The following is a 72089-nucleotide window of genomic DNA, read 5'->3' on the forward strand; positions in this document are numbered from 1 at the left end:
CATTAGTACTAGCAGTTGGGATTGTCAACTTTTTTCCTAGAAGGGCACCTGTACTGTTAGCTTAATGGCCACAAAGCAGCAGGAAATTCAGCACAGGAGTTTTCTTCACCACTGTACAGTGGTACCTCGGGTTAAGTACTTAATTCATTCCGGAGGTCCGTACTTAAGCTGAAACTGTTCTTAACCTGAAGACCACTTTAGCTAATGGGGACTCCTGCTGCTGCCGCGCCACCGGAGCAAGATTTCTGTTCTTATCCTGAAGCAAAGTTCTTAACCTGAAGCATTATTTCTGGGTTAGCGGAGTCTGTAACCTGAATCGTATGTAACCTGAAGCATATGTAACCCGAGGTACCACTGTATCTGCATACCACAAAATGCTTCACCTACTGAATTTATGCATGTCATACAATAATAAAAAAGCAGAGAAGTCCTAACAGCATTATTATTTTTTGCACCACACTGTAGCTTGTGTAAAACCTTGGCTATCCACAGAACCTTTCCTTTGTTCTATTTCCCTTGTATCAGCCAAGAGATAAAGCTCACAGCCTGACAGATCCATTAATCTTATTCTTTCCTTTGATCACATTACGATTTTGCCTATTTCTTTGACTAGTAAGTCTAATTTAAGACCCATGCCACTATTTAAGCTTAAACAGCAGCTTCACGTTCCAGATAGCTAAAAACGATAAATGCAATGGCCACAATCAAACACAGAGTTGAGTGTGATGAAACCCCTGAATGAATATATAAATTATAACTAAAATGGAATCAAATTTTAAAAACTTCACAAAGTTCCACCATTCAGTTCACCCAGAAATTATAGAAACTACTTTCAGGTGAGAAAAACAAAGAGACTACTACGTATCAGCTCCAGAAAAGTCACAGGTGCCACACACCATTTTCTCCCATTTTCCTCTTCTCTTTCCTTAGAAGGCCTGTGTTTTTATAAATACAAATGGTTAAGGTTAAGGACTGGTGAACTGGTAAACTACAATAACATATTTTTTTTTGTAATGCAAATTTTTTTTGCTGTTCTGTTTTGTTTTCTACATGGGTACCATTTCTTTTCTTTTCTTTTTTGTGTCTTACCTTACTCCGTTCACTTGTAATTTTGTACTTTTTATGTTTCCATAAAGAATATAAAAAAAGGAGGAATCCTGCCTTTTGATATGAAAGGCTATACATTTTGCCTCAAAGCATATCAATTTAAATTTGATTTGATTTAAGTTTTATATTAATTATGTTAGGTTGTAGGTCACTGGGGAGGGGACTTGAGACCTCATTCAGATCACAGGCAATGAGATGGACATACAACACGATACCCTAACACACACACACACACACACACACACACACACACATCATAGGATCATAGAATTGGAAAGGACCCTGAGGGTCATCTAGTCCAGCCCCCTGCAATGCAGGAATCTCAGCTAAAGCATCCATGACAGATGGCCACCCAACCTCTGCCACCTCCCAAGGGAGTCCGTTGCACTGTCAAACAGCTCTTAACTGTGTCTTCAGCTCTGCTGTTTGCTTGTTGTTGCTGGTGCAACTTTTTAATGCTGCAGAGCTGGCTGAGACTGGCATTAGTGCTCAACATTTAAGAGTACATGCAACCGAGGAAAAAAGTTAGGCCAAGGGAACAGGAAGCTTCCTCTGCAGCAAATAAAAACTTCCATTCTTTCCTGTGAAATCAGGACCGTTATTTATGATGCATAAAGATCATGGCAGACAGAATCAAAACAACTGAAGGGCAGGAGGGTGGAATTCACTTCTGTCTAGGCAGAGGTCAATTAAAGGTCCACACATACAACATATATCTGACTTAAGCCTCCGAAAAGCTTAAAGGAGATCTGAAAAGTGGTGTGTGAGCCTTGCATTGATTCTCTGCCCTGGCATACATTTCACCCAATTACCCACTGAACAATATTTCTTTTTGACAGCCTGTTCCTGTATCTCCCCCTGCCATACACGCCCTGCACGCAAACTTGCAGTCTTCAGGCAGTTCTCTGATTCCAACAGGATTGCTAGTGTAAGATTTATAGCACTGCAACCCCGAAACCTCAATACGACAACAAAATTCTGTGTTGCTGAGAAGTTACTTGTGGATAAATTCATACAGGATTGATCTCTTACAGTGCAATCTCTACACCAGGAGCCTTCAACATATTCAGAACCAGGATCTACCTTTAACCCAAACATGCGCTGAGGGACTCCTTCTTTTCTCTTTTTCTAACCATGTATTTGTATGGTGAGTGAAAGAAATCTAAGGCACTACCTGCCAGTGGGTCTGGACTCACCAACTGGAGACCAAAGTTCTATGTATCCGCTCAAAAGCAAGCCCCATTCAGGTCAGTGGAAATTATTCCTGACTAAGTGGGTGCAGGATTTCAGCCTGGCAAAGCAATGCAAAGAGGGCCCAGGGAGGCATGGGAGGCCGGCACAGCAGAGGAGCCCAGGTTTCACCCCTTACCAGGAAAAGGATCAACTCAGGATCTAGTGGAAAGTCTTATTATGGTTTAATATGGAGGAATGGTTGCTGAAGAAACTGGAGACGAAGCTGATATGTTCGATGAGAGGATAACTATTGCTGACATTTGATAATAATAATAATAATAATAATAATAATAATAATAATAATAATAATAATAATAATAATGAGAAAACTCCCTTTGGACTTTTTCCGTAAAAAGAAAACTGAATTAATCCATTTCAGTTGGAAGACTGGGGAAATATTGCCTAATGGAAAGTAAATGAGTTGAGAGTCATTTTAGAGTGAATAGTTTCTTTTCTGTCACTGTTTCTCTTTATCCCTTTGCTTTTATTTTTATTTAGATGAGTTTCTTTTATTTCATTCAAGTCTGAGAAAGCTTTAATATAATTTTATTTTTTAAAAAGAGGATCCAGGGCATTCATGGTCAGCCTTGTTCCTCCTCCTCAGAGCCAGCCTGAGATGCTTTGCCACTGCAGGCAAAACACTCTGATACCACCCCTGTCCTCACAATGTGTCCCCCTTCCTGCCCCTGCTGTCACACCTCTGCTGCCACCAGCTCTGCCACCACAACTGCACGCTTACCTGCAGCTGTGGCTACACTTCCACCACAAGGGCGCAGCTGGCGCAGTGGTGAGTGTTAAGTTGTGGGTGAACATATCAGATGACACAGCGATTCTTCAAACAGCTCTTGTTTATTCACAGGCCAGAACAGAACTGGGCTGAAGGGTTCAGCCAACCTGCTTATATAGAGCTCAACTACAAAGCAACAGTAACAACTTTCTGTAACTATCCAATCACTGAACGTCACTTTCAATTCCTTATTTGCATATGCGGACCTGAGTGAAAACTATCTACAGTATCCCCCTGCTGGCCCAGGGTTAGAACTTCAGTACATAACAGTGAGGGCATTGGTGCTGTGGCAGTAGTGGCAGCACCAAGGTGGGGAGGGGGTAAAACCTGCCGCCCAAGACAAATGGCTTCCCCTTGCCTCATTTTGGGTTCATACGCTGGCCACTACTGGCAGAAGCACCCCACCAACAGAGCCAGATGAAGAGACACTTCTGCCTCATCCTAATTCCCTCCAGCAATGTGGATTTTAGGGGCTTAAGGTTGCACTGTTAGCCACCTCCAGTTTTCCAGCACTCGTTCCTCTTTATTTATTGACTTCCATTGACGAATGGCTTCTGATAAAACGCCTCTGAACAGTTATGCCAAATATTTTTGCTTCTACACTTTTAGGAATTTGCATGCAATCAGCTGGGTCCCTTTAGGCAGTTACAATGGAAAAATCAATAAAATAATCATCCATAAGCATTGAAAGCAATCGATATACGAAAGCAGCACCGTGCAAGTTTAGTGGGAAAACTATGCGAGTACTATAGACGTACCCAAGCGTTTGCCCTCACAGTGCAACGTAAACACACCCTGGAGTGGTGGTTTTCATTAGCATTCCTTTTTCTGGCATCTGCTTTGCTGCCGTTTGATCTGATTCACTCTTATAGTTTCATGTGAAAATATGTCCTGGGAAAACATCAGCAGACGCTGTCAACTGGCATCTCTCCTTTTAATGCGCAGAGCAAATTCCTTTCCAAAAAAAGGTTCAAAGAGCTGGAAATGCATTCCTGCTTAGAAAGGCGTAGTGATGCAATTAAATATTAAAAACTTCAAATACCATTAAAAAACACCCACTAAAAGCAGGAGGCGATTCCGCCCCGCCCCCCCAACACAAAAATCTGACTTGAATTCAAGTGAACTCCACATTTTAGCCAGTTAATTGAACAGGAATTTCTGAGGAAATCTGTGTTCTGGTCAGGGACGGTCATTTTGCTTCTTCTCTGTCCCTTGCTCTCCAGCGAGGATACTGGAGCGCAGAATTTTCTGCTCCGCAATCAAGTCCGTATGTTGCCAGATTCATTCCCACAATAAACAGAGATGTTTGGGCAGCAAGCCTTTGTGTATTTTGCAGTGTGCCAGGTGGGGAAAGTAAAAAAAAAGTGTGTGGTGTGTGTGGGGACACAGAAATTCAAAGGAAGACATGTTTGATTAGCCACATCTGGCTGCTCATGAGACTTGGGAGATTAAGAACTCCATATACCCAATGGTCTGCTGGTTTGGCACTATTTCCTCCTGTATTTCCTTACAACTCAAAGCTTGTTGCCTTTGCTGTAATCTAGGCTCCCTTGAGAACCAAGGGGGAGAAAAACAAAATGGAAAGATTGCATAAAAATGTGCTTTGCTCTCATAGCTGCGTCTTCATAGTGGATGATTAACCGCCGCAGCCACAAACCATAGCTGTCAACTTACAGATTTGAAAATAAGGGACCAGCAGCCTCGAAAATAAGGGATCAGCAGCCAAAATAAGGGATTTTCCAAGGGGCGCAGGTACGTTCAACTTCTAAGCCCCTCCGAGCCAAAGGCAGAAAGCCCGGCCAGCAGCCAAATGAAGCCTCAAGCGGTGGTTCCCACAGCGCAGCAACCCGGCAAAGGGGATGCAGCAAGGAAATAATAATAATAATAATAATAATAATAATAAATTTTATTCATATCCCGCCCTCCCCAGCCGAAGCCGGGCTCAAGGCGACTAACAACAATAAAACAGTACAACAGTACAAACCACCGTCACCTCTCCGCTGGGAAACGCTGAGCAAAGGCGAGTCCCCAGGCAACACGGCTGATTTGATCGGCACAAGGCATGCGAGCTCCACCTCCCAGTTGTTCTTAGACTCCTTATTGGGTGAGCAACGCAGCCAAGCAACACAGTTGGAGTCTCCCTCCTCCCTGGCTGGCAAGGAGGGAGGGAGAGGAGCTGCTTCCTTTGAAACCCAGGAAATTTAAGGGACATCATCAATAAGGGACAGCAGCGGGACACAGCGCTGGGATAAGGGACTTTCCCGCCATATAAGGGACGGTTGACAGCTATGCCACAAACCAGTTGGCGTTTGGATTTAATCCTAATTCTGACAGGGCACAGGCAGAGTGACATGAGCTGTCAGGGATACGCTAGCATCCTATTCAATGTAAACACAGCAGTTTTGTCCCTTTGGGGGTGAAGTCAAACTTTTGGAAGTTGCAGCGCCTGCTGTGGCTGTGGAGACCGATGCGGGAGAGACATGTTTTGTTGCAGCTGGGGCTGGTGAAAGCGTCTGGTTGTGCTGCTGTAGATGCACCATGGCTTTTCTTCTCTCTACGCTCCTCTCAGTGGTCATTCCTCCTCTGGTCAATGCTATGGAAGCACAACCTGACTGCCTGCAGTCTCTGGGCACTGCGGTCATCTGCAAGGGATTCCCACATGGCGGGGTTGATAATGTTGCCTGCCTCCATCTCATGTTTGCAGACATCTTTGGAACACAGAGTTGGTCTACCAATGGGCCTGGTGACTGAGGCCAGCTCCACCCTACAGAATAACTGTGTCAATCCTATTCTTCAAACCAGGGAGTGGAGAGGGAACAAATAATGAGCGCTCTTGCTCTGGGAATCTGATGCATGGGAGTGAATTTGCTGCTTGGCAGGACTGTCTGCTGTCACTTGCGCTCACAAGCAGGAAAACATTATTATGCTCATATTGATTATACTAGTAGTGTGGAATCTCAGAAATATCTGGGGTTTGGAAATTTAACCCCCAGGCCCTTTCCCGCCGCCCCCTTCTGGATTTCCAGTCTCTTCTTCCTCCCTCTATTAGTGTGCACTGGGAGAGAGGAAACTATCAAGATGCATAGAAGGAAGGAGAAAGAAGAGGCTGTCTCCCCAGAAACAGGTGGCCGGACAATGTCACACACCTTGGCCAGAATCTTTAGGAATACAGGGTACCTGCTGGGGGTGGACTTCTCTCCCCTTTAAATCGTCCCATTATAAAGAAGAGGGATACAAAAAGTGCTAGATGCCTCAGAAATAAAAGAGGTTTCATTGTAAGTACCATTCTGATGTATATGACTGGATCATGAACAGAAAGGTTGAGTACAACCAGCTAGTTAGACTAAACTAGCCCTGCTGGTTTGGACCCATAATAAAGAGTTGGGGATAGGGTTAAATCTGTAATTAGAACCTCTGCGCCCCCCAGTATGGTGGACCCATGAAGAGTGCCGTAGCTATGGGGGAGCTAGCCAGGGGTTTTTTGCCCCTGGTGAAGCCTCCATGCAGGCGCCATTGAGGCTCTCAGACTGTGTGTGTGTGAATGCAAATGTGTGTGGGAGGGTGTGGGGGTGTCAAACTTGGCCTTGGACCTGGTGAAATAAAGCCTAGTTTCGCTCCTGCTCCCAAGATCAATCAAGAATGTTGTCTCATCATGTCTGCCATCTGTGCTCTGAGCCAAGACCACAAGGGAAAATATATTACAGTCATACCTCGGGTTGAAGTAGCTTCGGGATAAGTATTTTCGGATTGCGCACTGCAGTGAGCCGGAAGTAACAGAACGCGTTACTTCTGGGTTCTGCTGCTCGCGCATGCGCAGACGGCCAAAATGACGTCATGCGCATGCACAGAAGCGGTGAATCGTGACCCGCGGTTGCGTTCACTTCTGGATGCGAACGGGGCTCTGGAACGGATCTCATTCACAACCAGAGGTACCACTGTATTGTTATGTACTGAGCTGAATCCTAGAACAATAGGATCCAGAATGCAGCAGTCTGATCGGTCCACAGTAGCCACCCAATCCAGCTCCAGGTGGAAGTGAATCAGCAACCTGATTGGCCTGCATGAGCAGCCAATCAGCTCCTGGATGAAGTGAATCAGCAACCTGATTGGCTTGCAGGAGCAGCCCCGAATTAGCCAATCATGTGGGGCCCATTGTGTAAATAATGTATATATAGCTAGACGTTTGGGGGAAAGTTTTATTCATTGCTACTATGAGCTGAATAAAGAGAATGAAATTCACACTTGACTCCGAGTATATTTCAATTATCTCAGCTTCACAATTCTGCTCCTCTGATTCATCAAAAGCAGAATGTGGCCATCTGTACTAAAAGTGTACTGTACTAAAAGTGGTGTAGGTCACCTTTGTTCAGATTGGGTTTGGGTGGCTGGAGATTAGGAAGGAACAGGCCTGGGGATTGGGAAGATTCAGTGGATGGGTGGGGGAACAGCTCCACCCACATCTTTTCAGAAATAAATAGGGGGAGAAGAAACATGGGGGAGGCAGTGGTTTCCTCACCTATTTTTCAATTTTTTTCCAGGCCTTTACATCTGTTGAAGAATAAAGCAACAAGTAGGATTAATATTTTGTAATTGGACTTTTAAACATTAATATTGTTATCCACCCTGGGCCATTGAGATGGTGCTTAATATTTTGTAACTGGAGTTTTTAAAATTAATATTGTTATCCACCCTAGGCCCTTGAGACAATGTTTAATATTTTGTAATTGGACTTAAAAAAATTAATATTGCTATCCACCCTGGGCCCTTGACATGATGCAGGTTATACAATAAATAATAAGTGATTATCTAACTTATAAAATATACATTATCAATTGGGGCAGGTGTGAGGAGAATGAAGAAGGATTTTCAAATGTTTTTGTGTTGTTGTTGTTTTGCTCTTATGTGTGCAGATCACTGGGATTGCCAGCTCCTGAACACTGGTCACTTCAGCAGCTCCAGCGCAGGAAAATATTATGCATTAAAAGAAGTCGTTTGGAGGGAAGAGCAGGAGACTCTTCTCCCATAGGGCAAGCACAGAGACATCTTTAAAGTAACTAGTGATGTATCTGCATTCAGATTGAGTAAACACAAACCACAGATTGTAAATAAGACTAACTTTTGGGCATCAATATCACAGCAAGAGTTTTTATTATGCAGAAATCAAGATGTCCAGAAATGCCATTCTTAAAAAATGCCAGTTATTTTTATGATTCAGAAATCCATCTTCTTGGAATAAAATATTATTGGCTTACAGTGCAATCAGTAAACCCACACTGAATTCAATGGGAGTTATCCGCAGGTCAGCTGAGGCTGCAATCATGTACCCCACTTAATGGTAAACACCATTGAACTCAATGAGATGTACTTTTGAGTAGAAATGCATACAACTGCACAAAGAATGTGTCCTTAATGAAGGCCTGGCATTACATGCTCACTTTGGGGGTGTATTTTGTCTCGTTATGGCATTCCCACTACACAAATGTACAAAGCATCGTATTATGCATTTATTCACAACACACATCAGTTTATAGAAGCAGCCAAAGAACAGTCCTGTGGCATTTTAATAAGGCAGGAAGCAAAAACAAAATTCAAAAAAACCTGGAGTTTTCCAGCAACAAAATAAACGGTTGTAAATTTTAATACTGGTTTTCACTATACTGTTCCTATCTTCTGACAGCTTTTCAACAGCTTCCAGATAAATGTACCCTGGGGAAAATACAAAGCAATGAAAGTTTGCCTGATTGAGTACTGATGGATTAATAATGAGAAAATAAATTTCCATGTACATATGGCTGTCATTACAATTTAAAAAATTCTTTAGTAATGATTTATTACTCTCTTTTGACAAATTTTTGATAACGCCCACAGAGTTATGCTTGTCTATTTCTGCTCTCTCCGTGTTCCATCTTTCCCATCAAAAAGGGCTGGTCTTTTTGCGTCTAATCCTCAGGAGGCTGAAATTAGTTTTCTGGAGTAGTCATAAGAACCCAGATGTGTCCTACAGGATGAGACCTGAGGCCTATCCAGTCCAGCCTCCTGCTTCTTCTCGTGGACAATTAGATGCCTCTGGGAAGCGCACAAAGCAGGACATGGGGCAACTGCCCTCTCCCGCCATTGTTCCCCAATGTCTTTTATTCAGAGGCACTAGAATAAAATGTTTGTTGGCATTTGAGAGACAGCGCCTGCTGTAGCTGCAGAGATCTAGGGCGCAAGCCTGGCAGGCCCGAGTTGCCCTGCCCTCACATGAAGTCTTGGGTTTGCAATTTTGGGAGAGGGGAGACTGCCCACTGGGGAGCGGGCTGGCTGGTGAGGCCCCCTAGATTTAGAGGCCCTAGGCTTCAACCTACTTAGCCTATACATAAATCCACCACTGAAGCCTGGGCAGAGTGTATGGAGGTCCCTCACCATAATGACTAGTAGCCAATCTTAAAGCCATTGAAGATTGCTGCCATCACAGTATATAGATTTGTTGCCCTAGAAATACATATATAGATTTGACTGCTCTGCTTAACTGAGCTCCATTTTTAATCAAGCTAAATGCTTAAAGATCAGAAAAGTTAATATGACACAGAAACGTTTGAACAATATTTACCTGAAGAAGTGTGCATGCACACGAAATATTTACCTGAAGAAGTGTGCATGCACACGAAAGCTCATACCAAGAACTAACTTAGTTGGTCTTTAAGGTGCTACTGGAAGGAATTTTTTTTTTGTTTTGAATATTTACCTGTGTGACCCACACAGCACCCACAGTTCTATATAACAAATTTTAGAGAGTGTTATGGACAAACAGGTTGTGATTTTTCAGTTTCAGTGCCTTTTCTCTCTTCTGTTTGGTGCGGTTACTAAACTGCCTTCTCATAAATTGCCTTATTAGATGTACCAGGTTTCCCTGCTGCTGCTGTGTGTGTGTATAAGAATATCAGTTTGCTATATAGTACCTGGCCAAAACTTTAGTCAAATGATTTCACTTGATCCTATATGTTTATTTGCAGATAGGTCACACTGACTTCAGTGAGCATGACTCCCAGCTTAGGGAAATTTAGAACTGCAGTCCTAAAAACATTCAAGCCCTCTCAATATCTTCATATTGTATTTCTAATCAAAAAGATGGCACAGTTAAGATTGCTGAAAAGTGCAACTGTGTTCTATTGGTCTTACTCCTGTGTAAATGTGCATAGGATGACAGTCAAAGTGGCTATTTTTTGTGACAAGGCTTTAGTGTGTCAAACAGCTCTATGGAGAAGTATATATTAGGCAGATGAGCCTTTTCTGATTGCAATACCTCCTAAACCAGATACACCTCACAACTGTATTTGGGGGTCTCCAAAGGTGCACTGGGTCAAGGAAATCTGTGGTACAGTGCAGCACACTCTCGGTTAAAATATGTTTTCTGTACTGCCCTTCAGCAAAAAAAACACCCCAAAACATTGCATAACAAATTGCATTAAGCATGCAATAATAAAATGACGAAGATCGGTGAGGTAATATCCAAAGGCAATCCCAATGGAATCCTTGTAGAAGCTAAAATTCCATCAGATGGTAAGTGGTGATAAAATCTGGCGAAATGAAAAAGTTATTCGCCCAGCCCCTAAAAGACATCAGATGGGTGGCCAAACTGGCCTCAAGGGAGCACTGCACAAACAAGAACCTAGAAGACTAACTTGTCTCATTTCAGATGCCAAAGGGACTAGAAGGGTCTCTGGATGATAGCAGTGCATGGCTGCGCACAGGCTTATGTGTATATAAGCAGTCCCTCAGGTCCCAAGCCCTTTAGGGGCTTTAAAAACTAGGGTTGGCACTGTGAATTGCACTCAGAAAAGAGAATGAGAACCAGTATGTGGGTATTGGCTACACTTATAACCTGCCTTCTAAGGAGTCCAAGGCAGTGTAGCTGGCTCTCCCTTTTATCCTCACATCCTGGGAGATAGCTTAGGTCTGGGGGCCCTCCAGATGTTTTGGATAACTCCCACCCACCCCCAATCACTGGCAATGCTGGCTGGGACGGATGGGAACTACAGTTCACAACATCTGGCGGGCACCGGGCAACACGGTGCCATTCATTGATCCCTGGCAAGCTGTGCTCCTGAAGCGAGGTCCCAGGCAGTACTAGTCGAGCTGAAGGCAGCCCCGTATAGCTTTTCAATGTGTGATGTTTTATTATGATTTTATACAGTACTGTATAAGCCGCCCAGAGTGGCTGGAGCAACCCAGTCAAGTAGACGAGGAATACATCGTTAAAAATGATAATGATTATAGCTAGCAGCGGCACGGCAGCTACTTCGTGGCGCTGGTTGGAGGAAGAACATTCTGCACATGCTCCGGGGCGCCCTCTCTTCATTGTTTCCCACAACCTATTTCAGTCAAGAGAGCTGAACGTGAGCGAACAGGACTTCTGTCTCCGGAGGTCAGTCCCGGCTATGAAGCAAAGCGGGGGCTGTTGGCTGAACAAGCGCCTGAACAACAACGCGATGCTAAGCAGCCATTCGCCTCTGACGAGGAGCCGCGGCCGAGGCGGGCCCAGGAGAAGGAGGCGGAGGAAAAGGCGGGCCCCGCGCTGCCGTTGGGCCGGAGTAGGAGCGAAGGAGGCGGAGCGGGAAGTTTGAACTGCGGCGGCTCTGAGGAGGCGGCGGCGGCGGCCATAGCCGAGGCGGGAAAGGCGATGAGGCGGTGCCGAGCAGGCCGCGCTGCCGACGAGCAGCAGGTGAAGGAGGGGCAGGTGAGCAGCGGAGGCCCTTCGCCTCCCCGCCTTTTTTGGGGGGCGGAGAGCAAGCGCGCGTTGCTGTTGTTTTGGAGGTCTTTCTCTCTTTCTCTCTCCTTCTTCTCGTCCTCCTTGCATGCTGTATCAAGTAAATGGTAAGCAGGGGAGGAGAGAAGAAGGCGACATGGATTCCCGCCCCCTCCTCTCTTTCGTCTCCTCAAGCGCCAGGAGAGGCAGGGACCGGGCGCCTATCGCCTTTTTAGCCCCAGGAGCTAAACATTTGGAAACGGACTAGGGGCGAGGTATTAAAGTTCAACTCTTTCCGCTTTAGAGACTCTCTCGGATTTTGGCTTTGGGCGGGTTTTCTCCAAAAGACACCCCCCACTCACACTTTTTGCCCCCTTTCAGTGGTGTAGCGGAGCAGGGACGGGGAAGGGATGAAGGGTCCCCTCCTGTGACCCTCTTTTTTTTTGCCGGCCCAGTGACCGCCAAATAAAGGAAAACCCCTCCGTTTAGAGTTTAGATCAACCAGAATGCCACCCAATAGCGAGCAGTCCCATCGTTTTACTCTTCGGCAGGCTGCAGCTTAAGCAAAGCTGCCTTACTTAGTGCTGAAGCTCTCATGGATGAAAAGAAGGCCACCTTTGTTTGCAGGGTACAGTCTTAAAAGGGTTGTCAGGAAGGGCACTTGCCCCATAGAATTTACTGCACCCAAGTAGTCCTCAAAGGATCCCTTGAGCCATGGCATAGCCTCCCTGTGTGATGCTGGCTCTCTGGTTTTAGGACTCTGGTCACCCCTTGCACTCTAGCCAGGCCTTTTGGGCTGAGAGTCTTAACGCAGCCAACGGGCAGTGGGCAAATTGCCTTTTAGAGAAGTATGTCCCTTCATGGTCCTTCTTCTCCAGGATCCTTGGAATGTAGACTGAAAACGTCTTTCTCTAACCCCATCGCAGAACTGAATATGAAGTAAACATCTACACTTCCTAGTGTAAAGATAAGTTAACTTGATGTTGATGAACTACACTAGTTCCTGCCATACTTTACTGTTGGCTAAGGAGGCTGGGGGCTGATGAGGCTTGTAGTTACTGGCATCTGTTGGTCCTGGTTTAGCCAACTTTATTCTCCTCCAATAAATCATAAATCTGTCATTTGAGATTTATCTGACAACTCGATTGTGTTTTGGTGTTTAGGGTGGCAGCATTCAAGAGAAAATTGACTTTGAAACGAGAATGCGAGAAGGAATTTGTAAGCTGCTTGCTGTGAGCACACAAAAGGACCAAATATTGCATGCAGTTAAGAATCTGATGGTTTGCAATGCTCGCATCCTTGCCTACAGGACAGAATTACAGAAACAGACAGGAGAATCAACCTTGAAGAGAACCGCAGTGCGGTCAGTAGTAATCTCAAGAGTTTTCTTGCAAGCATTCCCCATTAATCACTCATTATTACAATAATGGCCTGTAATTCAGCATGGGGTAACTACTCACCAACCAATGTTCTTCAAAAACTGGGTTTTTAATGAAAATATTACTGACTTAATTGCTGTGATGCAACAGAAGCTCACAAATGTGTCTGCTGCTGAAGTTGAAAGACAGGTGCAACTTCTGCAAGCAGCAGATGATCAGTGTGGCCTTAGTCTCATTCAGGGTCTAAGAACAGTTTCAGTTGCTGCTCTTGGTGGGAAGAAAAGTAGAGGGTTGAAAGAGCAGAGAGTTCTTATGAAGGAGATCCAGGAGTCATGGAGATCTTGAGATTGGTCTAGTGACAAGAAACACCATCCTGTGTGGGAACCACTTTGGGTTTGGAGGAGTGACTCCCACATGGCTAGGATAACCTGGTCTCCTACATCAGCTTCTAATGAAGAAACACAGGAAGGAGCAGGTGATAATGTGTAAATTTTCTGTAAACAATGGGAACCAGCTCTGCGACCCTCAGACGCAAAGTATTCTCAGGGCAGGTGTGACCTTTAAAGTGTTTTGAGCCTTTCAGTTACATTTCTTATCTAAAGATGCCATATCAAATGTTAGATGACACAGAAAAGCTTGAGCATATATTTACAATATCTTCCCTGTACACCCCCCCATAAAATAAAATAAAATGATTAATTGGTGCCATCTGCTGGTCAATGTTGATAACTACATCAACCAAGAAAGGAAATAAAATACCTGTCCTCAGGCCAACTAGAAAAAGATGGCTTAGGATTTTAAAATACTGATTTTAATGATTATTATGCTTCATTGTAGCTTTGGCCACTTGCTTATTTTTTATTACATTTTTGATGTATTCATTCATTCATTGCTTTTTACACAAAATTGCCAACTTAGAAAACTTAGAAAAACAAGAAATATGAAAACCAAATATATGAACAGAATCTAAAATGGCAATCCACAAATATATATATAAAGGACAGATTCATTCCATTAAAAGGATGAGCACAAAAGAGGAAGTTGTCTGCCAAAAGGAGGACAGGGCACCACTGAATTTCTATGCTGGGTGTAGAAAAGGGTGTTTCGCAGCTGGGGCAGGGACAGCCTAGGTTTCTGTGCTAGGCAGCATGTATATACTACCTCCTCTCTGCCTAGCACAGAAACCAAAAGAGGTTGCCACTGATGGCTCAGAGCACTTCATCTCTCCTCCAGCAGCCTATTACATTTTCTTACTGGACATCCAGGAGGTGAAGCTTCCTATTTAACGTCCCACATAGAAACGAAGGGGTTGGCAGCAGCTGCTCCTTCCTTCTACCACCAGCCTGTTGTGTTTTTGTGCTAGACATGCAGCAGACCAAGCACCTGCTTGTCTAGCATACAAACACAGCAGGCTGATGGCAGAGGAATTGCGCAATCTGTAACTCCAGCACTATTCTACTTTGTTTTTATGCTGGACAGGGCATTGTCTCTTGCACGTCTAGTGAAGAGACATAGTGGGTTCATGGCAAAAGGACCGAGTGATCATGCCTCTGCAAGGACTTTTCCTGTGTGTCCAGTACAGAAGCAAAGGAGGAAGTAAATTGTTTTACTTTGTTGCTCAGTCCATCTTGCACCAGTTCCTGTTATGAGAAAAAAGGATACCTAGAGAAATTTGCCCAAGACACAAGGTACTAGTTATGTTCAAATGTCATTGAAAGATGGGAAGTTGCAGAAGAGCACAAATGTGGTTTGCCAAATTTGTTTGGTTTCAACCAAACTTAGAAGTTCCAGTAGATTTTATATGATAGAGCTATTTTGGAGGGGGGAAGGGTGTGAATGTGCACAGTTATGAATGTGCTACAGTGTCCTAGAAAATGCAAAAAATGTGTCATTTTTGAACCCTAAGTGGCTTAATTTTAATGGGTTGGTTAGAGTTACAATACTTTGATGTGTGGATCCCTCTTGAGCATAACTGAATACACAATAATCTGACCTCATGACCTCAGACAAATTTTTTTTGAAAGAAAAGTGGATAGAAATTCATTTCTTTATCTAATTATAATCTTTATTTTGTTTTGTCAGATGTTCAGATTTTGCAGCTAAAGACCGTGAAGCTTGTGGAGGGAGACTTGCTATATCAGGTATTATTATGTTCTGAAAGCCTTCAGTTGGTGTGCTTGAAAATTTGCTGATGCAATATAAATTGCAATGCAGTGTCTTTTCACTGAAATGCACGCTCTCTGTCTGAAATGGCTAGCCTTGGGTAACTCTGTAACTAAATCCATTTGGAAAGTAAATGCATTCATTGCATTTAAGATAATATTCAAGGCCTTATCACCCTCACTGTGTAACTGTCTTGTACAAAGGATACATTTCCAGCTTCATCACTGGAGGATATAACTGCTTAAGAACCAAGCAGGAATAGTTTTGAAAATTACTCCTGATGTGGCATAAGCAGTGAAATTACAAATATTGCATTCTAAATTATACTTCTATGTCTTGGTCCTAAACTGGCATATTCCAAAAATAAGGCTCATTAATTTAAACAGAATGCAAGGTGCATTTAACTGGCGAGTAGGATCACAGTCTTAGTTTTTCAAAAAGGTGAGTGGGGAGAGGGGGTCTGTGACGTTCTCTCTTTTAAACTGATCATCCTCACCTGTCTGAAGGACTCCTGTTTTAATGACTTGCCCCTCACTACTGCTTATGCCTTGAATTTGCTCCCCAAACAGCTTTAGTAATTGAAGCCCTTCTCAAGGCCCACTTCATCCATGACACCTTTGGCTTACCTCCTTAGTTCCAAATTCAAAGCCTAAATATATGTATTTATACCTTCAAAAATTGTTCCAATTACGTTTGCCTCGTCTTTGTTGTAGACACCTGTCCTAGTGTCTAAATCTAGATTGTTAACTCAGTTGGACAGGGACCTTTTTGTTATTTACATAACACCACCATTGTGCATGGCATTTTACCAATTACAGAAGGATAGGTCCTTGCCTCAAGATTAGGAGGAACTATGAGACTGTGCCAAGGCCATGTACCTGTTCAGCATGGTGGATGGTAGCATTATCAGTGGATTCAGGATAGCACATAAGGAGTTCAGACCTTGGGGAGAAAGATGAGCAGTTCCATCTTGGACATACTGAGGTTGAAACAAGAGTTTGAAAAAACAACTTGCAAGTACAAATATCAGGTGGCTGGAGATGTAGGATTGCAGGGAGAACAGCTCAGGAGGAGAGAAAGAAAGAGCTGGGTGTTATCTCCCTGCAGGGAGTACAGAAAGCCATAGTATTACAGATTTGATGAGGTCTCCCAGGAATAATGTGCAGTGGCAGAAAAGCAGGGATCCTAGAACAGATCCCTGAGGAACCCAAGATCCCCAACAGAGGAAAAGCAAAAGAAGAGCTTCCACCTATGGAAATATTGAAAGAACTATTAGACAGATCAGAAGAGAATCAGTGAAAGGCAAGATTACGGAGACCCAGAACATAAAAGTGAATTGTGTAGGGGGGAAATAGCAGCAGCAGCAGCACTAATTTTCCAACTTGCCAGGCTAAACTACAAAACCTTTGCCTGTGTGCCAGAATATAATTATATAAAGTGATTAGTTGCTCTGACCAGTAATTTTTTTCTGGTGAAGCTCTGAAGAAAATAACCTTCTGCCTTTATTGAAAATAAATCTATTATTGCCAGCTTTTTATCTGTTTAGTTTAAGTTCTATTTTATTCTTGCCTCAGTGTTGGATTTTGTTACATTAATGTGACTCCAAGAAACGGATAGCCAATTAAACGCTATGAAAGCTTTGAAGCAGAGTCTCATGAGAATACATTGCCAGTGGGATTTATTGCTGAAATAGCAGGCTTCGATAATGTGCACCATAGGCCAAAGAATGTCTGCTTATGAAATTGATTGAGATGTAATCTTCTTTGACATGAAGCTGTTCACTTCTGCCATTCCACGTTTCCCTGCATGTTGCAAACTCTTTATGAAGCATCATTTGAAAGCCAAGTTACTTTGATTTTTACTCATAACGGGAAATGAGTGATTCTAATAAATTGCCATTCCAGTTTCAGTAAACAGTGTAAAACATTACATCTCAACTCTTTTTCTGTGATTATTGGGTGCTTCTCTTCCTTTTAAAGCCAAATGTATCCTATTTTTTCCCAAAAGTGTTGGAAAAACATGCAGCTTGTCAGTGTCTTCTAATATCTACCTCTTGTGGTGTTCAAATCATTTTGCTTATTAGTTGGCAATACAAAGGTAAAATATTCCACACAAAATTATCCTGTGATCTCAAAATATAGTGTGGTGCATCTTCCTCGAAGATAGCAGGAGCTGTCATATTCAAGGGTCCACATAATTTGGCCTTGGTAGCCAGTCAAAAATTGTGGCTGCCACTAACCATGTGATGATGCCTTGTTAGATTTCAGCTCCATTCCTGTGCCTCTGAAGCGCACCACAACTGTGGCAGCAAACCTCTGACCAAATCCCCTACCTCTAAGCTGTAAGTGCTGAGCTGTGGAGATATTTGCAAAGTGGCTAGGCTCTTGTGGCTTTGCAAGCTTCTCTGGAAGAAGAAGAAGGAGAGTTTGGATTTGATATCCCGCTTTATCACTACCCTAAGGAGTCTCAAACTGGCTAGCAATCTCCTTTCCCTTCCTCCCCCACAACAAACACACTGTGAGGTGAGTGAGGCTGAGAGACTTCAGAGAAGTGTGACTAGCCCAAAGTCACCCAGCAGCTGCATTTGGAGGAGCGGGGAATCAAACCCGGTTCACCAGATTACGAGTCCATCACTCTTAACCGCTACACCACACTGGCTAAAGGAATCCCCCCTTTTTTTTGAGACTTGGGAGAAGAATGGAGGAATCTTCTTGAGCTCTATCCAAACCGAGCCAAATCTAGCCGAATGAATGATTTCACTGTTTTGCAAGCATCCTTGAGATGTGGTGGAAGGAGTGGGAGATTCTGAATAAAAGTGCTTTCTTATGTTGAGCTAGCCAAGTGCCTTTATGGACTTGTTCTTACAGAATCAGACTGCTGGTTCTTCCAGCCTAGGGCTGTTTACTCTCTGTGGCAGTAGCTCACCAAGCTTTTGGGCAAAATTCTTCTGCGTCACTGATGCCCCTGGTCCTTTAGAAGAACCTGGCACACTGTGAAATAACAATCTGTCACTGAGATATTCCCAAGCTAAATCAGCACTATTGACTGAATAATGGACTAACTTAAATAAATAAAAGCTCCCAATTTCCAAGTACTGTAAAGTGGTACCTTCCGAACAAATCGGCTCCCGAAAGCTGCAAACCCGGAAGTGAGTGTTCCAGTTTGCGAATGTTTTTCGGAAGTTGAGTGTCTGATGTGGCTACCATGGCTTCCAACTGAGTGCTGGAAGCCAATCGGAAGTCACGCCTTGGTTTTCGAATGGTTTCGGGAGTCGAACAGACTCCCGGAACAGATAAAGTTCAAGAACCAAGGTACCACTGTATTTTTAGGTACATTTGTGTAAGATTCTAAACTTTTCTTAACTGAAAATGCCCTTTCAGTTGATGTTCTTCTGATATTCTGCCAAAGGGAAGTCTATGATAATTGAACAGTATCATTGATGATTGATTAGGCAGGCTGCTGGATACAGTGTGCTTGACCTTTGCCGCAGATAAGGATTAAAAGAAACAATTCTGAATTTTTGGATTGTATTGGGATAGCATCAAGATGTCACCGTGTTTAATTTTTCCTGCTTGCTTTTAGATCTCCGAATTCCATTAATGTGGAAAGGCTCTGACCACTTCAGCAGCAGAGACAGTAAGTATGTTTGTTTTGTGAAATGGTTTTGTACAACTAAACAGGAGGGCTAAATCTCTTATTGAGCAAGAGGGCATTGTGCAGCATTTACTTCTTACTTGGCATGTAATGTGACCTCGCAATAGACCTAACATAGTTATTTGAAATAGGCTGACTTGAAATCTATAGTTCTTAAAATATGCAATGCTTGGAAGAGTGTAGAGTGACAGAAGTGTATGATGCTATCACATATTCAGTAGTAGGAGAGCTGAAATATCTGATAAAGATACAGAAAGTAATCCTGCTAGTTGAAACATTGAAATGTATCTAAATGAAACTTTGTCTCCTGTTGGATGGATTATTGACTTGGCTTCGTGCAGGCATGCAGTTTGCCGTGTCATGGAGATTAACTCCCGAGTCTTTTCAAACTGTCTCTTCCCCCACCATCCCCAAAGATTTCACTTTGAATTTCCGTAAGGTCAGAGAGGCTCAGTATGGCAAAATACTCTTATCCTTCATTGTGCATTATTTAATGCAAGTTCTTCAATGCCAGTTTGTAAAAAAAGAAGAAAAGAAGAAGAAGTAGGTTTATCAGAAAAAAATAACTTCCATGAGTTTTAAAGAAACAAAGATAATGTGTTGGTCCAGGTATAAATATTTTTGTTATAGAAACTGCTATATTGTGTAAATTCTTAAAGGTTTAGCCTGCAAAGGTTCTGCTGAATATATAGATATGGACACTAAAGACAAGATCCAGTGACCTGCTGAATCTTCCCCTCCTTTGCATCTTTCTGCTGCATGCAAAAAAATAAACAAATCCCCCCTCATAAAATTTTCATCTTGTACTGGTCTATCTTTTTTTAATAGAAATAATTTGATACTGTGCAATATGCCTGCCAGGCATATGCAGACAACTAAGGAAAAACATTTTCTGTAATATTTAGCTGCTGAAGTGTTTCAGTTTTTGTGTGACTTTTATTGTATTATAGTTGTTGTAAACACCTTCAATTCTTTATTTAATTGCAATAAACAATTTTTAAAAATATATAAATATAGCAAGACTTTTAAAAGTATTTTTGGATTTTCTTTTTTCAGGAACCCAACGTTACTCAGTATTTTGCTTACTCAAAGCAGGAACTCAGGTTTTTGATACAGACTTGCTTATTGTGGATAAAGCAATCACAGATATATGTTTTGAAGGTGCTACCATATTGTAAGTATCTCTGGATCAATGTAGAGTTGCAGGGCCTCACCAAGTCGCAAGTTTAAAAAGAAGGAAAGACTCTTCTGAAGACAAAAATCCAAAAACAATCACACAACCCTTCTATTACACCGAAGGCAAAATGGGAAAAGTAGAACATTCAACTTGTCAAATCAAAGGCTTAAAGAAATTGCATTATAAATACTGCTTGGAATATTTGAAAATAATACATTCTGTGCATTGCTGAAAGACTTGAGGAAATAGAAGGATGGAAGATTGGCCAAAACCAGAACAGGGTCCTGGATGCTATGCCTTCAGGTGATCAAATGTGGGTAACTGACCTGATCTGAACTTGCCATTTGGTGAGGAGCTGCTGGTGCTCTCCCCTCTCCCCCACTGTGCTGTTTAGTTAGAGCTTGTTGCCTGTGTATATACACGCTTATATACATGTGTTTACATGAATATGCAAAGGTGTTCAGATGCATCTGTTCAGGGAGGCAAAAAGCATTGCAGATACCTACTGAAACTGTCACTCTAGCTGTTAATGACAGAGGTACCTCTAGATGTGAATGGGATCCATTCCGGAGCCCCGTTCGCATCTAGAAGCAAACATAACCCATGTCCGTGCATGTGCGGGTCATGTTTTGGCGCTTCTGCGCATGTGCGTGAGGTCATTTTGAGTGTCTGCACATGCACAAGTGGCAAAACCCGGAAGTAACATGCTCCGTTACTTCCGGGTTGCCGCGGAGCGCAACTCGAACACGCTCATCCCGAAGCACATTCAGCCCGAGGTATGACTGTACAGTGGTACATCGGGTTAAGTACTTAAGGTCCGTTCTTAACCTGAAACTGTTCTTAACCTGAAGCACCACTTTAGCTAATGGGGCCTCCTGCTGCTCCCGCGTCAGCGGAGCATGATTTCTGTTCTCATCCTGAAGCAAAGTTCTTAACCTGAAGCACTATTTCTGGGTTAGCGGAGTCTGTAACCTGAAGCGTATGTAACCCAAGGTACCACTGTAATTCCATTGGTTTAAAAATCCTGATTCAGTGTCCATTGTCTCAGCAAATGACCTTGTATTGAAGCCTGAAAACACAATGGGTTTAATTTTTAGACATCTATTCTTGTCCTCTTTAGCTGTACAAAGTATTTTTTTTCCATTGGAGAGCATCAGATTGCTGAATGTGTTCAAAACCACTTGATTTTGTTATTAGCTGATGCTGGTTGAAGGGTTGTCTTTTTCCCCACAAGCCTTCACGAACCCTTTCCCCATTATGAAAAAGCCATCTGAGGTTAGACGCAGGGTCACTAAAGACGGTTTCTTTTTCTTGTTGTGATTTCTTCCCCAGAGACATTTGCTTGCCCCCAGTGCTTATGTCTTTTTGGTGCTAGGCAATTAATTTTTTTATATACCCGGGCATTTTTAACATGTTTTATAACAGTTTTTAGAATCTGGTTTTGTGGCTGTGCTTTGATTTATTGTTTTGTTTTAAATTTCACTCTGGCATGGGAGGCATGCACTGGAGAGTAGCTGAGTCATAAAATAAATAAATAGCCATAATTTTATTTTACAGTATTCTAAATTTTTGTTTGACCATTGTACTTCTCCTAAAAGCTGTGAAACAATTGTTTCTAGTGAGGAAGCTGGCCCAGCCTTCCAGCTGAAGATTGAAGTCTACAGTTGCTGCTGTACTGAAGAATCTTCAACTATAACAAACACTCCTAAGAAGCTAGTAAAGAAGTTGAAAACCTCAATTGGGAAAGCTGCTGGGAAAAAAGTCAGTCCTGTGTTGGATGACAACAACCCTGAATCCTTGTTGCTTACTGACGCAGCCGTAGTGTGAGTGAATTGTTCTTTATTTTAAACCTAGGATTTGGGGGGTTGGGGGTTGGATGCAGTTGGTCTTTATTTAAAAGTGTATGGGAATAGATTCCATGCTTATGTACCAAGCACTAAGAGACTGACATCTTAACAGCTCCTAAAAATCTGAATTTCCTGAGAGTTTCCTTTCCTGCTCCTGCCTGTCCCCTGAACCACGGGATAAGGCAATTTGGCTACTCTAGTGTAGTGCAGCACATAATGCATCTGGACTGCCTATCTCTCAGCAGCAGAAGATACATCTTGGCACTTGTTCAATCAGATATTTGCAATTGTTTGGTCTGACTTTTCTTCTAGCCTGGGAGGAGTGGTATGTGCAGCTCTGTAGCTGCAGACCACCTTCCTGAATTAGAAAAGAGGAAAGTGCCAGGGGCTGCTAGTATGTCCACAGGATGCCTGTTTCCAATAGCCAAGACACATTTTCCCTATATTTGTCTGGGATGTGAGTAAGGGATTGATTTCTGCCAGTTTATCAGAGCTTCTTTCTCACCTCAATCAGAATGTTGGGCTGAGAGGGGTGAATGAATAGGGACACATACAAATACCTTATGCTAGGTCAAATTATCTGACCATCTAGTCCAATCTTGTCTCTTCTTGGCTGGCAGCAGCTCTCTTGGACCTCTGGAAAGAAAGTGTTTCACATTACCTACTACAGTACCTGACCCTTTAAGTGGGAATACCAGGGACTGAACCTAGGAGCTTCTGCATTCAAAATCTGTGCTTTGCCACTAAGCTATGGTTCCCTCCTCCAAAGAATGGAAGAGGAGGGACTAATGAGGCCAAAAATATTGTCATGAAATAATTTTGATTATTTATACACTGCTTTTCCGTCATAAGCTGTGCCCAAATCAGTTTACAATTACATGTAACATTGGGGGGGGGGGATAGTTTGTTACCAAGCACATCATGAAGTTCAAATAAGACAAACGTCAACAAGCACAGTTACAAAGTTACAAAGACTATGATTTTGTTCTTTATGTATATTAAGGGGCAAAAAGAACAGCTAATCTACACTTTAAGTGCTGGTACTGCAGCACTTCAAGGTCCACAGTAGCCTGGCTTAAATATAAATCAGAGAACATGGGGTCTCTTCACCAGGCTAGATAGTTCACAGCTGGTTCCCCTGTGTCTCCACCAGAGGAGGCTAAGTGCAGCAAAAGGGATGTGCAGGGGAGTCTCAGACATTCCAGATACTCATGCTAATATTACTACATCAGGGGTGGAGTGATAGTGTCTCCTTTGCATGCAGAAGGTCCCAGGTTCAATCTCTGACAGCTCCAGCTAGGGCAGGTAGCTATGAAACCCTGGAGAGCTACTGCCACTCAGTGTAGACAACACTGAATTGGAGGGACCTACTTTCTGACTTGGTATAAGAAAGCTTCCTGTGTTTCTTGCACCAGGATAAACTAAAGTCATGCCTTTTAGTAGACATCTATTATCCTGATGCGGGTGGCGCTGTGGGTTAAACCACAGAGCCTAGGACTTGCCGATCAGAAGGTCGGCGGTTCGAATCCCTGTGACAGGGTGAGCTCCTGTTGTTCGGTCCCTGCTCCTGCCAACCTAGCAGTTTGAAAGCACGTCAAGTGCAAGTAGATAAATAAGTACTGCTTCAGCGGGAAGGTAAACGGCGTTTCCATGCGCTGCTCTGGTTCACCAGAAGCGGCTTAGTCATGCCGGCCACATGACCTGGAAGCTGTACGCTGGCTCCCTCGGCCAATAAAGCGAGATGAGCGCCACAACCCCAGTCTGGACCTAATGGTCAGGGGTCCCTTTACCTTTATTATCCTGATATGTTCATTGTATCATTGTGTGGTGTTTCTGTGGTACATCCTGTCACTCTATTATACACCTTTATATGTCTGGTATAGTTGTATAATATAGTGAGTTCTCAAACCTTCACTGAGTTAAGGACTACCTCTGCGTGTAAAGACAGGCTTTAGCAGATTGAGTGGATGAGACCAATTGGGGGGGGGGGGAGTCCAACAGTCAAGAAGGTGGTTTCTGCAAATGCTGTAGAGGGAAGTGAGGGGCAGATGGGGCTCAGCAACCTGGGAAGGTAGTCCATCTAGGAGAAGGAAAACTCTGATCCTAAACCTCCACTGCTTTGAGGGATACTTTTAGAAGAAAAGACTAAGGACTAAACCTTACACAAATCCAGAATGGAGTCTCTAAGACAGTTGGATAGCACCTTATACGCCTCCTTCCAGCAACTCCTGCAGCCAAGCTGGTGCCAAATGTATTGCTCTGCTTTCCTTTGGACTACATCAGCAAGACCAAGAGTAGGGTCTTCTGGGCAGCCCAGGACCCCCATATACACTGTCCAGACATGTACTGTGGAATCTCGCTTTGCTGCTGCTACCGCAGTTATTTGACTTCACCCCCAGAGGCGCACGCCATTGTCTCTCAAGACAGAGGGATGTCAATTACAATAAATAGTTGCAATCGCAGCATCAGATCATGATATATGATTTTTTTTATGACCTAATGAATGAAAGCATTTGTATGCTGAATGAGTAGCATTAATGATATGCAAAATGCTTTCAAATTTAGGAAAAGTGGGTCAAATGAATCAGCTGATAAGACAGATGTATTACATTAAAGGAATATTCTGGAACACACTTTTTTGTAGCAGGAATAACTGAGCAACTTACATATATGTTGCAGATGGTATTGTTAGTAAGTATGGTTGAGGTTTTGTATCAAATGGGCTGATAAGAACAGGCTGCCATTCTACTGAAGACAGAGCCAGGAAAAAAATCATAAGTTTTAATGTATAGATAGCGAAACACTTTGAAAACATCTTGTAGAAAGAGCTTTGGAAGTACAAAATATTCTAATGCAAGCAAGTGTGGTTGGCTAGTTTCTGCAAAGATACTTCCATTTAAGGCAATAATCTAATTCAAACATTTAGGCAAAACATTGCTAGCAGTGTTAATTAGCCTGTTAAATTTGAAAACTGATAAAAATTTGAAAGATGAAGAAATTGGCAACTGATAACAATTTTGGAAATGAGACAATGAAGTTAGCCAAAAAAAAGAGAATCTCACGTTTTAGATGGAAAATGTTACTATGAAACATATTTCAATAGTGAAGTAGTCTGTTTTCTTTGGCAAACCTTGTACTATAAATAGTAAGGATCTCTAACTTGAACATTCAGCACAAAAAGATTTTCATCTGTAATAAGAAACTCAGCTATTTAAAATGGAACAAAAATGTTCAATTACAGATGGCTTTTATGTGTTTGCCTAGTGATTGAGAATCTTTTGGTTGGAATCCATTTATAACCAGCACCTTGTTTTCAGCTGTTCAAAGATTTTTCCCCTTGATGTGCTAATGGAAATTGTACTGCAATGGTATTTATCCTGTGTAATGAGTGAAACAAATGTAATCATTATCCTATGACAACAACTCTTGGGGTGGGAGGGGGAGACCTTAGAGGTGCAAAAACAGATTACTGAGCTGTTCAGAGGAAGTGGAGCTTTTTCAGCTGTTTCCCAAATTATACTGTTGCTAAGACAAACCACAAAGCACTTTAAAACTTAAAGCAGCCTCTTTGTATGGATATCATATGAAAGGAGGCAATGATATTTTAATGTTCATTGGGTTAGCAAATACAATTACCTAAAATTAGACAATGATAGAAAGGTGATTGCCACCCTGGGCTCCTTTGGGACGAAGGGTGGGGTACACTTCAATTAACTAACTATTATTATTTTAAAATAATATTGTTATCTGCAGCTACCTCCAAAAGCTGTACATTAGCTATGGCTGCCACCTGATATTTGTCGAGTATGTATAGGTGCCAAGGGCCAAACTATTTTATTAAATAGGTTTGTGTTGTGTAGTTATTTTTTGTTTGACAAATAGTGTGTGAGTGTGTGACTGTCTCATGGGGTGAGGGCTTTAACACTTGCCCTGCTGCAGTCCTGGTCAGAATTTTTTCCATTCCCAGTATTTACAATGGAAGGAAAATTCCCATACCCTCCAACATTTCTCCAATGAAAACAGGGACGTCCCATTCCATCATGATAATTTTACTGTTTACACCCCACACATCTTACTGGGTTGCTTACTGGGTTGCCCCAGCCGCTCTGGGCAGCTTCCAACATAGATTAAGCCATAATTAAACATAAAAACTTCCCTATACAGGATTGCCTTCAGACGGCTTGGGGGTTGGATAACTCCATATCCTCCAACAGTGAAAACAGGGACATCCTAATGAAAAGTTGGACATTCCAGGATTAAATCAGAAACCTGGACGGCGTCTCTAAATCAGGGATTTCTCTGAAAAACAGATACTTGGAGGGTCTGAACTCCTTTGGGTGTAACCAGGAGCTTGATTCCCACCCTACACCACAGTTCCAGCCTTGATTGCCCCCCATCTCTGCCCCCCATCCCCGGACAAGCCAGCTATTTATTAATCAAAAAACAGATATGCCACACAAATATATGTGCTGAAAGCCATGTCTAGTGTGTTCCTAAAAGGGGAATCCCCTTCAGAGCAAAGTAGGATGAAACCTATAACCTTGCAGCAGCATATAGGGAGAACTGGAGTGTATAATGGGCTCAAACAGCAGCCAAAGTGAAAGGAAAAAACAGGTTTCTTGTGAGGCAATCAGTGTTTATAGCTGTAAGAAATACATTTCCAATTGAAATAGTGGTGGACCCAGGGGCCTTCAGAAGTTAAAGAAATCAAACTCCATTCCAGAAAGGGGGCTCCCAGTTCACACAATGGAGCAATGTTACTACATGTATGCGCCCAAGTCTAGTGAGCACAGTTTCCAAAATGTATTTTAAATATTATAAGGAGCAAAGATAAAAAATATAGCTGCTTTTGAATTAACTGAACTTCGATGTTTTGTGCACAATACTGAAATAAACCTATCTTTACCAGGGGTGCAAAATACAATTTGCTGGCACATACATCTTTGGGATTGGAGAGTGTCAACAACAATTTCAGGACCCACAACCTTACTGCCGTGGGAGATGGTAAGTTCAGAGTCAATAGGATAAATGATGTATGAGTAGAATATTCCAACTTGATTTCAAAGTACTCAGATGTAGCGATTGTTTTCCTTGCCTCATGTTTTGCCAAACCTTATGAAGGTAGCTTTTCTCCCTGCTATCTAAACCAGCATTTGGAAGGAAAGAATTCTTACTTTGATGGATAGTCCCCCCTCCCTCCCGAACTAACTCTCGTAATTCCCCCAAATCTCTGTCCAATGCACATTCATTCAAAGCTAAGTCCCACTTTGCTAAGTAGACAGTGCTGCAGTTGGAGGCCAGTGAGTATGAGGTTCAGAACCTGGAACGAATTGTAAAAGCAGCATTTGTATGGGGCAGGCAGATGCTACTAGAAAAGGTGAGATAAATGCCCATGCCACCCCCCCCCCCGTGTTTTTATGTATATAATTCTCCTGCAGTAGATGAAACCTGTTTACATGGTGTGTGGTTTTTAAAAAATATATTGGCATTTCTAGTCATGTATACTGGATGAAAGCACCACTGAAAATATAACAAACCCATGTGAGTTTTGGTTCACAGTCTTAGAACAATTGTGGACATGCATAACAAATTACTCCAGATTCCTGTACAGCAGAACAGTGCCATTCAAATCTAACACACTTATTAAGCCGCAAAATTCTTCCTTTTTTTCCTTCTGTTTTTTATTTTGGATGCCTAAGTCAGCTTCTGCATTCAACAGCTTCTACATTCAGCAGCTGACCAGCAACTCTTTCGAGCTGACTTTTGTATGAGGAGGTGGAAGGAATGAGAATTTGTTTGGTAAATGAAATGTATGATGAGGTGATGATCGCTTAAGATCATGTTGAAGAAACAAGAGGGTAAACTGAGGGTGGATTCAGCTGTGCCGTTTTTGTCATGTTGTTGGATGCACTAGGCAACTGACCTTCTCTTTGCTGTTTTTGGCAAAGAAATCTTTGTTGTCCAAAGCGGTTTACTGTTCTTTGGTTCTCTCTAGTCCTGTGCGATGGAGATCTCATCCTGTAGTGTAATAAATTCAAATGCTGGCTCCAGTCTTTGTTCCATGTCTTGTAATCAACTATTGGTAAAAAAATAATTCCTATTGAGTAATGACTAATCTCACAATATGCAATGGTCATGGCTTTCTTTTTAGAGGAATCTTCTTTTTGGCTTCCATTGTATGGCAGCCTGTGTTGTCGTCTAATTGCCCAACCATACTGCATGACCAAGGATATGATGACTGGATTTCTTAGTCAACAGGTAAATTGTATTGTAATATATATGTATATATATGGTTGATGTAAACATACACAAGGTTAAAAATTGAAATGTAAGGTTCAGTTTTAGCTAGGCAAACTTGTAATGCATTGTACCAGCCTTTTAAGTTGAAGCTGCATTCCCCGCCCCCCATAAAATATTGGTTAGAACATGCACAGATCCAAAAATTCACCTCAAGAGCTAAAGGTCTCTAGCATCGCCCTAGGGAAGAGTACAACCCTGTAAAATGTTGAAGGCAGCCTTGAACACAAAATGTAAATGAATTTTAGCATGATTTAAAATAAACACCACAAACATGGGCAGTAATATCCCTATAGGAAAATGATTATGCTGAAATAAAGTGCAGAAGCAAAAACGGCCCCTGACTTACTGGTGTCAGGTGGCAATTGTGTCATTGTTGAGGTTGAGACTGGAAGATTGAAAGGAAAATTTGTTAGCCAGGTGATGCAGTATTATATTCATTAATGTGAAATCCTCTTTTTTAAAAAAAAACACTTTTGTGACATGATAACTACAATGATAAACACTGGGTTGAAAAGAAACAAATCATTAGGGTGTTGCCATAGCTAAGTGTACATTACCTTGAATAATACATCTTCCCACGTGGACTTGATGCTGACCAGTATCGCATGCACAGGATGTTACTTTGGAGGAATTTATGTTTGTGTGTATATCAATGAATTGTTACATGCTACCTGTGCCACGTTATTTTGGACACAGGTCATTTCCCTTTTCTTCACAGTTTCCAATAAACATCACCATAAGTTTGACACTTGCACATAAAATGTTAGCTCTTTATGTGTATCGCTGTAGATGGAAAAATGTTTTGATACATACTTTTAAAGAAAACATTTACCCGAGTTACAGATAAATTCTTGAGGTTGCAAAACTGTTACATGTTTTGAAATGCAATAACAAAAAAGCATTTAAACATGCACCTTGATTACAGTACTTTTGTAGGGAAGATCAAGGCAGTTAACTAACAAGTAGTTTAATGTTAACAAGAGTTAAAAAATATTGACTAAAACGCAAAATACTATGTAAAGAAGCTTACAATTGTTACAGTGGTCACTATGGAATTACCCTTCCCATAGGTAATGCATAAAAATATAGTTAGCCCCAGAAGCAGCTGTACTCACCCCCTGCACAGTGGAGTGTATCATCATCATCATCATCATCATCATTATTATTGTTATTATTATTTTGCAAAGAATCTTGGGAGCCCATGGAGACTGGGGAAGATAGATTATTCTCTGATCTTAATAATCAGAGCTCTAGTGAATAGAGCAGAAATGTGACTGGCAAATTGAGGAAGGAATATCTGTGAATATAAAAACAGCGGCCTATTCTACCCAGAATCAATTTGCTGCCCACCATTATTGGGTAGGCAAGGGCATTTAATCATTTGGGAATCTTAAATATGTCCAATTAATGGATGTTTCATGGGCTTATTTACAGAAGTGTCTGTTCCTTTTACGACTTCTTGTTGCCACAAGTAACATTTGTGTTTACTTCCCTCTCTCATGTTTTTATACTAACTTTGTTTAGAGGGGATATTACTGCTTCTCAGTTCTGAAGATCTCTTAATGGAATAAAAGATGTTGCATCTTTATTGCCATTCAGTATTGTCTGTGGAAATTCCTAGTTGCCTAATTTTTTTAAACAAGCTATTTTACCTAAATTATTAAGACATAAGCTAATGAGTAATCTCCAGCTGTTAAAATGCCTTGTGAATGGATGTTGGAACTTAGATACACAATGCAGAAGAGCAGACTGGATTGATAAATAACATAAAATGGAAATGCGTATATGTAATTTATTTATAGAAAGAGGCTGCATCTAGACACATCAAAGAAGTGTTTCAGTTTAAAGTGTTGTAAATTTAAACAGGGAAAACAGGTAGAGAAAAACAGGACTCCACATTGCCATCTGGTGGCACAATGTTATATTGCATATACAACGCATATACCATATTTTTCGCCCTATAAGATGCACCAGACCACAAGATGCACCTAGTTTTTGGAGGGGGAAAACCAGGAAAAAAAATATTCTGAATCTCAGAAGCCAGAACAGCAAGAGGGATTGCTGTGCAGTGAAAGCAGCAATCCCTCTTGCTGTTCTGGCTTCTGTGATAGCTGCGCAGCCTGCATTCGCTCCATAAGACGCACACACATTTCCCCTTACTTTTTAGGAGGAAAAAGTGAGTCTTATAGAGCAAAAAATACAGCAAATCACTTTTTCGTAACCACTCTAGCTGAGTCCAGAGAAAGCTAAATCATGTCATTAACAATGGTAGATTTGTATCATAATACTGTTAAGCACATTACGAAATATCACGAGATGACCAGGTAAGTCTTTAGTGATCTTTGTTTTAGCTCTTGTGTGAAATTTTCTTCTCAAATTATTATATGGACAATTCCGCAATCAGAGCAGCTGAGTGGTCTCTTCTTAATGCATATTGTGTACCATTCATTATTTCCCCAAGAAAATTTAGTTCATTGAGAAGTAAAACTTATGCTAAATGTGTTTGCTTTCTTGCAGCAAAAGATAGGGAATGTGACTGGATGGAGGAAACTATACTGTGTACTGAGAGGTGGCAAACTCCTTTGTTATTGTACACCAGAAGAAATAGAAGCTAAAGTGGAGCCGACTTTGACAGTTTCTGTCAACAAGGTAAAATATAACATCTGCTACTCAAGCTAAGTTACAGTGCTCCTTTTGTATGTTGTTAAGCTAAACTGGAAATGCTATTTGTGTCTCAGGTGATGGAGTTCCTTCCATGCCAGGTGTGGGAGCTAAGGGTAGCATTGCATGAAAGCTTCAGGGGCACAGTTTATGAGTCTCTAATTGGAACCTTGGTTACCAATAACTGCAGCTCTTTTTGACAGTTCGTTTTGTGTTTTTTCTGCTACTAATGCAAAGATGCTTTTTAGGTCGTTGATACTACAGCCATATACAAGTTTTGCTTTTTTGATCCATGGGGAGAGTGCCCCCTACCATAAAGGCTTCATATATTTTATATAAATCCGTGGTTTCCAATGTAGGGCACACGCCCCACGGGGGGGGGGCAATTTGATTTTAAGGGCGGCAATTCGAGAATGAGTTATTAACAGTAAATGGCCTTTTAGGCTTCCTCCACATGAACAGGAGTTCACATTTGGAATAATAAGAATTATATATCACCGGAGGGGTGGGATAAGGATTTTAGAGGTGCTTAGGTGGGGCATGGCCAAAAAAAGGTTGGGAACCACTGATAAAAGTATATGCAAAAGACATATGAGGAAGATTCTCTACTGTCTCCATGTCACATATGCTTAAGTACAGAATTTAAAACCTAGTTTTTGGCTCAGTTCTTCCTTCCTTCCTTCCTTCCTTCCTTCCTTCCTTCCTTCCTTCCTTCCTTCCTTCCTTTCTTTTTCTCACACACCAGTAACCAACAGGATACTGGAAGGCATCATACATATCTATTCATGTGTATCTAGGAGAGATGATTTAGATAGGAATTACATGAATGGGGCAAACTCATGCTTCCTTCCTTCATTAATTGTGGGGAAGAACTGTGCAGTTGGTTCACTCATGTGGTTTCTATATTCAACCTGTCCTAAAGTGCTATAGGAAGAGGTTTCAGGGAAGCAGCACCCATCCCCTTGCCAGGTAAGTGTGAATGGTAGGACCTGAACACAGCAACTTTCCAGTACTGAGGTGCTATAATTGGAAGCCTCTGTGCTAGAACATCCTGCCTGAGTGAACCATGTGAGGGCAGATAACTAAACCATAGATTGAGCAACATCTTTCAAGATGTTTAATCCAAGGGGCTAATACGTTATTAAATTCCATAAATTTTGCAGAATACTGGTTGATCAAATCTATTCACATTTCTTCAGAAGCGAGTCCACTTTGCTCAATGGGGCTTACTCCCCAGTCAGTGAGTTTAGGATTGCAACCTCAGTCTCCACTTAATTGAAAGACCTAGCATACACTGCCACACCTTAAGTTGTTTGTTTAGTCTCTGAGAGACAAGTGTATTCATTATTTCTTAGTCAAAAGTGGGGACAGTACTGTGTCAAAGGACTGACAGTACATTTAGACTTGCGTGTTATGCTGGAGAGAGCTTGTGGGCACTTTAAATAGCATGCTTAATATGCAGTTCCTTGGATACATCCCATCTGTTGCATAATGTATTACCGCTTCAGAAACATACCGACCTATTACTGCTGAAGTTAGCATCTTCCATCACTTAAATAATCAAATGAAGTATAAAATGTCTCTTACTTGAGAATCACTTTTGTTTTATAAATGCATTTGCGGCATAAGATACATAGCAAACACTAAATGAACTTATGTCACTGGGTTGCTTCAAGTTCTAACCTGTCAAATGTAAATCTATTTGACTTAATTTTATACTGGTATCTATGGTTACCTGCATTAATAGGACACAGCATTTATGGATGAATTACTTAATCTCCTATTTTTAGAATGAAAAATTTAAATGAGCAAATTCATCAGATATGCTACAAACAGCTGTGTTTGTATTTCAAACAGCTCCTCCGGTATTTTTTAAAATGTATCCCATCAATAATATTTTGCAGATTTTTCAAAGACTTGTCAGCCCTGGAATTCCGCACCCCTACTCCCATGACAATATATGTGACTTACTTTTCCTAGTTACATATTTAATCTTTACTGGTGTGAACTGACAGACATTCCACAGAAAAGGGGATGTGTGGATGTGTGTTTGAAGTGAAATGGGATTAAATAAGAACAGAGAAGTCCTCCTGTCTATATAACTACAGTAGCAGGTTCCTTGGCTTTATAAAGAGATGGGTTTAATGTCTGTCTTCTTGTGAAGAAGGTTTATTTTTGTTTTTGCAGTGGTGAGATAGTTGGATGACATGACTTATAAAAAAAAAATGTATGTGGCTGAGATAATTAGGTTGCAGTCTTGTTCAATTCAATGTGGTAAATTCGATTGCGATCAATGGGGTATTGGGCATATGAAACCATTTGTGGAATTGCAACCTAATTTTAAATAGGTCTCACAGCATGCATCGCTTAATCAGAATAACTGTTGGCACTCGTGCGTTTCAAGAGACAATGGAGTGTGCCCCTGGGGATGAAGTCCAACCATGCATTAGCAGCACTGAAGTGAACTTCCTGGGGTGTAAGCCTGAGCAGTGTGCTTGGAGGACCTGGCCTGCCCAGATGACAAGACCCACCTCTCAGCCTTACTGATGTGGTCCAAAGGAAAACAGAGCAATATATTTGGCTGCAGGAGTTGTCTTTTAAAGGTGTGTTCTTAACTGAATGTGAAGGTCACACTGGCTGCATAAGAGCACTGCCTTTCTGTGAGAATCTAAATAATGTTTAAATGGTCCAGCTGCGTGGGCAAGGTCTGATCATGTTGGCTCAATCCACAAAATCAATGCAGACTCCAGGGTTGGGGTCCATATTATCAGCTCTCACCTGCATGATTAGGGTGGTGGGTTGTTTTTTTAATTCAGGTAATTCTATTTTAGTCTTCATCTGTGCCACCACACAGCTATTCCCAGAGCAGCTCACAGATCAAAGATTAAAAATATTGTAACCAGAAATACACTAACTAATTGTAAAATAGCAAAACCAGAGCCAAGTAAAAGTAAAAGCTGCTAGTTCAAACAACATCTAAAAAGCCTGCATACATAAAAAAGATATTTTACCTGGCACTGAAAGAGCAATAGTAACTGCCAGGCAATATGCCAAGAGAGGCACTCTGAAGATGGAGGCGATGGAGGCCTCATCACTGAAAGGCCCCACCTGCCTTGCCTCCGACAGTAGGGGAACTCACAGTGGAACCCTTGGAGAACACCTGGGCAGGTCCAAGTGGGAGCAAACAGTTCTTGTAGTACATTGTAAAGAGCATTATCACAGATGGTGTTCCAGTTGTAAAGGAGCTGGTAATGGAAAATGTGTCCAGGCAAGCTGGGTAACTTCTGTGGGAAAATGTTTTATAGCTTTAAACAATCTGTGACCCTCCAAGTGTTGTCGGACTCCAGTATGGGCAATGGTTGGGGATGATAGGAGTTGTAGTTCAGCATCATCTGGAGGGCCACAGGTTAGCCACGCCTGGTCTAAACAGTGACTGAATTCCAGAGTGCAAACGGAGCTGCCCCGCTCCACTCACATTCTCAAGAGTGGCTTTTCAGGTGATAGAATGAGCTGCAGAAGAAATGGATTAAGCAATAAACTTAACTGTGCAAATAGACTCCCCCCCTCCCAATGCTTCTCTGGATACTACTCAGTTTATGTACCTCTTTGGATTTAGTCAGTTTCTCTTGAATAAATCTGTCATTGCAAAATGTAACTGATTGCAAAGAAAGGGGAGGGGGAGAGGAGCTCTAATTGACATCTCAAAATCTCTTGGTTGACAGACCTACTTTTGGAAATCACAGAAAATTAGGTGGCAACAATGCAGTTAGACTTGTAGGTGTACTGGACAGTTTAAAGAGCTCCAGTTTCTCCATTGTTGCTGCAATGTATGTTTAAAATAGCACTGAAGCCAGTTCAGGAAGTGAAACTGGTCTTGGTGTTCTTAACAAGTACAAGACATGAAGACAGAGTAGTTCAAGGATACGCCAGTGAGTAGATGGGAACAACGTACAGGTTACTTGGGGAAAGTTTGTCAGTATGATAATTCAATCAGTTCAGCAAGAGATATCACTTTAATTGATACCGAATGATTTCTCTTACTCTTAATTTAACTGATATGAAATATGCCTCAATTTTCTGAATCTGAGCAATCTAAAAAGCAATCCTGTTTAGAACCATCCAAATGATGTCTCCTCCTGCCCATTATGAAATATGTTCTAAATATGCTCACTTTAATGCATACCTTTTTAATTTGAGTTCTTCTTTAAGCAGAATTAATGTCCATATAGCATCACCTTGAAAATTGCAGTCATGGAACTAAATAGTGCCTAGCTGACAACTGTCAAGTAACCTATTATTTTTCTATTTGATTAAAGTTGTAGTGTGTGTGTGTGTGTGTGTGTGTGTGAGAGAGAGAGAGAGAGAGAGAGAGAGAGAGAGAGAGAGAGAGAACATTATAGTTTCACTTTGTATTTATATAACATTTAGGAAACCAGAATTCGTGCTGTGGATAAAGATACCCCGATGAACTCCAATAACTTTTCTGTTATCAACCCTGAGGCTGGTGAAACTGTGACTCAGATTTTTGCAGTTGAAAGCCGGGAAGACCTTTATAACTGGATGGAAGCTTTCTGGCAGCACTTCTATGACTTCAGTAAGTAGCGCCGTCTCCTTTTGTACAGGAGTGCCTATGTATGTTCAAAGAATGCACTGAACATTTTGAACTCACATTGCATAACAATCCTGTCATTTGCAAGTAGAATAAAATAAAAAAAGCTCTCTGTTCTCCAGCACATTAGGTAGTATGTTCTTCAGAGGAAGAGTAGGAAATCTTTTAACTTTGATAATCTGATCCTTCATTGCTTTATTCCCTTGATATTCTGGAGGCTCGGAAAGAAGACGATTGGGAAACCATCTATTGGGGAAATGTTTCAGTGGGGTGGTATAAAAGTTTCCTGTGTGTTCCTCCCTCCCCCAAATACATCTCATAACTGTTTATACTGCTGAGCAGAGCCTTCTACTGAGGTTTCAGTGAGCCTCTTCTTCCCCTTTCATCACAGTGATTTGCAATAAAATAAATGAATATTTATGTCAAGCTGAAATATCTGACAGTAACACTATTAAGGTATAAATTGTAAAGATTGGGACTTGGTCATGCTGTGAGAATTGATTGTCTTGTTCCCATGTTGGAAGCCTGAGGAATCCTAGCTTACTTTGCCACTGAAAAGGGATAGTACTTGCTTGAGAGATTATGGCATTACTGGAAGCATCCAGATCTTCGTCAGCTAGCAATCTGGAGGAATTGTGAAAGAGTTAATGCAGCATTTATGAAACAGTTCCCGATTTGGGGCATTATTAACCAGATAAAATTACAAAAAGTCGAGTATTTTGACTTCCTCTCATTGCTTTCTGATTTCCTTTTAGGCCAGTGGAAACACTGTTGTGAAGAATTCATGAAAATTGAGATTATGTCACCACGGAAACCACCATTGTTCTTGACGAAAGAGGCTACTTCAGTTTACCAAGATATGAGTAAGTGGAAGATAGCAGTGTATTTGAAGCAACACTGGACACAACCTATTGTGCCTCTGTTTTATAATCTGTGTGGAGGTTGAATCAATTTCTGTTCTTGCATAACTCTCATTCCCCGCCCCCCAGTGAAGGGGGAATCCAACCTTATTCCCCCACCCGAGCCCTCTACATGTTTCCAAAATCTGTTCTCATGGGGTTCTCCAAACCTCGGGAGCAGATTTTGTGGCTGCACACAGGGCTGCCCCATTCAGTTCAACCCTGTGCACAATTAGCTGGATAACTGTTTGGCAGTAACTGATAATTTTGCATGTCATCTGCAGTTGGTAAATTTCTTGTTCTCTAGTTTACTATGTATAATGTTGCAACTGGTTAGATCCATCTTGATCAAGCGCAGACCTGAGAAGCAGAGTGGCTAAGATGCCGTGCAATAAATTGGGGGTTCCTGGTTTGAATTCCATGTCTGCCTTCACTCATACAATCATAGAGTTGTAGAGTTGGAAGGGATCCCAAGGGCCGTCTGGTCCAAACTCCTGCAATGCAGAAATCACAGGTAAAGAATCCCAGACAGATGGCCATCCAATCTCTGTTTAAAATCTTCTAAGGTAAACTGTTCCACTGGTGAACAGCTCTTAATGCTAGAAAGTTCTTCCTAATGTTTAGTTGGAATCTCCTTATCATTTGAATCCATTGCCTTGGTTTTGGCAACTCACTGGGGTGTTGTAGGCAAGGCATTCTCTCCCATTCTCTGATCCCTCATTTGGGTTGTTATATACATGTGAAGTATTATTATTGTTTCTGGATGCTTCTATCCAGCTATATTATAAGAACACCCCATTTGCCTCTGCTGGGAAGGGGATTGGAACCATCTTTCTGATCAGTCTAAAATTACCTTACTCTTCTAGGACATGTTATGAATAAAATTGACTTTGCAGCTGACTAGCAGTAGAAAATAATGGTTTGCTCCCAAGCCCAGCAACAGTTTGTTGACCCCCTGCCCTTGAGGCTGTAAAAATTGTTATATTGATTACTGTGCTGTGCATTGAAACAGTCTCGAAGCAGAGTAATATTTGAACAGTGTTTTAAGTGGCCACAAGTAAATCAAGAGTCAAATATGGAGGTACAGCATGAAAGTTGCATTGTAGTTTTTAAAGAAAACGAGTAATAAACCACACTTATACTCTTCAAAATGAAAGGAGGTTCATGGTAGGCATTGGCATTCAATATAATCTCCCTGCTCCCTGGACAGTGCTAAGAATTCAGTAAAAATTAATGAAGATCCACAATAGTTTAACCTCCTGCTGCTGATTTTACAAGGTAAAGTATTCCACCTAATGAAGCCTGCTGTACAGTGGACAGTAAAGCCATAATTGGCTGCGTTCATAATATTATGGTGTGTGTTTTGTTGATATGTAAAAGTACAGGAATTTCTGCTCCCCAGGACAATTTTAGGGTCTTGTTTTCCATAAAGGTGTGCATGTTTTTATATCGTCGTGGTAAGGTTTAAACACTGGGCTCAACAATGCAGCTAAGTATCAATGTAATAAGAATTTTATGTTGTCTTTTAAAATGTGATAGGCATTGATTCCCCAGTAAAACATGAAGCGTTCCCTGATACAGTGCAACGAAAAGTTGAGGAAGTCAATGGGGAGCTGCCGATTGGCCAACAAGAAGGTTTGCCACCTTCATGGGCAGCCATGTTTGACGGTTCTCACCACATGCTTGTGCAGAAAAGCCTGCTTCCAGGAGCAAAAGAAGAGGCCATAAGCCCTAGTGAAGGGAAGGGCAAGAAGAGAAGAGCACCCCTTCCACCATCTGATAAGCCGCCATACACCACAGGAGCACAGACAATGTCAGATCAATTGGGCAAGGAAAACATCTGGAATAATTCTCCTCATAAGAACAGTTCTTCTGATTCCAGCTCAGCTTCTGTTCCTCACTTCAAACAACCTATTGCAGCTCCCCGCAGACCAACTCCTTGGCAGAAAGGTAACTTCGCTGACAATGAAAATCCTGCCGATTCAGGTACAAAGGTTGATAATAGCGACAAACCCATTCCTGCTCCTAGGCAGAAGTTGGTCAAAGAGATGCTTGAGCCTAGAATCTGTTTTCATTCGCAGGTGTAGGACTGGTGCTTGGTTTGCTCAGAATTACGGGGGCAAAGGGAGTGTTGGCCATGTTCACTATCTGTCTTTCGCCAGAGTTCCTGAAGTGTTAACATATTTATTTTCAACACACAACCAGGTGAACTTGAGATTATAGCAAAGGAAACACCTCTCCTTCCATCCTGTCCCCAAATTGTTGCTTGACATCGCCAGTGTGTAAAGAGATTCCTCAACAACGATACAAATCGGCAGCGTGTTTTTTTTAACGATGGAGAACCTTCTGATAGACTTAAACTGTTCTTTCCCCCCTCCAAAACATCTGTATGATCTTTAATAACTCAACCCATACATTTTCCCCAGATTGCATTTCAAATATCCTATCTCAGATTTACGACAGGTTTTTGAGTAGGCACTTAACTTGAGGAGAATAAAATTATTCCTTGTGTTGTCAGGATTAACCACAGATGCTGTTGGCCTCTGCCCATAGAAGGACCAGTCTCTAGACCCTCACAGCAATAGGAATGTCTTATTTATTTATTTTTTACTCTGGCTCTTCATGAATGGTCTTAGAGTTTGAAGAAAATAAAGTACCTGTAGGCCTGCTTGTTTACCACCCCATCCTCCTGTGAAGCTCTTTTGTTCTTTCCCCCTTCCTCTCTCTTTAATCCCACCCCTGCCCAAGTGACACACAGCTAGAGTTTGTAAGGCGTTTCCCATAGTGCTTCCAAAGTCAGGTGAATTGTGCAGTGTCAGATACGATTTGAAATCCCTGTAGGAGCGACCTGTAATAAAACTCATTCCCTTGCCCATTCCCCCAGGGCTTTGTACTACATTTCTAGTCCGTCAGGATTTCCCAGGTTCTGTAGCTGGGCTTACCTGGTAATTTAAGCATATGCAGAGTCTTCTAGTCTTTCATTTTAAAAACAACAACAACCTTTTATTACTTTATTAGCACAGTGAATAAATATCTCTTAGACTTGCATTTCTTAGATATATTCTCTTTATTTTCCTGGCTTTGTTTGTGCAATAATAATCCTGAATATGAGGTAGCTGTGTATGCGTAAGTGCTGGGCTGAGACAGTAGTCAAGTCCACTGTTCTTAAGACATTTGAAGACCCCCAATGCCAGTTTGGGCTGTTAATATTTTCTGTTGTATTCTAAAATGACAGCATCAGAATTCACTCCTCATTGACGGGTGGGAGAGAAACTTCTTTCTTTAGTATTTTAGATAATAACATTTAGATAACAACCCTACAATTCTGTGATCTATGTCTGAATTGTAGAAAGCAACACACATTCATATCTGTAGGAAAAGAGATTCTGCATTGCAAGCAGAAACTAGGTAGAGGAAATGAACACACATTTTCAAATAAAATTGATTTCCGCTCCCTAGAACAATAAGCTTAAACTGAAACTGAGGATGTGTATAAATTTGAAAGGTGTTTTAAAATTTCTATATATATCTCGGCCTGTTTAAAATCCTAATGTTTTCCTCTTCAAGTGTTTGAATTTGAATGCAAAAATGGCAGCTTCTTTTTAGTTAGACTGGATTGTATGAATTGTGTTAGATTACAAGATTTTACTGTGTGTTAACGTCTTAATGAAATCTGATCAGGTACGGTTTTAACCTATGTATTAGTTCATTTCATTGTGAAGTTGTGTAACATAGAAAGTACATTATGTAGTTTGGAGGAGCTATAATTTCAGGATCACCTGTTTTATTTTTTAGCTACTCTTAGAGGAACAGAATAAAGATAATGTAGCAGAGGGTTAGTATGACATTAATGCTCTCTAATCCCTTAATGAGTATAGCAGAATCCTTTTAATTGGCATATTTCTGTTAGCAGTAGGGGAGTGCCAATTAAGCAATCTTCTCAATTTTAAGACTCTCAGGAATATGCTGAGCTTATTGATATTTGCTTTTTATTCCATGCCTTGAACTACAGATTAGTAATGTGCAAAGCATTCCAAATTCCTACATCTTTATTTGATTAGCAAGCCAAACTAGCACAGTGAAGCTCCATGAAATATGTCCATAGAGGATGCCTTGATTTAGCAAATGCAGTTCTAAAGCATTTGTGACTGTGACTGAACTTGCAAGACAGCTCTTAGCCACAGAGTTTATCCTCTGAAGTTAATTAAATTGAATTTTTATCCACATTGTCAAACCATTGTATCTTCCTATCAGGGGAGGGGCAGCTCCTCATGCAGAAACTGTACAAAATTCGTAGGGAGGAAATCACCTTTTCCTTCTTGATGTATTTTCAGAATCTCAAAACATGGCTGAATGGGAGCAAAATAATGGGCTCCCATTCTTCTTCTTTGGCCATTTGACATGTACACCATCTTGAAAAAAGCAATAGCTTCCCTAAGATTTATAAACATTTAGATCTTTGGAAGTAGCTAGTCCCATTATATAATTAAGGAACAATCTGGGGTGGTGTTACAGTCTAAGCAAAGGGGAGGCGCTGGTGCTCTCATTGCAATCCCTGAAGCTCTACGGACTTCTGGGGCACAGACGATGGGGCAGACTTGCATTTAAAGGCACAGATCTGTCTTTGTAGCTTGGTCCTCAGACGTTACTGTGGGGAGAGCTTAAGTGGTAAGGAGTATCAAGCTTGAATCTGCCACCTCGAACCCTTTCGTAACAGGGAGAGTAGCATCTGATCTAGACTGTAACATCTTTATTTAACCATTGGGATCTCTGTGACCCCTCAGATCGATTCTTGGGGGGAAATGTGGGATTTGGATGCAGCATTTGGGGTGCAGGGAGAGAAAAGAGAAACCCTTGCAACACGGTTTGAGTCAGATGTGACTCCTTCCCTGTGGTGAGGCACTAGGTATGGGGTGCATATGTGCTTGAGATCTCATGCTGGGATTTCTGCCTGATAAACAGCAGTCTCCACAGGCTTACAGAGAGCTTCATGCAAGTGGCATCTTGCTCATGGACCTCAATAGCAAGGAGAGAATAGAGTCCCCAGAATGGCTGGGATCGGAGCTATTCTTCCTCAATTAGAGATGCAATAAACACCCTTAGGTTTTGCACTTCTCACCCAGCTGCCTCCTTGAGGCAGAAAGAATGCCCGGTACCCTGGGAAAGATTGATGTAGCTCCACATCACACAGGCACCATTAAGGCAGTGGCAGAGGCAGTGGCAACCTTCACTTCTCAGGACAAAGGGTGTGTGGATGCAGTTGCAGTTGCGACTGTTGGTCCTTAAAGTGCTAGGTGAGATCGCAGCAAAAAAATCCTTTCCTGGTACTTTGCACGTCCCAGGAACTGAGTGGTGCATCACTGTCATTTCTCCAGAATCAAGAGTGGGAGAAATTCAAGCATGGTTGTAGTAGAGGGAGGGTTTCAGATGTGATTTGCAGGGCTGGTATGAGTCATGTGTGCTTTGGGGCATAGTCTAGTTCATAGCATAAGAGATCAAATTCAATAAATTTCCCTGTAGTGGAATTCTAGTAATTCTTATTCACCATGAGACATGTTCAGATGGAAAACTGACGGTGCATTTTTGCCTGGAAGAGGGATACCCTGGATTTATTTTCATGCCTTTATATGTCTACCAGCCAATGTCCAGCATGAAGTGCCAGAGAAGCAAAGTAGTGCTGCCAACTTCTTCACGCTTTATTATTTTCCCAAACAGCTAATGCCTACAGGTATGATATTGGCTCCAGGGTAGCCTCATTTTGCCCATGTGCAGTTGAGCCAGGGTGTGGGGTGTGTGTGTGTGTGTGTGTGTGTGTGTGTGTGAGAGAGAGAGAGAGAGAGAGAGAGAGAGAGAGAGAGAGAGAGAGAGAGAGAGAGACTTGGATTGCAGGGAACCTGACTTCAAATCTGTGCTCACCCATGAAGCTCAATGGGTGACGTGAGCCCAGTCTCTCTCTCCAAACTTATCTTCACAGGGCAGTTGTGAGAATAAAGTGGGATAATCCTCAAGCACACAACTGCAAGATCATTGGAAAGAGAATGGAATAATAAAAAAAGATAGATAACAATGCTGTCTAATAATCTCTCATACCGTATTGAAAGTTCCTCGATTTGTCTCCCTGCCCCCTTTGATCAAGCTCTTAAGGAATGATTTTACATATGCATGTCCATCACTCACAGTCTTACCCCGCAGTGGCTTACTGCTTGATGACAGCTGAACATGTGAACTGCCCCCATTTCAAAAAGAGACACTCCTCCGTTGTCTCTCGAGACAGGTGGATACCAACCACAACAATATTTGAGATGATTTTATATGAAGGCTTACTCTGCGGGGTTTGACCTGTGTCTTGTTGCTTGATGTTGCACTTGAGCTGAATGTGCATCTCTTAAGTCTCTCTAATTGCAATCAACTTTGAAGTAAGGGGAGGGCTAACTACATTAGCTGTGGAAGTGGAACCTCACCCTGCCTAGAACTTGCAGTTAATCATGCCTCATCACTATTGCATGTGCATACTGTTAATAATGCCTTGGGTACTCTGTTAAAGGTTCAACGATGTAGGTGGAGTTACTATTTCTGTGAGGCTTTTTAAAAAACTTATTTAATTTGTTTACATGTTTTAATTATGTTTGGGAGTAATATGCTTCCATTTTCCACTAATGCTAAGTGGATAGTTTTGTACTTGAAATGCCTGTGGATGACCTGGTAGATAGTGGTTTTGCTGCTAAATGTGTATTGTTTTTTATTCCAAGGTATGTCAGACTTAAAAAAAAAAAAATTATAACAAATGTAGAAACTTAAATATTGTATAAAACGAGTATGAACAATAAACTTCTGTGTTTGTTATAAGACTGGCTGCTGTGTTTCATTGAGCACGTGGATTGATAATATGGACAGATTAGCTACATATGAACAAACTGTATGTCAACGCAAAATAAGAATGGATAAATATGAAGAAATCTGGAATGAATATTTAAGTGATAAGGTGGATAGTGATGGGAAGTAGGGGGAGGAGAGAAAGGTGGGAAAATGTTGTTTATAAAGGTGTAGTCATAGGTATACCAGTGTATTCAAATCTGAATTGTCAAATTTTGTTATTGTTATTATGGTTTTTGTTGTATGTGTCTTTTGCGGTTGATGTTTGTATCGAAAAAATGATTAATTTTTATTTATTTTTTTTTAAAAAAGACTGACTGCTGTGTTGGTCTCCTGGAAAGTGGGAACAGGGAGATCTAAAATGGTGCTCTTTTCTTGGAATAATTGTGTTGATGGAGCAAGGCTTTTTTAAATTTTTATAGCATCCCAGCTTTCCTAATCAATGCAGTTGGCCCAATAAAATACATCATTTTGACTCTGACCTATGGTTTTGTTTTGTTTTCAAGTACATTTATAGAATTATAAATCATGCTTCTCTGACCTTTTATGAAATAAAAGAACTATTTTGGGCTTAGCTAATTTCTTAAACTGAACAATCTGCTGAGTAGATCCCCTGGGCTAGAACTGAAGAGTAAACAGTATGTTGGCCTCGCTGTAACAACAAGGCAAAGAGATAAAGCTATCCAATAGTAAATGTTAATTACATTTCTAATAGTCTGACTATAAGCCATTATGGTGCTAAAAAAGGGAAATATTCATAAAAGTAATTGGACATATTATGTAAACTGACATTCATTTCACTTTAGCATACTTCAGTGAGCACAATATTCTCTGGCTGTTCTGCTGTTTTCTAAATTCTCCAAGGTACGCAAAGGGGCATTGAACAAATAAGCATTTCATATAATTTAGCCAGGGTTTTAAATTTTTATCCTGCCTTTTAGATTTGCTACAATTGAATGGTTAAGTGTGGTGTGTGTGTTTGTGTGTATCCCTGAAGAATATATATATATCCCTGAAGATGATGGGCTTGGGTCTGGATGGTTCTTGTGCTCAGAAAAAGTTAAACAGCTATAATAATTTGGGGGTACTTAATCTTTTGCTGAGCTGCATATACATCAGTTGTGTTTCCTTCATAACATGTTTAGTTGCCCCAAATTAGGATTCCCAGATACATAGATGTTTGTGTGTGTGTGTGTGTGTGTGTGTGTGTGTGTGTGATCACTGCATATTTGTTGCAGAAAATCCTGGCATACACACAGGAAATACATTTGCCACCTAACATGTGAGCCAGGCAATTAGAACAGGCATCTGAGCACTTCTTTGGGGGGTAGGGAGTTGTCAACAGTGAACTATGATCCCCCCCCCCCCGTTAATTTTCTTGGACTCAAAGGGCAGAAACTGCTGTTTGCTGTATGAAATACTTCAAATGCCTCTGCTCTTTTAAAGCCAAACACAGACATAGTATATTTTTGCCCAATTATCATCAACGAACTGTAATAAACTGTTACAAGAAGCTTGGCAGATACTTCAATCTTGGGGAAACTTGATTGATTTATGAGTTTATGAAGAATGCTGAAGTATGATGGATTGATTTTTTTTTTAAAAAATAGTGCTCTGGAAGTCAGTGCAGATGAGTGATTTAATGAAAATCACATTGCGAGCAAAGTTGCGGCAGTTTGCTTCAAGGGATTATACTGAAACAAGATAGGATAATATCTTAATATAACCACTACCAAATGGACATAATTGAGATCTCCCATATGCGCAATATGCACATGAAGATCTGTCTGCGAAACATCGCCATAAATTGCTTTTACTCCATGAAAAATAATCTTTGAACATTTTTTTTATATCAAGACAGCTATCAAAATGTTTATATACCTTCAAAAGAAAAATAAGCCTACCAATGAGGACAACATGTCTGCTTCTAAAAGCTGATATTTGCTATTGACCTGATGATAAAGCAAGATTCTGAAACTCTTGATTTAAGGTAGATCAAAGTTAGCACCTGTCCTGACTACTTGGCATAGGGTGTACTGAATGGAGGCCGTTGCTTTACACATTACCGTAGAAGGCAACAAGGCTTCAAGATGCAATAAAGTATGTGCCCACACTACATAAGCCAGAGAAACAGGCTGTGAGCAATTGTGTCCACTTGTGGTTTGGCTCCCCACAGTATCTTTTCATGGAGCATCTGTGGTGAAAGGCAACTAGCTACCTCACAGGCAAAATCAGACACACATTCCACGGTGTACTTCCTTCTGCTGGAGCCATTAAGCACCTTAAATCACAATCACGGGCTTTGATTTATTCTCTAAGGCTTTAGTTTCTGCCTGAGCCACCTACTTCAGAGCCAATCTCATGCATGTCTATTTGGAAGCAAACTCCATTGAATTCAATGGGGCTTACACTTCCATAACTGTAGTGGACCCTAGTTTCTATTTGATAGAATAAAATTTCCATATTCACTACCTTCATTAAAAACATACACACCAAATTAGGAGTTTTATTTATTTTTATTTACTGCAATTTATTTAAGACTGTCCAGTAATATTGTTTAAAGCTGTGTTTATGTTATATTACCAGCTGGACCAAAGACTCACATGTATCATTAGCAGTGCCCTGACCACTCGGAAGGTAACTACCCAGTCTGTATAATCACCAGGGCTACAGAATTCCTTTGTATGGTGAAAGACTATGCATGCCAGGTCCTTGTAGCGTATGTTACAGGAAGTTGTGGTGGAGGAGGGACATGTGGGCTTCTTCCTACATGAAGGGACTTCCTAGTCCTGTAGGAGCTGATCAGATGTAAGCCCAGCCACCCCAATTCCATGGTAGCACCTCCAGAAGGGAGGAAATTCATGGGGCAATGGAAAATGTTTTGTGTGCTGCTCTCGTCCCCCAGTCAGATAAACTGACGAGGGCTTGCAATGGCATGGACTTATGGGTCTCAGCAGCACTAATATTGCAAGACCCAGGATTTAAAGGTCTCGCAAGATTTTGAAGCAAGATTTCTGGGACCTTATAAACAGCCTCACACATGGTAAGCCTCAATTGGGCTTCCACAAGTAAAGCACGATACCAATAGCATCTCCCTCCCTCCCCACCCCCATTTTACTGGAAATCTAACAAAGTTGTGGCTATTTTGCTCCAGCACTGTGGCCTCCTTAGTTGTCATCTGTACAGTGTCTGTGTGTTATGTCTGGTTCAAACAGAATATGCAAGTGATGTATGTTCTATGTTGTGACCGTACTTTTGTTTTTCTCAAGCCCTTGGGATGACATAGAGTAAAAAAATATATCAATAAGCCTTGACTACCTTAACAACAGCACAAATGTAGGTTGCTCGTGCTCCTGTTTATCAGGTTAAGGCTAAGAGGAAGGATTTGAACCCAGTTCCGTTGTCTTCAGATATGTATTTGTACAGCATCCTTGGCCATCTGTGTTTCTTACAAGCTAATGAAAATCCCTGGGAGCTGTTGAATGCTATTCTTAGACAAAACCTCATTATCTGGATTTCTGTACCATTGAAAGCATACAGATCACCCTGGAGAAGCTAATGGATGTAAATAAATCCACACCAATTAAGATGGTAAAAGAAAGAGAGTAATATGAAAGATCTTGTGTTCTCAAATGTGCTCTGTAACTGAATAGGGGTTTTTTCATATAGGCTACATTGTTAAAGGAGTAATGTCATAATATAGCTCCACTCCGCCATTGCAAAGGAAATCAAAAACAATATAGCACGAAATAAGGTGTAATGGACCTCTTCTGTTAACAAGGACCTAATACAATTATTTTCCCCACAGGCATCATTGACAAGCCACACCTTTGTTCTCAATTGCTTCTCCCTAGTTATGCATGTTATGAGAAAATGGCTAGGAGAGAGGTTTTTCTCCTTTTCTCATAGACTAGAACCCAGGACCATCTAATACAGCTGAAGGTGGAAAATTCAGGACAGGTAAGAGGAAGTACTTCTTTGTAACTAAACTATAGAATTGGTTCCTGCCAGATGTAGTGACAAACATCTAGTTGGGTAGCTTTGAAAGAGAATTGGACTAATTCATGAACTAATTCTAGGCATCATAGCTATGTGTTGCCTCCACTGTCAGAGGCAGTATGCTGGCAATCACGTGGAGAGATGTGCTGTTGCATTTGGGCCCTGTTTGTGGTTCACAAACCAACTGCTTGGCCAATGTGCAGAGCCGACCCACCCTTGAGGTTGGGTGAAGCAGCCACCTGAGATGGCGGGCAATGCAAGAGGCAAACTCTCCACTGGTGCTATGCCCATTCCACTGCTTCCGCTGCCACCAGAGAAGCAATCCAGGTAAGGGAGGTTTCGGCAATGGTAGAGAGGCACAGCATTCTGCCACTTAGCTTTGCCCTGCTGGTTTCTCTGCGCCCCTAGCGGCAGAGGGAGACCACCAGCAAAGCTCTCTGGAATGCCTCCCTCTTGCCAAGCTGGTGTTCCAGGCGCCCTTGCTTTGCCACCTCCCAGTGGCGAGGTTGCATTTCCTTGAGGGAAAGGTACCAAGCCATCTCTGGCCGCCCCTGTCAATGTGAGAACAGGATGGCCTCGATGGTTTTTGGCCTGATCCTGCAGCGATGTTCTTATTTTCTTATTACTTTAGGATACAACCCATTATAAGTAGTTGTGCGGGGGACTTATTGGGGCCAGAAAATATCATAAATATGAAAAATATTGCAGGTGACGCAGTCTGTGGAAGTCTGCTGGGGTAGAAGGTCTTCTGAAGTCTCTTTCTCGAGGTCTTTGAAACCCAGAATTATATCCCACTCCCTGCTTGCTTGGTCCCTGGCTCAGTCCAATGCTACGCTACAGGTATGTGGGCAACCGTTTTCTGGCCAAATACATTGGTTTTATTTATAGGCAAAGCGGGCAAGAATTGGCACTCAATAGACAAAGAGAAGAGGAAATGGCCACCGGGCAACAGCTTTTTCTACCAGCCCTAGGAGCCTTCAGAACAGAGCTGCAGCCATGGGTATTATGTGTGTGTCTCTTTTGGTGAACTGAGTGGAAGACTATGAACCACAGGAATTCAACAGTGCTTTATTTTCCGTTGTAAGGTTGCTAAAGTTGTCAGTATTGCCTTGTGGATTATGAGTGCTGTAATGCTTTGTGAATCTTATGAGACGACTTTCTTGTGGTTGTGCTGTTTAGCTTATTCTTTTCATTGTTTTGTTAATAGTGTTTACAGTGTTTTATAGAAGGTTGTTTTATTGGTGATTTGTAATTGTTTTACTGTTGATTCCATGCTTTGATAAACCACAAGCAAGTACGAAGCCACTATTCTATCTGAGAAGCTATCACTGATTTTTAAGTGATGCACTGGAGTGAAGGTTAAGGGTGCTGTGCAACCCAAGACATATCTAATCTGATGTGAACCCCATTGACTTCAGTGGGGCTTCCTTTCTCCAGGGGAGCGGGTATATGATCCCAGCCCAAGTTCCATTGATCTCGGAAAAACCTACCGTATTTTTCGCTCTATAAGATGTACCAGACCATAAGACACACCTAGTTTTTGGAGGAGGAAAACAAGAAAAAAATATTCTGAATCTCAGAAGCCAGAACAACAAGAGGGATCGCAGCAGCAATCCCTCTTGCTGTTCTGGCTTCTGGGATAGCTGTGCAGCCTGCATTCGCCCCATAAGACGCACACATATTTCCCCTTACTTTTTAGGAGGGAAAAAGTGAGACTTATAGAGCAAAAAATACGGTAAGCACATGGGACTGGTTTTGTGCCTTATTTTGTGTGCTCATCCTGCTCCACAACGCCATCTTATATCACAGCAAAGTTTTCCTTTCCTTTCCCCACTTCCATGCTGTATATAAGAAGCAATTGCTCAGCTGCTTGGAATGATGGGCTGTGCATTTTTCAAAGGCATTACTTAACTCAGAAGAGATACAGTTTAAGTATCTTTATGGATATCTCATTTCTTATGAATTTTTCAATAGGAGATAAAATGAGGTAATGTGCAATGGAGAGAGGAAGCTGTGGGCTTTTTTGTAGTTGTTGTTACTTCTCCCTTTTCAAATGGTTTTGTTTTGTTTTTAAAAATCTGTCATTTGCAGGAAAAACACCATGTTTAATATTCAAAATCTTGTGGCTTGAAAGAACCTTTTCTTCCCCTCTCAAACTCTATTTTGTTCTGCCTATGTAACCCGGGAACTTGGATAATTTCAACCTCGGTTAAAGCCCTTGTAGCTAACTAAAATGAAGCTTGTTAAGAGGTCAGCAATGATAAAAGGGGGATAATGGTCACATGTTATTTACTAAACAGATTCCTGTGTACACATTACTGCTTTCTCTGGCTCCATTCTGTTCCCAGCACTGGTGATTGAAGCCAAGGTACACATGCCGTTAGCCACAATCCATAGGTATCCTGTAGCTTCTGGAGAATCTTTTCTGTTTGATGGGCTTCCATCAAAGGAGCTTCCATCCAGTTAGAAAATGGAAGCCATTGCTGAACCGGGGTGCATACATTTCAGGCAGGTGATACGCAAGTGCAGATGACAACTTCAGTCAACTGAAGTTTGGTGCAGGGAAACAAAGCGGTTAACGTGCATCAGGTGCTGACATCCCTGCCCCCCGTCTGGTTCTACAGCCACTTGATTTAGCCTGGCAAATAAAAGTGAACCTTCCCTCTAGGATGCTTGGGTCATCTTTTGCACCAGGGTGGAGCTCCTCTTCACTCCAAATGTATCACAAATGCATCAAATTGCCGTTTTGTGGTCAATATGGTGTCCATCCTTTATTTTTATTTTTTTGAAGCTTCGGTGGTACTTCATTCTTTTTGAAAGGTTTTGTTGTGTTGTTTTGTTGCATGCTTCCTTTGTCTTACTGGAATATGAACGCTGAACATTCCACCCATACCTTGAGTTTTGAGTGTAGCACATAAAATGAATAGCCCTCAAGAGAGGAGTGACAGTAATACAGCTGCCTTTGTGAGATGGGCAAAAAGCACACTGTTCAACCAAGCACCACTTGACCAGTTCCTTACATTTTGTGGGAACTGTTCTAGCCATTGATATGGGACTGAGATGCATACTAAGAGGTTCATGGCTCTCTCCTCTGCTGCACACTTGTGTGTGTGTGTGTGGCTGGACCAGTTACTTTTCGATGTCAGCCCTGCCCATCTGCAGTATGGGGGTGATGGGCTACGTTTACTAAATTGCTGTTACATATTGTCAGAATTGCTGTGTTCCTGGATGGAGGATATGCTAAACTTTTATTAGGTAGCCTCATTCCAATAGTTAGCATAATAACTGGGAAGACAGAAAGTACTAGATTTCTTCTATATATACCTCCAGGTGTGTAGCTATGCTTTCTAGATGGGGTGAAAACTCTTTTCATTTTAAGTTCTTACTGCACTTTTTAAAAACTCAGCTCGGATTAATTATCTGTACAGAGGAGAAACAAATATATCTAGGGCATGGGTAGGCAAACTAAGGCCCAAGGGCCGGATCTGGCCCAATCGCCTTCTCAATCCGGCCCGCGGGCAGTCCGGGAATCAGTGTGTTTTTACATGAGTAGAATGTGTCCTTTTATTTAAAATGCATCTCTGGGTTATTTGTGGGGCATAGGAATTTATTCATACCCCCCCAATATAGTCCAGCCCCCCAGAAGGTCCGAGGGACAGTGGACTGGCCCCCTGTTGAAAAAGTTTGCTGATCTAGGGGTTATACACGCAAAATGTTCCCGGAGGTATTGCAGTTCTTTTAAACGTGTATGTGTCCTTATCTTCATTATTATGGTGGTAATAAGGCTGCCATGAATGCAAGGTTAAAACTTGCTCTAAAGAGAGAATGGTTTGCGCCAATCACCAACTCTCCTTTTGAACGAGCTTGTTTAAGACAGAGTTTGTCTCAAAACAGTTTTGCTTCTTCCTCTGCATTTTCTTGATTGAGATCTTCACAGCACTTAAGGAGCATTCACATGATTGATTGCAGTGGCTGAGCAACATAAATATCTACTTGAAATGTCATTGTGTCTTAATGCAATATCAGCCTTTGCAGGGTTGGGGAATAATCATTCCCTGCAACGCACACATTGTCAAATGGACGAATTAATTAAACTGGAATCACAATGTTCCCAGAAAATACATATATAAAAATACAAGCGTGTTAAGGAATTATAGTATAAAAATTACTTTGTTGTTTAATTGCTACATATATTGCTGCATTGAATGAGTTCAGCGAGGTCTCCTCCTAGGGACCATATATCAGATCTGCTGTTTTGAGTAGTCCTCAGTCTATTGTGAAAAGTATTTGTATTTCTAGCAATATCATTCACATTTTGGGGGGGCACTTTAGTTTTATTTAGGTTTGTTATACATCCCTGAGATATGACTAAAGTCTTGAGGGGCACGTTATGGTTTAAAGAAATGCAGACTATTGCTAAGCGAAAATAAATAAACTGGGAGACAGATTTTGCTTGAGCTGTACAGTGCAGTCGTGAAGAGTGAGACTATGAGTGTGACCTAGGAAGTCTGCACCAGTTTCTGGTTTTGTGAGACCTGGGGCCAAGAAGCTGTTGGGAAGGGGGGGAACCGCCTTCTCTGGGGTACTTGACTCCAAACACACACACACAGCACAATTACTTCTTTTTCCTTTGCAGGTCTTGAAGCCTATTTCAGGCAACTTTTTCTTTAAAAGATACCGAGATCCTACTGCTATTATTAGCTTTGTTTGAGAGGTGTTTTTTTTTTTAAGGGTTAGCTAGTTTTAAATATTTTAGCACACGATTCCTTGAGTATAAGTAGAGCTTCCCATGTAAGCTGATATTTCCTAGTAAAAGCCTGTCAAAAATTAATGTCAAGATTTATGGTCCAACAGTAAGTCTGAAATGTTATCTGTCAGTTTGTAGCTGTTCATTTTTTGGTTTTTTTATTTTGGCTGGTTCCCTCAAAGAAATAGGGCACAGCAGCTGGACAAAGACTGGGCTCTTCCTGGGTTCAGCGTTTATGCTCCGACCATCTCCCTTATGCAGTCAGTCAATAACTGCGCTGGCCAACTTTCTATTTTCTATCAATAAACATCACGGTGCACAAAGAGCTCGATCCTATGATATCTTCTCTGAATAATAAAAGTGTCTTTTCCTAATGGCAACCATCAGCCCCGGGGCGTGTCGGAGAGCATTTCCAAATCCTGCAACAAAAGCATTTGCTGGAATGTGAAATCCCTACAGAGTTTTCTTTTTCTTTTTTTTTAAAAAAGGCACAGAAATTTTTACATTAGTTCCTAATCTGTGCAGCAAAGGAAGCTCTCTCTCTCTCTCAAGCAAAACTGCAATTGTAGCAGTTTCTGTTTATAGACGGTTTTGATTCTCCATTTGGGAATTACTGGACAACAGAGAAAGAGAGATTTGGCTGCTGTGCAGTCATTAGGAGCTGCTGTTCCTTGAACAGACTTCCACTTATTCATCACATTTGGCACTCCACTGCTAAAATAACCCTGACCAGGAGTCTCATCTTCAAATTAGGGCAGGGTGGTGGGGGAAGGGGATGCATGCTGAACGGGCTGGCTAGGACAGGAGGAGGGACACAGCAGCCATTCCCCTCCCCCACTTCCGAATTGGCCTTTGGTCTGATCCAGCAGAGCTACTCCGGTGTTCCTAAAAAGTAAGCAACAAAACAAAAGGGGATGGGGATGCAGCCAGGCTCTTGCTTCTGCAATGGAACATAATGAGTGCCTGTGCCTGAGCTGCAAAAACATACTCTGCATTTAATGCCCCCCCCCCGGAATCCTGGGAATTGTAGCTGTGAGCAGTAAACAGTAGTTTACTCCTCACAGAGCTACAATTCCCAAACAACACCACCTGCTTCTATTCACAGAATGATTCGGTATTTTAAATACCAGCCCCTCCTCCCCTTGTTAAAAAGCTTTTAAAACAATGCTTTGTAGACAAATGAATGTTTTAAAACGTAGGGTGTGCAATAATGCAGTGGTTGCTTTTTAAACACATGCATGCTGTCTCTTCTGTCTTTAATGGTTAAACAGGCCAGCTTTTGCCCATTCAGAAATCTCTGAAAGGGCTGGCTGTGGGCCAGCTCCAGATGTGAGCGAAACAAATCGTGCACACCAACGGGTGGCTCTGGGTACAGGGATGTGCATCCAGTCATATCAATGAGGCCTGAATGAGCATTGTGAGATGGGCTGGGGAATGTGCCCACAGCTGTGCAGTGGCATCCAGATGTGCTGCTTGTGCACATGGATTTCCCTCGCCAGATTGAGGTGATCTTTACATTTTAAAACGTGTCTGGGGAATCAAACATTCTGAAAAGGATTACAGGTTTCAGAAAAGTAGTAGTAAAAGTCTTTCTCCAAAAGCTGTCTGGTTGGCTGGTATTTTTGTTGGTCACAGGGCAAAAAATGTGCATGATGCCATCTTGTGGCCAAACGTTTCCACTTTTTATGCACCAGAATAGCCACAATCCAGCAACCAGTGAGGTCTTTCAGCCTAATCTGCAGCCTAGCATTGTTTGGAAGATGATAAAAAAAGAGAAAAGATTGGCGCAGGAGGAAAGGGAAGTAGATCCATATGCTTCTTGGCAGAAAGGTAGGGCATCAAATGTAGTGAATTTTAAAAAAAAAGACAAATAATTTGGGGGCCCATTGATGTGATCAGACTGCATGGCCCAAAATCATTAGATGGTTTAATCTTACTGCAGTACTGTACTGAGTTTATTAACATGAAAGGCCTAGGAAAACAGTAATTCTGTAACTACTTAAATTTTGCTGATTGCCTTGAAATAATGTTTTTTAGGATGCATATTCTGACATTGTTTTGGGCATGGCTTGCTGTTGGAGTAGCAAATACCTGGAAACCCATGTTGTGGCCTAATCGAGGTGAGATTCCACTGCGTTTTTCTCTTGAGGATAAGTTATTGATACTGTAATGGCAGGAGTTTTTTTTGCTTTGTTTTTAACAATAATGTGCTTAGTAATTATTTTTGTTAAGCCCTGCAATTGAGACAATGAAGATTTGATTTGGGGTTGTTATCCGACAGCGTGCTGTCAGGCTGGTCAATTTTTTGTGTGTGTAAGCGCACTGATTGACTCATGATGTGAGATAATGTTCTCTTTTATCTTAGCCTTACTGGTCCTTGGTAAATCCAGGTTACTCAAGCGTCAGTTTGGCTGCCTGTACATACTTGTGTAATATTTACCATGTTATTTCAGATCCTTTGATGGAAGGCATTGCGTAAGAACAAAGCCTCGCTTGTTTCTTAAAAGACTAGATCCACACTCACATGGTGCTGCGTAGCAGACAGGGAATCCTGCCATTTGCCTTTGGGAATGCTCCGAGGATCCCCTTGTACCCAGTAAAGGGTACGACCTGCATTACAGCTTACATGTAGCTCTTTGTAAACTTAGCCAGCTAAGCTTTAAAACAAATTAGATCCCCCTTTCCATTATTAAAGGAGGGTCATTCTAATGCCTCTGAAAGCATGAAAATCTCTTCTTCAACCTGAAGTTATCAATGGAGGTCAGCTTCTTATCCGTTGACTTCCATCAAAGTATCTCCCCACAACTGTCAACACCAGAATAAGTTATGCGAAGTAATTCTGTGGAATCTATGGATTATGCAAATATGTGTGAATTGTGTCGCAGAATGTTTATAGGTTGCAGAATTTCACTTTTCTACTCATAAAATTGAAGCTATCTTTGGGCTAGAGGTTTTATCTTTCGTTTTCAATGCACACAGATCTCTCCAGCCCCATTCCTCCATCTATGAAGATGACTATATGTAAACAAACTTCTCTCTCCCGATAAACTGCGACCTTGCCTTTCTTTCATCTGACTCTCGGCATGGGGACTGAGCTGTCCCCAGACTGCTGCTGCTGAGAGGTTAAAAGGGTTGAATACAGAAATCCCTTGGGTGATAAAAAAAACTGTTTACAAATGTATTAAACATAAAAGGAAACAGATAGTAACATTTTTTATTAAATATTACAGTGGATCAAAAAGTACAAAATATCTTTGCTTGCTATGTGATTGGGAAACTATTGGCACATAATACAGTATCAAAAGCATTAATACATACAATTTGGAAAACATACAAAAATTGAGTGTTTATAGTTGGCTCAGCTTTCTTTCTTTCTTTCTTTCTGGTAGTGTTTAAACTTATTTAATTTGAAAGGTTACTCAGTAACCCTTTTATTCTTTTAAAAAATGGGAAAACTATATAATATTACTGGGCCATTTTTTTCTATATACAAATAATCACCTTACAGAGCATATAAGCTACAATAACTTGAATCACAAGAATGTATACACTATTTACAACAAAAGAACGCTCAAAACAAAGTATAAACAGCTAGTAGATTATGCTGCCTTTGTTAGACCATATTTAAAACTATGGGAGGGGAGGAATACATGTAAAATATCAAATACATTTACAGCTAACACCGGTTAAGTGCTCAATAATGATAGTTTCAATACTGCAGACCTCATTATCAGTGAAATATTTTCCCACTATAAGCATTACGAATTGTGAAATGGGGCCAGGCTTGACTACGCTCATTGCTGTACAATCGGATCACATGGAATAACGAGTGAGTAGAAGCCAACCTCTCCCTTTAAAGGCACACACCACACAACCTATTTCTGTGGCCATCTACTGGCTTCTGTGAGCCACACAACAGATAGGACAGAGCTTGAACATATGGGGACTAGTCAAGAAAACAGTGAGACAGAAGTGACTTTGGCTCTGTTTAACTCTTGCACGGCTGCTGCCTCTCTGGTTGCTCCTGTGCCACCCCCAGTTAGGGCTGCTTACACAATTAGGCATCACCCGAGAGACATTTCCCTGAGTGGCGGAGGAACAACTACACTATCACACCATTCCAGCTAACGTGTAAAATGGGGCCAAAATTACTCTCAGCTTTTCTTGATGCAGAAGTTACCTGGAGTGGAATAACCATGGAAACAGTAACAATCCCATTACTCCAGGTACTATATTAAACAGGGCTCAAGTCACAGGTTTCATTGGCTTGCGGCCTGCGTGCTTAAGGATTCATGGAGCAGTTCAATAAGCCAGGAACACTTCTTAGCTTTATGTTGGGCTTCAGATGGAATTGGGAAACTCTTCTGATTACTAAAGTGAGTATCCGGTTGCAAAAGGCCTCACCCAACACAAACCCCTCCCCATGTCAATGGCTTCTAAAAAGACAATTCTATCAAGGGGAGGGAAAGGTTTTCTTTGCCTTTAATCTCATCAACCTTCAGAATCTTTAATGAATCCTGAACAGAGTGAGTTGGAATTGCAACATTTCTTGGGACCAACTCATGGTAAATAGATTTATCACTCTGTTGCCAATTAAACTGTTTTCTTTACCAATCTACCAATAACAAAAAAAACTTGTGCAATTTCATTCAGTAAGGCCCCTTGAACTCAAACAAAGCAAACAAGGCCCCATTTAAGTCACAGAAAGTAGTCTTCTGCCAGTGGAAAATGCAATACTTAATAGAAATCATGGATTTTTAAAAAGCATTCTTAGGCATCCCACCCCACCAATGGTATGAGCTATGTCCTCATTGCTCTTCATTTACCCTCATCTTGGCCAATGCATCATGAGCTTTCTAAAAATAAGCCAATCTTCCTATAGAAAAAAGCAAGAGGAACACACACAAAAAGGGGGGGGGGAATCAATTAACCCTGCACTGTGATCTGTCCGAACAACTTTCAAAACGATGCATGAAACTGAAATTGGAGACTTACAAAATAAGCACACGAGGTTAAGATTTAACAGTATGGTTATCAAATCAAACTTTCACAAATGAGTCATCCTAGGGTTGTGGGATTTGGAATAAATGGACAGTCAAGTACCCTCATATGCACGCATAGCTCCTGTGCAGGAGGGCAGCCCCATTCCTTTCAAGAGGTTGGGGAGCTAAGTATGTGCCGGAGGATTTGTGCACAGTGCGACCCTCTCTACTGGAGGGAAAGGGGTAGGATAGGGGCGTACCACTGTAAGCAATGTGGAGCTACCTCTGCATGCAGTAAATGACTTGCTAAGGGTGTGCTGTTCCAAAATGAGGGACAATCCTTTTAAAACAAGGGACATCCCTTACTGTAAGGGGGATCAGGCAACCCTACATGCAGATTATCCCAAACAAATCAGAGATGCATTACATCCTGGATTACCAAACCAGGCACATAATTCTAACAGTCATTGCAGGCTTATACAACCCTGCCAACTTCCCTTCCCCCTCCCCACCTTGATTATTATATTAGTCAGGTTTAGTGCAATTTTTTTGTATACTAATAATGCCCTCTATGGCATCTGATCAACTTAGAATGTGATTGTTGTTGTTTTTTTAATGCTCCGAGCACAGCAGGAAAAAGAAAAGCAAAAGTCGGCATTGGCACATTTATCTTCTAAAGTCTACTAGCCTGCTTATGCATCATCAGTTCATATAATTTTACCACAACAACATAAAAGCGTTAAATTGAAGATAACATCGATCTTTAACAGTAGATGTCTATTATTTTGTTGTTTTTTTCCACCATTGTATATTAAATAGGTTACATTATATATTGCAGTTGGCTTCATATCACAGGAAATTTCAATATAGGATGTTTGGCATGCATGCACGATGTTGCTTAAGTAGTTTCCACTAGTTTCCAGTAGTTTTGATTATTACTGTATTTGAATTGCAATCTGGGATGGGTTCAGCTCACAACCGATTTTCACATTGTAAAATGCCTCAAAAAGTTCAGCCTCTCTGGGTGGCTGTCCATACTTCCAGACCCAGCACAGGAAGGTTCCTCCAAATAAATCCACATCGTTGTAGGTTGATTTTCCCCATGGAAAAAACACAAACCCACCAGCTTCACTTACGGACTTGTCATTATACCTTGTGACTGGGGTGTGGGGCTGCATTTTAGCCTCATGGGGAGGACCTGCCCCACCACCAACTCAAGCTGATCGCTGTTGAGCCAAGCGCTCAGTGGGCTGCCATGGCCACGCTGTGTGGCCAGCGATGATGGCAGAGAGGTATGGGGCAGCCTCAACATATTGGGCTGCCTTTGATGCTTCCTGAATGGGAGGTGGAAACTCAGCAAATCCATGAGAGACACTGGAACCAAAACTAGTGGAAGCTGGCATTGTTTCTTTGATTTGAACAAAGCCAGCTTCGCGGCAGCACCTGACATTTCCTCCCTCTCTGGTGGGAAACATCACTTGTGCTGGTACACGGTGTCAGAGAGGAATATGAGATGGGGGCAGAGGACACGGTCCTTGGGGCTTCCTACTTAGCACCAGCTTTCAAGTGTTCTGATTACACACATTGGGCGCTTGCTTTCTACACCAAGGTTCTGTCCCTGCGTGAGCAGCAATGGAAGCTTCAGCAAAGGCCTCCTAGAAAGCCCTCAGCTGCTCACTCAAAGCTGCTGACAAAAGGCTCTTCGAACACCTTTCCCTCCCAAGAGGAAGAGCAATACAGGCTGAATGAAACCTTCCCTTTTGCACCTCAGGTGCTCATGCACAAGCCAAGGCCAAAGCAAATGAGAGTGAGCAGCCAGCTGCAGTCTTTAAGGGTGGGACTCTTACTCTTGCTGTTCCCATGGGTGTGTAAGGGGTGTGTGCATGCACTAAAAGGGCCCTTGAGTGCTCCTCTAAAGCCTCCAAGCTTGCACAGTAGCAAGTCAGTGGGTGGAGCCATGCCTGCCAGCTCTTCGAGCCTTTCCTCACATCAAAATATATCCCCTTTTATACTTCAGCTGCTGCCCTTTGTGCTGCGGTCCTGACCCTGCAATGATCTGAGCACCCTAGCTCATTCCAGCAAAATATCTCAAGGCAATTTTTAGCTTTCAGCAGGAAGACTCTCAGGAGAGTCAACAGGGTACTCTGGCTCAGGCTTCAGAAATGCCACTGGCATGGAACTTTTGTTCAATAGGACCAGAGAGTCAAAGTCAAGTAAAACCGGGCTTAAGTGGTTTGTAGATTAAGCTGCCATTTTTGTTTTGAGTCCAAGCCACATGGTCAGAATACTTTGCTGGAAGAAGGTGGGATGTTCAGCACTTTGGAGGAGGACTCCACCAAGCAAGAGTTCAACCAGTTCATAGCCCAAAGGTGACCCTCAAAAGACTGACTTCCAGATTTGGAACAGCTCCTTGCTATTATCTTTCTCAGAACGTTTATACGTTCTCACCCATCTCACTTCAGCAGCACAGAATCCAGACCATTTTTAACTAAAATGCTTCACCTTCTTTCTCTCCTAACGGCTGAAATTCTTGAAATAGTTTCACAGCCCACAATGAAGGTTCTTTAGAACACCAATGTTATTGAGTAACTTGTTGCCAGCACAGTCTCCTAAGCATGTTTCTTTTCTGGTATGCAGGACAGTTTCACAGCCTAGATAAGGTTAAGTACAATTCTTAACAAATTCACAGACCATGATACAGGAAAACCAGATCCCAGTGGCCAGTAAAACAGCAAAGTATGAACAATTAGAGAACCATTTTGATGGGTGAGGGTACGCTCAGCACCTTTGAAGGATCTAGTCGCTTGAGAAGGAACTGATGTTTGGACTCAGCTGCAATTGTGTGATCTACAGTATGCTTCTCTCTCCATTGGAAAGGTTCATTGAAAATGGATGCTTTTGTTTTGTAAACAATGACATTACCACCCAAAAAGCTGCTCTAAAAACATAAGCAGAAAGGGGGAAAGGAAGGGGGGAAATATAAACACATTAAAAAAAGAAGCCCTCAATGACCAGTGCCTTTTTTTCTTTTACCAAAAAGAGGTTGCAAATGAAAAGAGACTGTTCTTTTAAATTAAACAGAGCACAGGATAAGTTGAAAATAACTTGCATAAATTATACAAATAAACTTGACGCTGGAGATTCTTTTGTTTTGTTTCTGAAGCAGATATGTAAAGTCTAATTGGACAGTGTTTACTTTTCCTGTTTTGATAGTGTTAAGATGAAATGCTATGAAGTTTCTGCTATACATTGCATTGATTTGAAATCTGAAAAGTCAGAAAACAAAATGGTACCCAAAGAAGCAATATCCGTAGATCATTTGCTTGTTCCACTTTCTCTCTCATCAGACCTGCCTCTTTTTCTACTTGAAATGCTCCAAAACCCACTCTTTTTTAAGGGGGGGGGGGACCACAAACAAACAAACACCTTTTTTCTCCTCCAAGATAAGGGGGGTGGAGCCTAATGTTCCCCTTGCTCTTCTCTGACACTTGTTTTCCGCATGATACAGATACTTTTGCGAACCTTCTTTGCAATGTGAAATGACCGCGGAGGAGTAGACGCAGGAGCCCAAAGTAAAAAAACAAAGCCCAGGCGAATCGACTGTCTTGCTTGACCCTCGATCAACTCTGAAGCCTTCAGCAATGAGGGACAAAACTGCTTATTGGTTAACACAAATAATCGGCTTTTTGTTTAAATTTTGCAAGACATCACAGGCTAAAAGGAATGTAGTTGTTTGTTGTTGTTTTCCGAGGGAGGATTTACAGTTTTGTGCTCGGATGTACAGAAGACAACTGAGAAGGCGGGAAAGCAGCCTGAGGATTGATAGCAGCCAAAGGATAAATGTTGTTGTGCAAAAGGTCGCCATATGAACTTCCTACAGGTGTGGCTGCAGCTAAGTGCCTGTAAAGCTGCTGTGAGTTTCCAGGGGACGTAAGGAACTGTCTTTGCACCATGAACGAGTGGAGAGCCAAAGGCTGCATTAGCGGAGAAAGCACTGCCTGATTTTTCAAGTATTGTAGATGATGAGAATACCCAGCTGGGATGCGGTTGCTCAGACTGCTGCACAATGTCCCTGGGTACAAGCCTGTGAAGATGGGGCTGGAGAGGGGAAACTTGTGGCCCTCCAGCATGCCGCCGGGAGGGAGGACGTGTGCTGATTTGCTGCCCTCGGCCTCTTGCTCGAGACCCTTGTCTTTTGCAGGGGCTTCCTTTGGTAAGCGCAGGGGCGAGACGGCTCGGATCTTCTTTTCCGAAATGGCTTTGTCCAAATCCTCCAGGCTGCGCTTCAGAGGCCGAGCTGCCCCAATGGTTTGAGCATTGGCTTTGTGGCTTAGGATGGGGTGGACCATGCCCTCCATCTTCCTTGGGGTCTGCTGTTTGTTGGTCCTGAGAAGAGGCTCGCCGTGCTTCTTGGGGGCCGACACCGTCATTGGAGAAACACGACAAGCTTTGGGGTTGCAGTCTATGCTCAGAGGCTGGCCGCTCAAGGCTTGGAACTGGGATATGCTTTTGCTCTCCACCGAAGCATGCAAGAGGGAAGAAGACCCCAGAGCTTTTGCAGTCTGTTTGGGAGTACTTTTAGGAAGACTCAGATCTGTCGGCTGATCATCAGAAGAGGCTTCCATGGGGCTCTTTTTCTCCGGCTGATGGAGAGGCGGGTGGTAGCTTAAGCTTCGCTTGTCTTGGTGCTTGTGTTGAGGGAACATGGAAAGGGCTTCCGTATCTCTATACATGTCTCGGTGGAGGTACTTTGACGTCTGTTCATTATTAAGGTGGTGTTCGGTGTGCCTGTAAAGGCTGTGCAGGTGAGGAGATGAGTAAAAGTCTGCCAAGAAAGCAGGCATGTGGGAGTGGTGCAGCGCCCTTTTTTCATTCATTCTATCTTTCATGTCCTGGATTTCCGACTTTAGTGCATAGGATTCGGCCAGAGCACTCAGGTGTTGTTTGGTGAAATCGCAACATTCAGAATCAGTTTTCTTGAGTAGCAGTTCGTGCCTGTAGGTTTCACTAGCAGACTTCCTCTCGTCCGAATTCTTGGGTTTGAAACTTTGTACGTGTTGGATCACAGATGGCCTGCTGAGTGCCGCAGCATCCATCCCAGAGGCATGGGAAGCCTGTGGCATGCTTGACAACAGGTCCTCTTTGCTGGTTAATTTCTTCTTGCTGATCAAAGGTGGTGGTGACCCGTAAGGGTAGCTGCAGGAGAGGGTTGCCCCACTGACTTGTGACAAGAGCTTCTTCTTTGCCAGAGGTGACATGATGCCCGGGTTGCCTTTGGAGTAGAGCAGTGGTGTGCAGCTGAAACCAGGCTCACCATTAAGGGAACTCGGCACTTCTTTCTCTTTGAACATGTCAAAATTTTGTACTACAAGGACTTTGGGACTCTGTTTCAGTGCATTATGTATGTCCTCATTTCCTAACTGATCCACTTTAACCGTGCAGTTGGCAATGTAGTCCGCCATCTCTGGGAGTTTATCATCTTCCATCTCACTTTGACTTGGAAGTGGGAGCTGGATAGTGGGAAAGTTATTAAATGGAATTTCTTGGGCACTACTTTCTAGGTCGTCTGTGAGACAGTGAACTCTTTGTTCCTGCTTTGGCTCATCTGGGTCCTCTGACAGACTGGGGATTTTCCCGACTGTGGAATTCAAGACCTCATCTTCTTCTGGGGATACCAAAGCACTTGAGACAGAATCTTTGCATGACATCTCCTCCTTGACTTCCTCACTGTTTGAGCTGACCTCTTCAAAGTCTGTCTTCTCCAATGATGGCATCCCAGTTACACCCAGTGGAGAAACCTGGGACTCTTCTACAGGCAGCTTCATCTCCTCTGCGACAGTTAGCTCAGATGAGCTTTTCTGGTCTGGACATTCTTGAACTTTCTCTTGTTCCGATGATGCCTAATAAAACATTTTAATGGAGAAGTGTAAGAAAGCACTGTAGCATGAAAGGCATGAAATTCTCAACCAAGACATAGTGGCATCTCTCGGAAACAAACTTGTCCATCATGCTGAGCACCAAACGCTTTAATAGCCACTATCACATTTCAACACAGACATCTACCCTGGCAGTATTGTAAACATTAAAGTATAATTACAAATGTCTTAATAAGTCATAGGTGATTCTTTGTTTTATTTGGTTACCAGGCAGCATAAAATAGGCTCAATTGATATGCTGACCAGGCAGCATTTATGCTGAGGCCATTTTTTAGTTAAGAGGATCACCGTTGTGTTGACAATAGCATTCAGAAAGATCTAAGATTGTTTTCCATATTTAAAACACATACTCCCAAGCATGCTTGACTTGACTTTTATTTATTATTTATTAAAAAGTATTTCTAAGCTACTTAGGATTTAAAAATGGTGCATGCACAAAGTATAAACCAACATGAACACTGTAAAACAACATCATAAAAACAGAGATAACAAATGGATCTCTCTTATTTTAGACCCGATCTCTTGGCACTACTAAAACCAGTGCTTACCAAAATGAATCCCTCCCCCTTATTAAAATATATAAAATGAAGTCTGTGGGTGGGCGGGAAGCAAAGCTTCACTGACGCATTCTGAAACAATTGGCGTTGCGGCTCATTCAGGCTTCTTTTATTTAGAGATTAGAATAAAGTTGTCAACATGCAGCAAGAGCATTTTTGCCCTCTTCCAGATATAGCTTTCCTGAGTTATAGCCAATGAGGCTCCATCTCTTTATGCTCCTTCATTAATAAAGCTTGTGCACTCAATTCTCCCTATTCATTCCATTATGTAGACGAATGAACTGTGACCTTGAAGGTCATTAGAGTGCTCCATCTGTGATACAGCTGACTGACAACCCTTTTCAAAATTACTGTCATTCTCTTGCGGCATGCCTCTTAGTAGAAGGCAGTCATAAAGCAGCAATGTTGTCTGAGCTCTTCTATTATTATTGTTAACACCCCCCACCCCACCCGCTTCTCTCTTTCTCAGCTGTAAAGAGGAGGCATCGGGAAAGTTATTATCTAAATGCTGCATTAGAGGGCGTCATGTGAGAGATGGATGCAAGCAGCCAATGCATCACAATCTTCTCCAAGATTTACGTCTTTGCAGCTGCTTTTAAATTTTCCTATGTGTTGGGTTTTTCTATTTCCTATTAGTTAAAGTGTCCGTTACTCATTGTGACTGCTTCCATAATTTTTTCCGCAAAGAAACTCAAAGTAAAAGATGCCTTTTGCAGTCCAAATATCATCATTAGCCCTTTTGCGCAAATTCTAACATTGGCCTCCAGAGCTTATACAATTACAGGAAAATACCAGACAGATGAGCAAAGCAGACGGAGAAAAACTGATAGTTAATAACTGGATCTCTCTCTCTCTCTCTCTCTCTCTCTCTCTCTCTCTCTCTCTCTCTCTCTCTCTCTCTCTCCCTCTCCCTGGTTGGGCAACACTTTGATAGGAGCTTGCTGTTGTGCTAGAGCAGCATGTACGAGAGGAATAATAATATTTCATCTTGTACTCAGTTACAGCCATCATAACAAAACAGAGTCAAATGTAATGCTAAACTGAACTGTAACCAATTAACAGCGTGCTCACACAAACAGTTACGAGTCATTACAAGATAGCTTTCTCCCTCATTGTTCACACTGAAAAACATTTCTTGGAAAATATTTGAAAGTGCATATTTCTCAGGATGTGTCAAGTTAAAAATCTTACCACTTGGAGTACTTTTACAGGATTATTTTAAATGGGAACTATTCACATATTTGCAGAAACATGAAGCCTGAAGGTAGATCATAATCAAGAGAGATGTATGGTTATTATTTCAACATGCACACTGGGTTCTTTTGACTGTTTTCAGCCTAATAAAAACTTCACGCACAGTACTGAAAACTGATTTCAAAACCCAGGGCACTTAAGTTGGGTAAGTTACCATTTCATAGATTGATGGGCCGGGGCATGACACTTTGGGTTGCTTGAAATGACTGGTGGCCACCGTGGATGGGGGCTCAGCTTACATTTGCCACCTCTGAAAACCATCTGAGGAGGTGCTGCATGGCTGGTGAGAGGCCCTTCAGCCAGCCCACAACCTGGTTGGTTACTGGTGCCTGGCCTGGGATTTCCACCTGCTAAGTTTTAAAACAGCCTTAGCGAATCAGGCTTTCACAAGACACAAAAGCTATTACTAGATACAGGTAGCCCAGCTTCCTGGTAAACTGGTATGCTGAAGCTGGTTAGATAGGGCAGAGCTGCAGGATGTTGGATGTATGCATCACAAATTCACACAAACACACACATATGGTAGGACTGCAATGATCAGCCAATAGCTTAGGTCAGGCATGTGACTGTGATCTACTCCCAGTATAAAAAAACTGGCAGTGATCTACCCATTGTCATTGGAGGGAGGAGGAACGCGTGTGGGGTGGATGGATTGCCCAGAGTTGTTGATCTTTTGCGGGGAGGATTGCACAGAGTTTTTAGCTTTTCCCTGTAACTTTTTGTGCACAATAAGGATCCCGCGATCTACCAGGATCAGCCAGGGATCTACCAGTAGATCGTAATCTACTGGTTGGACACCCCTGGCTTAGACGAAGTGGCCAAAAATGTGTCCCTGGCTAATCAGGAAAGGCAGTTTTTATCACGCTAATAATTAATCAATTGAATTTTCATAAATTTGTTATGTTTCTGAAGAAACATAGAATACTCTTCTTCTCCTTAGATGATACGTGCATGTTTGTACGCAGCAGGGCATCATCTTATAAGAGAATGCAGGGCTTTTCAGTCCCCAGAAAGTCCAAAATGGCCAAGATGGGGGGGGGGACCTGCATTTGAAGTGGGGGGAAAGGTGTGATTCCACATTTGCCCCAGTGTGGACAAGTCCTAAGTCCCCTTGAAAGCAATAAGTGGATTGTGACTAACATAAGTCTCAGGGATTGCCATGAGATTGCTTGCACTTAATTTGTGTGGGTTTTGTGCCCACTCTCTTTAATAACTTTCCATATTATCCCAACCAACATTAGCTACGAAAGACCTGCAAATGGCACTATTCCCCTATCTCTGGCTTACAAATTAGTTGGCTTACCAGAATAATATTGCACCCCACCACCCCACAAACAAATATTTCTTATTTAAAAGATTTACACCCTCTTTTCCCCACCACAAAGGAGTCGCTCTAAACGGCTTACAAATAAACTGCAAACATAAACGCAGCAATGATCCAATTCAGTTCCCCAACCTAAGAGGCACAACAAAAGCGGAATAGTTTTTACATGGTGCTTTCATATGTGAGGGAAAGAGGAATTATATTTTTCAAACTTATGAAAAATGATTTGCTTAAAAACCTTCTGAGGTCCCTCATACATTTGTGAGAATTTGATATCAAGAACATCCAACATTACTGACTGACGGGAGAAAAGAATTACACTGCTATTTTCTTGCAGTCGGAAGCCCACATAATTGCATTTTGTGTTGTGCACTTTCTACTCTCCATCTGAGAACTTGACCTGCGACTCACATAAAAAATAACTGCAGTTTAAGTCGCAGGAAATTTGAGATACTAAACAACAAAAGCAAGGAAGTTCAAAGTTTAGATTGACACTCCATCGCTGGCTTGTTACGTTGTGCTTAGCTTCTATTGCAGCACATATGGTATGTAACATAACTCGCTGATCCAAACTCCCTGCAATAAATAACAAGGTACAAAGGGATGAACAAGGAATGGAATGCTAGACTTAACTTGTATTTCCTTGCTTTTGGCAATTTCTGTTGCAATCTAGCAGTTGCTTAAACAGAGACTGCATGCCCTCTTTTATGTATATTTTAATAAAGATTTTGCCTTTTCAAAATATGTCTCAGTTTACAATTAATTTTTTTTTAAGGAGCAGGGGTGGGTGAGGGAAATGCCTCAAAGAAGCTATTGCAAAGACTGTGGTTGTATTAAAAATATATTCTGACCCAGGCTTTGGAGGTCAAGTCCATGGAAATAACAGAAAAGGAGAACCAATATTAAAGACGCTAAAGAGTTTTGGCCCAAACAGGCCTTCCAAAGTGGCTTTTCTACAAAAAAATAAATAAAAAAAAAATCAATAAACAATTGACATTATCACCTTCCTTAAAGAAAACTCTTAACAATTTTTATTTTGCCATGTGATTGGTTATGGTAGAATATCCCTGAGTAAGGCCTATTTGGGCCAAGATACACCGGACAATAATAAAAAGTGCATTACTCTCAAGCCTCTTTGAGCCTGGTTCTCCTCTTGTCATTTCCATTGGATACTTCCTGGTTCTTCTGTGTGGAAGGCATGGGAGGCTGTAAGACATTACCAGCCACACGGCACCCCCCCCCCACAACCGCCCATGTACCACATGTACTGATGACCTTTCCAGAGGTGGCATCTCTGTCATCGCTTCCATGGCCTCCACAATCACACAAGTCAAATCGCCATCAGTTATACTTCAGTCCTTCTGAGTAAACTAAGGACCTTTCCCGCTACATTATTCTTAATGTTAAGATGTTTGAAATGAACAAAGGATGTACATATAACTTCAGAATTCTTAGCTGGATATTACGAGAGACCTGGGGAATACCAACCCGGGTTCTGCAGAAAAACACACAACTTTTACACGGACACATAATGGATTCTGTGCACACTGGAACACATAGGTATACACTCTTGTGTCTTTTTAGGCCCTGAAGACGCCATGTCAGTAAAAACGGACATGTGGCCCGGTCCCGAAAGAGGATTTGTTTGCGTGAGCAGCACCTGCAGAATGAAAAAGTTAATGAAAAGAAGAAAGCGGGGAAAGGAAACTAACCTCGGCTGCATCCTGGGGTTTCTGTGCATTGTCTTTTTCTTTCTTGCTCTTTTGGTGTTCATTTCTGATGCGTTTTGTTCCAGACAATTTTATCTTACTTTCCCCCTCCTGGGCGACATTATCTTGTTTTCGAGGTTTCACAGGAGGCAGTGGCTTATCTTCTTCTCCTTTAATAAATCTCTCATACGGCAGGATTAATCTAAAGAACGAATAATTGATCAGTTCTAGAAGTTCTCACCCAAAAGACCAAAATAAAATAAAAGGAATGGCTGTAAGAAGTTCATTGTTAAAAACTGTTTTTTGAAAGAAAGAAAAAAACCACTCAAATTAGAAGTCAAAGATATGGAGTTGGATTTGGAAGCTGTTTCTTCTTCTCAAACTGCTGCTGAATCAAATTATTTCCTCTGACTTTCACACATTTTGCAACCACAAAGCTGAGTTTGCCAACCTCTTAGATGATACACACTTTCCCAAACATCTGTAATATTCACACTTTACATGTTTAGGTATACAATGCGTCTTTATGTGTAAACCTAAAAAATGGAATGGTTCTGATTCACTTCAATTTATTTGTGACCAGGTCCTATTGAAACTTACAGGTTAGCTGATACTAAATTAAGTCACATAAATTCAATTTAGTCTGCACTCCAATTCACACTTTCCTGGAAGTCGGTCTCATTAAAGTTACTTCTGAGTACACATCTATAGGATTGCAGCGTTAGTCATAAGTAACTTTAGCTGGATCAGGTCCAACAAGTTACAACAAGCAGAACATTTTTTAAAAAAAATCCATTGAGATAAATGAGATTATGAAGCCAAATGGAGTCGCTGGAGATGAGCTGCATATCTCCCCCACTACTTTAAATTGATTTTAATGGAAATACTTTGTATTTAGTTCTTTGGCCTGTTTAAACAGCAACCGACTTGAGTTACAGAAATTCCCGACACCAGTGCCATATATACCCTGGAAGTACTGAAGTACAGAAAATAGCAAATAATCCCAACTGGAACCTCAGGGGGATTGCGGTGTGAACAGGTCTTAAGGAACCTCACATGGGTCAGCTCAGGTCTTGGGTCTGAAGTCCTTAAATCTGCCTCCAAAACAGCGCAGACTAGACATGCTAGCTCCCTTCCAACCATTGTCTCTAGATGCCACTTGCCTTCTCTTCTCTGCAATCCCCAGAGGGCTTTCCCATAACTATTTGGATTCTCAGAGCTACCTGCGTAAGTCATAAACTAGAGGAGCAGAGTGCAATGGGAAGGGGTGAAGACAAAACTCAGCCCAGCAGGGTTGCACATATAATCCAAGAAGCTGGGGAGGAGGGATGTGGCCAACTCCACCACCAAACATCAGCATATTCTGGGCTATATCATCTTGTATCCTGTGGGCAAGAAGATGGAGCAGTCTTCTCCAGCATGTTTTGCCCTCCATATGTTGTTGGACTACAGTTCCTATCATGCCTGGCCCCTGGGCATGACTGTGGCTGATGGGAACTGTAGTCCAACTGGTATAGAACCTTTGTACTAGCATAGATTTCCTTCTCTTCTTTTTTAGGAATCTAGGGGAATGTCATAAGGGCCCATTTTCTGAGCCAGAAGATTCCTCATTCTCTAGGGAAAGGGGGAAAAGGGCAAGCAGTGTCTACCAGGTGGTAGTTGGCACAGTGGGCAGGAACAAAAACGATTTTAAGAGACAATTAGAGAATTTTAATTACAGAGTTTTGTCTTTCAAACCATGGAAAAATTGCTTGGGGGAGGAGACAGAGATGCTTCAATCTGATTCCCACCCCCCCCTCCACAGAGTGCCTCTTGAAATGAGGGTAAATAAGCAGTGTTATTAAAAAGAATGGATTGGCTTACAATCTGAGTTTCAGCTCCAGTGATTAAAGTTCTTATAATGCATTAAACATGATTAATGAATGATTCATAGCAGGAATAATGCAAGACTCCGACTTTTAAAAATATGAACTTTAGTATGGCAAACATTTTTTTAAAAAAAAACAACCCACACAATAGGTATCTGTTGAAGAAAATGGACGTTGCTTTTTAAACAGCATTAATCTGTTCAAATATCAGACTTCTTTAATTATAGCTTAATCTAAGAGTTCAAGATAGAAAACTCTTTTTGTTCAGGCACAGATTTTTTTTGTTATTCCAGAATCAGCTCCAAGCCATCCAGTTTTAATTTAGATGTTCAAACACAGTTTGGCTTCAAGAGAGCCGGGATTAGCTTGCTTGCGATGATAGTATTTCACATTTTAATAAAATACAACATAAATTATGTTAAAAAGTAAACCTCATTTATGCCATATTAGAAACAAAATTCATGAACTGAGCATGCTCTGACATGGGTATGTGCAGAGAGGCGTGAATAATACTTTTGAGCCCTGAATTTGGCAGCTGGCCAGTAATGAAGCTAAAGCAATGCCCAAGGGGAATGCAGGTCCTCAGATCCCATTACAAACTGAGTTTAAACATGTTACAGCTGCTAAAACTGAAAACAGCTCTCTCTATGCAGGCTTAGCAAAATAATACGGACTTTGCCAAATACTTGCTTCCCACTGTAACATTACGGTTAATGTTTATGTAATAAAAAAAGAAGCATAACAAGGCAGAATAAAAAAAAAGGGGGAGAGAGAAAGAAATACAATCTTGTTCATACTTGAGGCTGCTAAATTTCATTTGTAACAAGCACAAAATATTCAAGGCACCCTTGAACATCTTTTCCCGTGCCTGGGACTTGAAGCAAGAGGAGGCGAGGTTGGGTTTCATCCAGAGCAATATTTATATCTTTTTCTGCCATGTGTTAAATATTTAAAGAATCAGATTTAACCAAAATACTTTTTTTTGTGGCAATAGTTGTTAACACTGCAGAAAGGATTGTTTGACTTTGTTTGGTTGCCATAGGAACAGGCAGCCCATTTGAAATCTACATATTTCGTCGGTAAATGTTTCAAAAGCTGCTCATAGCTTTAAAATTAGAGGATGATACTCCGCCACCACTAGGCCTTTTAAATAAAATATTCTGTGTGATTATCCTGGCGGTTAAAGCTAAAACAGGACAAAGGCCAGCCCTGATAAGATTAATCACTGTTAGCACTCTTTCTGAGAAACCCTTTTGTGTCAGTTTTAAATTTGACCACCAAAAAGACAACAGCATCCTGCCTCTTTGTTGCCGTATAAATCCCTGGAACTCATTAGGTCAGAGGATAATTAGGAGTCATGGCTGATGAGAGTTCAACGTTACAGGAGGACGGGCCTGCTGTTTCCATTTTTGTGATTTTGCTTTTTTTCACTGAGCTCAGCAGTTGGCAGAGGCTACAGTGGCAAAAATACATTTCACATAGCTGGTCAAATGCCTAGCGCCAACAGCAGGAAATTTGGAATTAAATGTTTCTTGTATCTGGAGAGAGGCATGACTAAGGTAAAAATTGAATCAAAACACAAGGACGGCTTGTTCTACTTGCATCAGCTCCCCACCCTGGACAAAAAATTCTAATGCAATGCTATTTCTCTACAGTAACAAGGTGGGGTTGTTGGTTTTCAGTTTTTTTAAGCAAAGTAAAAAAAAAAAAAAAGCAGAGAGCTTAGGAGGATTAAAATGAAGCCTAACGCTATGAACAATTGCAAGTTGACAGAGAGGTTTCCATTTGCTAGAATTTTCACTCTGTGGTCCCCCCACCCTTCCCTGCCTTCAGTTGCCCTGTCACGGTACAACACAATTACCCGCAGGATGTGATCTTATCATTTGATTATTAGAAGCTGTTATAGTACAAGGGAAATAAAGCTGGTGGAACATTCAAACCTTCAGCTAACATACTATTAGAACATCACACACACACACACACACACACACAGATTGTATTTAGTCAACTGTATTTTGTCAACTGCAGGTTAATATTCTCCAAATCAGGCAGAATATGATTCTCTGCTTTAAAACTTCCCCCACAGAATGCAACACGCTTGCAATGAGCAGCTCAATTTTGTGCTAAATAGCTGTCGCTTAGGCAATTTAAATCAACCTCGGTGCAAGATAAAAGAAGGTGTTTCGCAAATATTAACAGAAAAAACGAACCACAATCCGTATAAACCCTCATGTACAAAATAAATAAATAAATTAGACTTTGAAAGAGTTTTCAGTGTTAGATGTTGGGAGAAGAG

At 41.6% G+C, this 72089-nt stretch overlaps 2 protein-coding genes and 1 long non-coding RNA gene across 8 annotated transcripts in view; 2 read left to right on the top strand and 1 right to left on the bottom strand.

The window, feature by feature from the left end:
- Positions 1 to 11201: 11201 nt before the first annotated feature.
- RTKN2 (rhotekin 2) lies at positions 11202 to 47382 on the top strand. 3 transcript variants are annotated; one of them, XR_014168804.1, is made up of 14 exons: positions 11262 to 11846; positions 13019 to 13218; positions 15317 to 15375; positions 18980 to 19033; positions 20108 to 20225; positions 21848 to 22051; positions 26985 to 27079; positions 28227 to 28333; positions 30893 to 31024; positions 35465 to 35630; positions 36401 to 36508; positions 38084 to 38494; positions 45275 to 45407; positions 47226 to 47341. XR_014168804.1 is itself a non-coding variant. In XM_081913650.1 (13 exons), the coding sequence occupies exons 1-13, from the start codon at positions 11790 to 11792 to the stop codon at positions 47324 to 47326; spliced, it is 1812 nt and encodes a 603-aa protein (XP_081769776.1). In that variant the 5' UTR covers positions 11202 to 11789; the 3' UTR covers positions 47327 to 47382. The 3 variants fall into 3 exon arrangements, 2 of the variants coding, with proteins under 2 accessions (XP_081769776.1, XP_081769775.1); XM_081913650.1 differs by lacking the exon at positions 45275 to 45407 and having other exon boundaries at positions 11202 to 11846; positions 47226 to 47382; XM_081913649.1 differs by lacking the exons at positions 45275 to 45407; positions 47226 to 47341 and having other exon boundaries at positions 11268 to 11846; positions 38084 to 41340.
- A 5817-nt stretch (positions 47383 to 53199) lies between these two features.
- Positions 53200 to 57073, top strand: LOC309371275. Of its 2 annotated transcripts, none has more exons than XR_014169001.1 (2): positions 53200 to 54283; positions 54859 to 57073. It is a non-coding gene; the product is annotated as an uncharacterized lncRNA (long non-coding RNA). The 2 variants fall into 2 exon arrangements; XR_014169002.1 differs by having other exon boundaries at positions 55143 to 57073.
- The window catches only part of ARID5B (AT-rich interaction domain 5B), a 178614-nt gene continuing 161869 nt past the window's right edge, over positions 55345 to 72089 (bottom strand). For all 3 annotated transcript variants that reach the window (XM_081913490.1, XM_081913489.1, XM_081913491.1), the window contains 2 exons: positions 67929 to 68127; positions 55345 to 63045 (listed from right to left, as the gene is read on the bottom strand). In XM_081913490.1, coding sequence (XP_081769616.1) covers positions 60904 to 63045; positions 67929 to 68127 — 2341 coding nt within the window. In that variant the 3' untranslated portion in view covers positions 55345 to 60903. The remainder of the gene's footprint in view (positions 63046 to 67928; positions 68128 to 72089) is intronic.

The sequence above is a fragment of the Podarcis melisellensis genome, assembly GCF_964234715.1.
Source record: "Podarcis melisellensis genome assembly, chromosome: 5".
Taxonomy (NCBI): domain Eukaryota; kingdom Metazoa; phylum Chordata; class Lepidosauria; order Squamata; family Lacertidae; genus Podarcis; species Podarcis melisellensis.

Bases quoted from the DNA above. Each gene is read 5' to 3' on its own strand.
- RTKN2 (XM_081913649.1), top strand. From the start codon at position 11,790: ATGAGGCGGTGCCGAGCAGGCCGCGCTGCCGACGAGCAGCAGGTGAAG. The intron at 13,219-15,316 runs GTCAGTAGTAAT...TTGTTTTGTCAG, and splicing joins TTGAAGAGAACCGCAGTGCG to ATGTTCAGATTTTGCAGCTA. The intron at 20,226-21,847 runs GTAAGTATCTCT...AATTGTTTCTAG, and splicing joins TTTGAAGGTGCTACCATATT to TGAGGAAGCTGGCCCAGCCT.